Source organism: Brienomyrus brachyistius, chromosome 2 (genome assembly GCF_023856365.1).
Source record: "Brienomyrus brachyistius isolate T26 chromosome 2, BBRACH_0.4, whole genome shotgun sequence".
Lineage (NCBI taxonomy): Eukaryota > Metazoa > Chordata > Actinopteri > Osteoglossiformes > Mormyridae > Brienomyrus > Brienomyrus brachyistius.
In genome coordinates, this window is record NC_064534.1 from 10,647,532 (window position 1) to 10,719,040 (window position 71,509).

At 44.3% G+C, this 71,509-nt stretch overlaps 3 protein-coding genes across 5 annotated transcripts; 2 read left to right on the forward strand and 1 right to left on the reverse strand.

Annotated features, from left to right (window-relative positions):
* The first annotated feature begins 2,734 nt into the window (after positions 1–2,734).
* On the forward strand, positions 2,735–7,520 carry LOC125716877 (transmembrane protein 230-like). Its single transcript, XM_048989689.1, has 4 exons — positions 2,735–3,023; positions 3,439–3,540; positions 3,843–3,965; positions 5,128–7,520. Exons 2-4 carry the CDS (start codon positions 3,445–3,447, stop codon positions 5,266–5,268), a joined length of 360 nt encoding a protein of 119 aa, XP_048845646.1. The 5' UTR covers positions 2,735–3,023; positions 3,439–3,444; the 3' UTR covers positions 5,269–7,520.
* Positions 7,521–9,339: 1,819 nt separating this feature from the next.
* Positions 9,340–54,647, forward strand: igsf9b (immunoglobulin superfamily, member 9b). 3 transcript variants are annotated; one of them, XM_048989445.1, is made up of 22 exons: positions 9,340–9,776; positions 10,352–10,492; positions 18,183–18,282; positions 20,020–20,226; positions 29,028–29,174; positions 31,558–31,709; positions 32,073–32,190; positions 32,617–32,758; positions 33,076–33,221; positions 33,832–33,974; positions 34,072–34,212; positions 34,305–34,421; positions 35,751–35,901; positions 36,218–36,329; positions 36,467–36,642; positions 36,839–37,077; positions 45,494–45,578; positions 45,835–46,005; positions 46,693–46,729; positions 47,385–50,756; positions 50,988–51,166; positions 51,329–54,647. In XM_048989445.1, the coding sequence occupies exons 3-22, from the start codon at positions 18,222–18,224 to the stop codon at positions 51,550–51,552; spliced, it is 6,120 nt and encodes a 2,039-aa protein (XP_048845402.1). In that variant the 5' UTR covers positions 9,340–9,776; positions 10,352–10,492; positions 18,183–18,221; the 3' UTR covers positions 51,553–54,647. The 3 variants fall into 3 exon arrangements, with proteins under 3 accessions (XP_048845402.1, XP_048845411.1, XP_048845423.1); XM_048989454.1 differs by having other exon boundaries at positions 9,340–9,686; XM_048989466.1 differs by lacking the exons at positions 9,340–9,776; positions 10,352–10,492; positions 18,183–18,282; positions 20,020–20,226 and adding an exon at positions 25,017–25,112.
* Positions 54,648–55,642: 995 nt separating this feature from the next.
* On the reverse strand, positions 55,643–60,316 carry cplx4a (complexin 4a). Its single transcript, XM_048989677.1, has 3 exons — positions 60,153–60,316; positions 57,715–57,802; positions 55,643–55,870 (listed from the first exon to the last, which is right to left on the reverse strand). Exons 1-3 carry the CDS (start codon positions 60,314–60,316, stop codon positions 55,643–55,645), a joined length of 480 nt encoding a protein of 159 aa, XP_048845634.1.
* Positions 60,317–71,509: the final 11,193 nt, after the last annotated feature.

Here is a 71,509-nt window from a genome sequence, read left to right on the forward strand (position 1 = left end):
GACAGATGCAATGCTCTGATAAGTTGGTATTAAAAGTGTGTTTTTGCCAGCAAAAGTAAGATTAGTAGGACAAGTACCATTGAAAAGCCCCAATAAATGAAGGACATTGATCTAGTGTGACAGTTTGGCAGTGCTGGTCAATGGTGGCGTCTGCCAGCCACAGGAAATATAGTGAAGGATTTCAACCTTGACAATGTTTGTTTCAATTTTCCTTCATCTGTTGGGCCATTTGTTTTGCATATAATGCATTATTAATTTAAGTTAATAATGGCACATACAAGACAGCTACTTAAATGATTCATATTTCAAAATTTCAATCATTTATTTGGATCATATTATTTTGTACATCTTCCTACACCCTAACCCTAATCTGTTTTATCGGCGGTTTCAGAGCAGCTCCCAAGGCAATGGCACAATGTTGGGTTTTGGTGACTTCATGTTGCGCCACTGACTACGAGCCCCATCTCAGCAGATCTCTCCAATGTGGACGTCCAGATGGTCCTGATCAGACTTATCACACTGCTAGAAAGGCCAGCCGGGTTTTTAAAGGTCATGGGAGTCTATAAGAGCTCAAAGCATAAAGCATTTTTGGGGTCTCACTATGGTGCACTCTAATGTTTATTAGTGTTTTGTTTCTTAGCATATAGGTCCTAACTGTTATTCTGAACCCGTCTGAGATTTGTTATTATAAATGGGATTTGATAGTAATTCATTGTAAATGTTTGACTTAATAAAAGCCATGACTGAACTACAGTGGTTTTAATAAAAGTCCTGTTTGAACTATTCCTTCAGCCCTTGCTTCCATTCTATGGGACCATCGTTCTGTACAACAGAGCAGAACGTTTTTTTAATTTGTTTTTCAGGTGCCTCAGTGCTACTCCAGCAAGCGTTTATCCTGTGTGGCTTGTTCCTCTCTTCACATCATGGACCCAAATAAAAACAGAAGCCCCACGTGTGTGAGGAGCAAAACCGGGCAGGCTTTCACTAAAACGCCGAGAACAATCTGGAACCATGAGATAAAATGTCTTCCCTTTTAATGACCATGTGGTTCTTAATGAAACACTAGAATAGCTAGAATAGGGGATGGAGGTAGTTTGCCTAGTCTGAGGATGGCATCACTATCTTTGTGATTTACTTTCCTCATCTTCAAAAAGAAAAACAAAAAAACATCCACATTCTTAATGAGTACTATTAGCTTCGCTCTGTGTGTGGAGTTTCTCCCCATATCAGGCCATGCAGAGGGATGAAAATTTCCCACAATCTGTGACTGGGTGTGTGTGTGTATTAGGTTTTTATTACATTGTGGGGACCAAATGTCCCCCACAATGTAATAAAAACTCTGGGGATCGCAATCAAAAAACTAAACATGCCAAAGGTCTTGTATTTTGTTTGGATACTTATGGCTAAGATTAGGGGTTAAGGTCGTCATGTTGGCATTGCAGTTTTCCCCATAGAAATGCATAGAGAGTCCCCACAAAGATATAATTACAAACCCGTGTGGGTGTCTGTAGATGTGTATATATTACATTATGGGGACCAACTGTGATAAAAACTTGTTATTTTGATGTTGTGAGGACATTTTTTTTAGTCTTCACAAGGGGAAACTCAATTTTATAAAAATCTGTGACTATGTGTGTGCATGTGTGTGTGTAAGTGAGCCTTGTAATAGACTGTCGAAGGTGCTCCCCATAAGCACCTCCCACTAGTGACATTGAACTGCATAAGCAATTGGAAAATGGATGGATGGTGGGATGGATCAGTGAATGGCTGGATAGTCGCCCTCTTCAAAATCATGCTTATATTGACATTACGTAAGTAAATGTTCACAGAGACCCAGAACCTGGCATATTGCCAAGGCCAGCAATCCATTTATCTGAGGTTAAAACCACAAAATACCAAAAGATTACCAAAGTAATCCTAAGGATACAAGGTTTTTTTTTTAATTCTACAGATAAGAACCAATCTGTCCTACAGCACCCCTGTGTGGACGATTTTCACGAAATATGTTTTCACGATTAATAAGCAGTTTCAACTTCATTAACATGTACACGTTTGAGTTAATTTAATGTATCAAAGCACAGATTAACATAAATAGCCTGATGCTTTGCATCAGAAGCATGAGACAAATTCCTATTTCAAGAATCTTATTTCCTTCATATTAGAAATTGGTCCTAATCTGAGGGCAGGTATTCATGTAAATAATGACGTGCGCAGGACTATATGGCAAATATGAACAGGCTAGCTGAACAGTCAACAGAATTGCAACTTTAATTCCACATGAAGGACAAACTCGGGAGCATAACAAAAGCCAATAACGGAAGCTTACATTATTATATGGAGAGCGCGTTATGTGACTGAGTGACGTGGTGTCCAATAAAACTAGCTCATGTCTCCTCCAAATGCACTTTCACATGCAAACCCATTACGGAATTGCAGACTCATAAATTTTTAGTCCTCTATGTGACAAACAATGGCCCTTAAGGCATATCATTTTAAGCAGTCTAACACCTTGTTAACACCTTGGTACATTTATAAAGCACGGAAGTGTAAATATACAGACATATATAACAGCAATCTCTTCGTCTGCTGTAAACCAACGACCATGCGTAACAAAGAAACTAATTTGTAATGTACGATATCCGTGAATTACAACACAGGCACCTTAACGCGCTTTCGAGGCGGAAAGATTGGCGGTCCGGTGCGCATGCGCATCGTCCCCAAGCATCCCGGAAGTGTTATGCGCGCTGATGTCCATATTTTACACCATATTACCCGAAAAACAACGCGCTCAGCAACAACACGGCCGTCATCTTATCCTATTGCGAACAGCTACAGTTATTCAACAGTCCAGAATAACTTCGTGGGAACTGTTTTTCTTTCAAGCGGTTTTCAATTATCGCCATCAAGGCATCTGGGGATATGACTTACTTAAACTTTCGTTGGACGTGCTAGCGACCACCTTCCACGTTCTTTGCAGAAAATTGTCGGAACCTTCTTGAAACTTTAATAACCAGATTTAACCAGTACGTTTAAACACTTAAATATGAAATATATTGCGCGGTAGCCTTAGCAGTTCAGGCAGTGCTGTATATACTTACATACTGACATATTGCACTAAGATGGGAATACTATTGGACTCTAGCTAGTTTATCTGTTAGATGTGTAGTGCAATGTATGAGAATTTGTAACCGCGCTCTTATTTGGTTGTAAGCTAGTTTTGTTTATGTTTTACGCTGTGTTGATGTATTCGTTATTATAGTGTATCTTTCAGTGGCCTGCTCAGCGTTGCTGCTTGTTGTATTTTGAGAATCTTCGGTTATCGAGTAAAATATATAGTTGGCGTACAAGTTGGAAGGTTACGGAGTGCCACTGGCTGTTCTGTATGCATTGGCAGTTATGTAGTTATGCCTGTCGGTGTGCCTTTCCTTAAATAAACAGGTCAAAATGCCGAGCCGCAGCAGTGTCACCGGAGGCAACCACACCAGCAAAGTCAGATACTCGAAGCTGCCGGATAGCGATGACGGCTACATCGATTTGCAGGTATTTCCCAGCGGGTAGCCAACCAATTTCACTGCAGCATCCTTAATTGCCATAAATACAGACTTCTGTTCTAGCTCAATAACCATTTGTATTTTTTTTCACGTTTCAAATGAATTATATTAGTATGGTCACGTTTACAAGAATGAGATTTATTTATTTGTGGGCTCCCCAGACCCGTTATTGATTTGTGTTTTAATTGCTTTTTTTGTGTGGGGGGGATTTGATCGGATCACAAAACTATCCTCAGGGTAAAAAGATGCTCTCTTCTAAATATTTTATTGTTTATTTTTCCCTTAATGCAGTTCAAGAAGACTCCACCCAAAGTTCCATATAAGGCCATCGCCCTGGCCACTGTCCTCTTCCTCATTGGCTCTTTACTAATTGTCATTGGAGCGCTTCTTCTGGCGGGGTACATCGAAGTGACGGTGAGTTCACATCGCAACAGCGCCCCTTGTCGGGGTCTCTCGGTTTAGCACCCCACCGTCGCCGTTAGAGTGCACTCTATTTAAAGATAGTGAAAACTGTGTTTAAAATTATCGGTTAACACGATACTTGACTCCAGGAAGAACACTTGGACTTTTTTTTTTAGTTGTTAGGTTTTACCAGCCTATGATGTTCACCAGTTCTGGGATTAAATCAGAATAGTGTAAAAAAATATTTTATTCTGTAGTTAATTTACGTCAGTGATACTTTCAACGGCATCTGTATTAAAAATAACAAAAATCTGTATTGATTCTTGGTGATGTTACTGATGGTACTGATCTTTGCCTGATCCATTGTCTGTTACTCATTATTCTTCTCCTCTTCGTAATTCTATTGGAAACCCCAGTTACATTACAACTTTATACATATGAGAAAATTAGTAACAGTATCGACAAACACTGCTCAACTTCATTGCTGGTTACTAGCGTCCAGTAGTGACTGTGCCATTCTTCCAATTGCTGCTTGCAAACTCAAGGCATGTAAATGCTGGCATTGCACACAGATACACGCCATTGAGCAAGTCTGGATGATGAATTAGACTATTTTTTGTAGAAGAAAATAAAATTATTGTAACGTAGTAAGTAGCATGTTGCATTTCCATTTCGTCAGTTAAAAGATGATTCTCTCCAAAGATTCTGTATCTAAAATAGATCGAACTGAATATTTCCTGAGGTGAGTTACTCAGGTACAATGGCAAAAAACAGCAATTGCATTCATGGAACCTGCAACATTAAAGTTCGAGTTAAAAAAAAAAATATGTTACATAAACATTTTAAGATTAAGTGTTCTGCTCCAACTATGGTTGCAAAGGGGTGGTAAGTTTCCGGAAACTTTCCATTCCATGGGAAGTTAAGCTGGGGAATTTTGGAAGTATTCCATGGTGGAAACTTTCCATGGGAGTTACTGGGAATATATGTGAATTAACAAAAAATTCCCAGAATTTTGTAGCCCTGCCTTTAAACAAGGCAAATGCTTGGGTGCAAATATGTTTTTTTGCTCCTACACCTTGCTGCAAATGCCGTTATCCCAAGTCTTTTGTTCTGTGTGGCCAGCATGTTTTTCTTTGTTTATCCCCATCTTACCTTTTAATCCTGTTTATTCCAGCACCCAGACCGCACTGTTCCAGTCCTCATCATCGGAATCCTGGTCTTCCTTCCAGGGTTCTACCATCTGCGCATTGCCTACTATGCATTCAGAGGTTACCGTGGTTACTCCTACGAAGACATACCTGACTTTGATGACTAACTGTCCATGGGACAGCTGAGGTCTTGGGCTGCATTTAAGGCAGTTCTGAATTCTGGGCTTGACAGTAGCAAGAATCACCTATTACCAGAATGCTTCAAGAGACATATTAGATTCCTGGAAATAGTCTGTTGGGAGAGTATTATGTCCAAAGAAATAGAAAATTTATGTTTTAAATACTAGTGTATTTTTTTAAGCGCAAATAAGTGGTTGAAGCAGGTATCATCATTTGTAAACAGAGTCAATTGTTTCTATTTACTGCAAGTGAAAGTTCAGGCCTTATTGGTCACACATCCATTTGTTGTTGTCCATTATGTCAAAACTCTTCTCCTCACAGATCTTCATTGTTCAGCTTTCTCTCCTTAAAGAGTTACAGGAAATAACATGGTTGGAACATTTATGGTCTCATTTCATAGATTAACATTAGTACCTTTCCAGATTTTTCATTGCAGCTCTGCCAAGTGCAAGTCTATGATGTATTTCTTGACTTCTGGGTCCTTTGTGGTTGATTGTTCCTTGGAGGCCAAAGTGATCTATAACTTTAATGTCTATACCATTAACCCCAAAGCTGCTATTCCTTTGGTCATGGCCATTGTTCTCTACTGTAAATGTAATGTTGTCGCTGTGTATATATACATATGGTTGATGATGTTTTTCCTCCAATCTTAAGCCTCCTTCCAGTCCGCCTCCTGTCATCATACATTCTGTATACAAATTGACATGGTATGGTCACAGTATGCATCATTCGTTTCCAGTGTAGAGTGTCTTATTAAGGACAGCGAGATACTAATCTTCCTGAGAACATTCCAAAGTGTAACATTATCAAAGACTTTGTCGTCAATTAAGTACCTCTTTCCATAGGTCGACTAAAGGTCATGGAACCATGATTTTCCAATTTGAACAATGAAAGAAAGTAGTACAGTTAAGTCACTATGGCAGCTATAGAGTAGTGGTAGCAGTTGTGATAAAGGGTATAGAATGAGCTCTAATCTCAAGGTTGTATGTACCGTAAATAAAGCCTGATATTCTCCAGGAAAAAAAATAAGATATATTAAAGTGTACAGTTCATTTAGCTGACTCTAAATAACCGGAGGAGTCTTCATTAACGTAACAGGCTTAATTCCTTGCTTTTATTTTTGAAAGGTTTCTGATAGATTGTGACAGTCCTTAACGTTTGGGTTTAAGAACATTTCGTATTTATTCTGGTACAGTAACTTATAAAGTTATTTAAGATTGTTTCCTGTTATTCTAATCATTGCCTTTCACTCCCTCCCTGCTCAGTCATAATGCTTAAAAGATCTCAGGTTTTCAGAGGCAAAGTTCAATATGGGAAAATCGTTTGCTAACTTGTGATCTAACACCTTATTAGCCATCAGCTGCTGGTGATCTTTATGAGAACAGGTGTTGTCGAACAGAAGGGAACATCGTAACGAAAGGGTGTAAATTGTTTAATTTATGTAATTACATGCTGGTGATGTTTAGAAAATGGATACCAGCAACTGAAAGTTACATACCGGCCAGGGGACTCAAAAATATGTTTTTCTTGAGTTGCTCTTGGCCGGTTAGCTGCCTGCTTTTTAACCTGCAATTCTCTGTCATCTAAAATTTCAAATGACAAAACTGTACTTGCTTGATTCGGTTTAGTGGAAAACACACAGTGGATGTAATAGCCTGTATTAAGTATGAAGGCATATTTAGTTATAACAAAAAAAACAACTTTCATGACAGCATATCATGTCAACTTTGTAAGGAATTCACCGTGTATGATGCAAATTAGTAATATATGTTCAGGACTTTAAAAAAACTTTAGTTTTGTCTCGTGTCATAATTCATGTTTCTGAAATAACTGCCAGGGATTAAAACAAGCCATGAACACTGTACAGAATTTCAATGTGATTTTCAGTATTGTGTTTACATTAGGGGTTGTTTCAGTTTGTGTGGAGTAAGACATTACTGCTTTCCGAAATGTAACAACAGTGCAAGATAATAAAAAAAAGGTTTTAAAATAGTCAGGGCAGGCAAGTAATCTAAAAGGAGACAAAAAGCTGCCTCTGAAATTATTTACCAACTGATAAAATTTATATTGAAATAAGAAGACAGATGAAAAAGTAGGCTTATATGTTTTATGTGACATTGTGATTCACCCAAATTCAAGCTCCAAATTACTATATGCATTTCAACCATTTTCATTCATTTTGCCTCTAGTTATGTGAAATCATCTCCCTCCTAATAAAATATACTACACACACATAAAATAGGCTCTGAATTGTCTGTGTTTCTGTTTAAACCAAGGAATGGTCTTCCAGTCCTTTGGTTCCTCTGCCTAATAGGTTTAAATCATGCCTTATGTAAGTAATAGAACTGTACTATGGTGTCCTTGGCTAGCGGTGGTCGGGTCGTACATTTTGAACCAGCATTACTGCCTTTTTCTTAATGAAGCGTACAGGGAAAATGTCAAAGATGGTGCTTTGCTGCTTTCGCTGTTGTCTGCCGCTCCTGACCTCTGCAAGTCCATTGAAATGACTTCTCGATGTGGTTGTTTTCTGTCCTTTTAATAATAGCGCCGTTCCGTATTTTCAGTTCTGTGAGAGTTCATGACCTGTATAATATTGAACAAAGGAGCCATAAGAGAGATAATATCCGTTTTTCACTGGCAACACATCCTATTATTCAAACTAACAAATCCTCAGGGAAAGCTTTTTAATATTTAAATAAATATTTCAAAAACTGGCATATGTCGGTGTCAGGAAAGCAGTGCGCTTTTATGTTTAAATTAATTATATATTCAAAGTGTATATTACGGTAGATCCATCCCTGTTCCTTACGGCTTTACTTAAACTGAAGCCCATCTGCGTAAAATAGCGCTGCCGGGCACTGATGAAGATGGTTACTACGGTACCAAAATGTATTCGAGTTTTATTATTATTTTACCAATAAAATATGTCAGGTAAAGAAAATACCTTTTATTTGAAATCTTGCTATTATTTCACTTATTCTGGCGTTGCTGTGCTAACTTACCCGACACTGCTGTTTTGTACTTCTCGTCATTTCTGTATCACCTTATTCATTCATTCATTTTGGGGCATTATACAGACAACATAGAAGTTGCATTCTGTGGATTCGCATGGAGCTTGTGAAAACTGTATTCGAAAATAACAAGTTACCGAGTTGATAATCAAATGCCACTTATGCTCCCAAGGGCGCCGAAAGGGGGGCGGGGGGGGGGGGGTTAAGACGATTCCGAGGGCCCCTGAATGACAGGAGCCTTAAAAAATTAAATATAATTGTATTGGTTTGGGTTGGAAGCACAATGTAAGATGTTTTAATGGGGCCCAAAATCTTTAGCGTCACCCCTGCATGCACTAAATTTGTTTATATACACGTGCCAGTAACTCGGGGAATATAAACAATGAAGTTATCGCTTTCTTTAATTCTCGGGAGCAAATGGCGCCCTCTTGTGGTGCAGAAGATTTGAAATGGAAACATTTATTCTCCGGTGTCGTTTAAGGTTATATAGACGGGAAAGATTTCACGCTTTTAATAATGCGTAACATCGAATTTTGCGGTATAATTTTATCAATGCACGCAATTCAACCAAATATTTACATGTAAATTGCAAAAAATGCTTCAAGTCATTCTAAAAATTCAATAAACCACAGCCAATGGACTTTTTAAATAACTTTATATATTAATCAAATGCAATGCTCTAATAAATTATAGGTGAGTTAATTTTTCAATTGTCGATTTTTTATACATTCATTTGATTATAATATAACGGGCGTGCAATATCAACATGGGGAAATTTAGATTATTATTCTCTGGTAAAACAATAATCCACATTTGCGACAAACGAAATGCACTGATACTGCCCCTTCGAAAGCCGCAGCAAAATGTTAAAGGACAAAATATGAGGCGACGATGGGAACATGAGGCTTACAGGATGTAACGTCGGTGACATTTCAATAGGGCTGTCCTTTTAAAGGGCAATTAAACGTCCGGGTAAAGCAAGGGGAGGGTTAGGTCAGAATAAAGCGAAATAAACTTTAGTGTTCGTGTCTGTATATGTGTGTGTGGGAAAGAGGGGGTGAGAGAGGGGGGAGTCGGGAGAGAGAGAGAGAGCACGTTTGATTTTATAAAAGGGGGAGGTGTTGGTATTGCATCTGATCACTCTACTTGGTGCGTCGCGCAGAAAGGGTTGGTGTTTTCGTGTGAGAAAGTGTTAGTGGGGTCTGAAGAAGCATCGCATATCACCATTACACACGATCCTTTAAAAAATACTGGAGAGAAACGCTACTGGAGATGAAGTTGCACAACTTCTATTGACAAGAAGGACCCATGGAGTGTGTGATTTAATCTATAGCAGTTTTGATCAGCCTGCATCTCTGGCTTGTCTACCTTGCCCTACAGCTTTTGGATCAACTGTGAGACACGTTTTTTTCTCCTTCAGTTTGGAAATGATTTCCTAAAGCTTCCGGCACATACCCAAGCTGTTTATACAGTCTGAGTTGTGGGTAGGTAATATTCAACCGTGTAAACATGTGTCGTACTAGTCAATTCATTTAAAAGGCGTTTCCACGAATCCAAAAAAAAGTTCTTGTAATGAAATCTTTGGGGTGTATGTTCTAGCAGATACGTTGGATTTTCGCAAATGTTTCGCCATAGAGGATAAAATTTGTTTATATAGTTAAATAGTTTAGTTGGGTGTGTGTATTTGGCCAAATATTGAGAGGACAAGCTTTACTTGTGTTACAAAGCCGCCCCATCTACATAAAGTTGGCAGTAATTGGAGCTCAAAAATTCGGAACAAGGAAATAAGTATTATTTTAATGTACTGCCAAATGGATGGAAGCTCTCGGTTAAAACAGACATGGACATTTTCAAGACGTGGTTGGTGCACATTAAAGATCTCTGGTGCTGGACTGTCCGACTCATTGTGTCCGATTAGCCTACACGAGTATATATCATTTGCACAAGAAAATAATAGTATTAGTAACAACATCGAATATATATACATATCTCAAGTTGGCATTCTGGCTGTGGAAGAATAGGCGTCCTGTGCTGACGGTCCGATTTTATTATTTTGTAGAGAATAATGCACCTGCATATATGTTAGTACGGTTCCTGACGGTCGAGGACACCTTGGATGAAGACGTCAGAAGACAGAGGATAAACATACTTCTCAATGGACTAACCACTTTGATTTTCTGGGAAAAGTGCCTAAAACAAGGTAAACAATCATTTAATTTTTATTATTCGACCGAAGCCGATTATATTGTGAGATCGCGACATTTTAAACGGTGATCGTAATATTCCGAGTGATCAATATCGGGAACAAACGTGCTTCTTCTCATATCCATCTTTCTCACTAGTTCAGTGCTGTCTACTTAGCGAAGGTTACGGTAAGCTCTGTCATAATGTACCCAAACTAAGAACAAAAATCGGTGCTGTATTATTTGTGGGCTACTTGCTGAACAATAGCTTGAGAGATATTAAGGTGCAGCAAACTGAATGATTCATAGATTAAGACGCAGTAGAGATGTGCGCCGCCTTAACAATGTAAAGTAATTAGCATCGTCTCTATTTATCCAGCTGGTAAGATATTGACCAGTCGCGATCGCACAGGGTGACTCAGATTACCCTGCCGTGTTTTCTTAACAACTGAGTCCTTGTGTAAACAAAAGTTGTTGTTGTTTTTTTTTTGTTTACTGCATAAATGATATCGTCAGCTACGATTCCATTCAATTGAACATTCTGACAATCTGATATTTAGATATAAATATATTAGATAGGTCTATAATAGATGGTTTGTGCCGATGGTCCTGGTTTCACACGTGTGGTCTTTTGGACGATGACAACAAATCTTACATGTGAGAACCAGTGAACTATGATAAAGAAAATGCAAGACATTATAATATTTATCAGGCTAATAAGCTAAACCACCGCATTGTTGTTATTATCTTTTTTACTTTTAATGATCAAAATTTATTTCCCGAATTCATACAGTGGCTTTGCTAAAGTTATTCATTCAAGGGTACAACAGCAGCGTCCTTCTGGAAGTTGCAGCCTTCAATTCGGTGCCTCTAAGCAACAGGCTGCTTACTGCTATGATTAGGGTGTTTTAGGAGAAACAATGGAAATGCCGGGCTTTAAAGGGATCCCTCTTAATTCAGTTGCCAACAGCGTTACTGGTTTCATTTTCCTTTATCGATGCAGGTTCACGCAACGCGCGTGCAAGCAGCCGACGGCGCGCGCTCCTTTTGTCTGTCCGCAGCTCTGTCTTTCCCTCCCCGCCTGTTTTTCGGTCTCTTTCTATTTCTCCGTTTTGTCTCTTTGTGTTTATCGCTCTTTCTGTCTTTCTGTTTTTATGTTTAGTCCTTGGTCTTTTCTCTATCTCGCAGTTTCTTTATGACTGTGTCTCCCATTCTCTTTGCCTTCATCGCGGCGCTCTCTTTCTCTCTCTCTTTGTCTTTCTTTATGTCCCTCGTTGCCCCTCTCCCAGTCTGTCCAGTCTCACGCGGACGCACCAGGAAAACAAACGTGTCATGAAGCCTCTGGTTATCACTGAAGCGTCTCCGGTCACCATTTACTTAACTATCAAATAAAATTTATGTTTTGAAAAAGATGTTTTTAAAGCGTTTCATAGAGGTATCAAATAGAGTTCACTAAAACTTTTCTAGAACTCCTTTTTTATTTGTTGCTTTTATTGCCAAACACCTTGTGTGCCCAACCAACACTTGCTGCTAAGCTGCCATGGATTAGTATTGAGGTCGGGCTTCAGCTAGGGAACAATGACCCCTCCCCTTACCTCATGTTCGTGTGTGTTTGTTTGTTTGTGGGTTCTTGCCACACACAAGGGTTCACATTTGCACATGCACGCAACACATACACACTCTCTCTCTCTCTGTCACACACACACATACACACACACTCTCTCTCTCTCTCTGTCACACACACACACACACACACACACTCTCTCTCTCTCTGTCACACACACACATACACACACACTCTCTCTCTCTCTGTCACACACACACACACACTCTCTCTCTCTCTGTCACACACACACACACACACACTCTCTCTCTCTCTGTCACACACACACACACACACACACTCTCTCTCTCTCTGTCACACACACACATACACACACACTCTCTCTCTCTCTGTCACACACACACACACACACTCTCTCTCTCTCTGTCACACACACACACACACACACACACTCTCTCTCTCTCTGTCACACACACACACACACACACACTCTCTCTCTCTCTGTCACACACACACATACACACACACTCTCTCTCTCTCTGTCACACACACACACACACACACACACTCTCTCTCTCTCTGTCACACACACACACACACACTCTCTCTCTCTCTGTCACACACACACACACACACACACTCTCTCTCTCTCTGTCACACACACACACACACTCTCTCTCTCTCTGTCACACACACATACACACACACTCTCTCTCTCTCTGTCACACACACACACACACTCTCTCTCTCTCTGTCACACACACACACACACTCTCTCTCTCTGTCACACACACACACACACTCTCTCTCTCTGTCACACACACACACACACACTCTCTCTCTCTGTCACACACACACACACACTCTCTCTCTCTCTGTCACACACACACACACACACACACTCTCTCTCTCTGTCACACACATACACACACACACTCTGCCTGCTGTCTGGCAGCTTTATGCAAAGCCAGGATTTCCCCAGTGTTTTCTGGGGTTCAGGAGGTGAAAGCAGAACAGCAGGTGGACGCGTCTGTGACGTCTCATTGTCGTCGTCGTCGTCCCCCCCGTCCCCCCCCCCCTCCCCGGAAGTCAAAGTTAATCTCTGCAGCCAGTCAATTTGGGGGGTAGCCGCCGCCCCCGAAGCTTAGAAAACAGAAGCATCTTATGGGATAATTAATCTCGCAGACTTAGGGAGCCCCAGCCTGCTTTGCTCGGCTTCCCTGAGGGTGGGGCTTCTCTGATGCCTGCTGGGCGTCTCGTCAGCCTGGTCACTACCCCCCCTGCATGGACGTCCTGAAAGTCACCCGCACTATCCTGGGTCATAACGTTTATGTCCTTTTTGAAATATTACCACGCTGGCTTTTATGAGATAATGTGATGGAGGGTGGTGGAGGTCCCAGGGTTTGTCTCGGTAGGGAGGGCATAGTGCCTGTAGGGCTACCTTCATGGTTCCATGTCTCGGATATTTCGATGGATGTCTCAGTGGCCATTAGGCTTGAAAATTCATATCGCTCTTTTGTATTCGCCTTGGAGAACGGCTCAGGCTTTAGACTTTACCCCAAATCAAATCTTAGACTCAGCCCCTGACTGAGACTTTAATATTTGCTTTCATGTTGGCTACCAGCCTATTCACATCCATGTATTTTAATGTCATAATGACGACATGTGCATATCAGTAATGTTTTTTACTCGCCTGCGTTGTTCAGGCACCATTGCATCACCTGAAGCGTTGTTGCCTCCCTCTATGTAGCTTTTGCGGGATGCCGCCCTAGGAAGGTCTACATGTGTGCGGGGACTGAAGAGAATCTTAATTGAAATGTTTCCCACCAATTGTCAGAGTGCAGCTGGGACCGGAACGACCCACGGAGCCGGGCTGTGCGCTGGCCTGGCTGCGAAAAGCTGCTGTTTGCAGAGCATATGGTCTGGTTCTCATCCCAGTCTCAGCTAAGCCTTTTCTCAGAGTACCTCCATATATCCAGGAGCATTGTAGACTGAGAGATATATGTTATTTAAAAAGTAGCGTTGAGTAATATCTATCCAGGTGGTAAGGAGCTAGATTTCAGGATGCATTCTGTAATAGGTAACCGTTTTATGGGGCTGTTTCATTAAACTGATTGTAATCTGTACTGATTCGCGCTATTGCTAATCCTTTTAATTTTAGTTCTTTTTTTTTAATGCCTATTTTTAATGATTTTCTTGATTTATGTTCTGTGTTGTCTTTCATTGTATGCACGGAAACTGGAAAGCAAAGTCCGGGTACATGCAGGTGTACCTGGCCAACAGTGAATTCCGATTCTGATTCTGAGCTGTACCGAAACACCCCGTGTAAAGTGTGTGTGCTGATTTTTGTGGCCGGCCGACTAGCCCTGGGCTTATAGGTCCCTGTCCTTCCCATGTCCTCTCATTCCCTCCCTCCCCATCTCCCTGTTCCCTCTGCCCCAGGCCGGATCATCCAGGATTACCGGCGGTGTCATGTAGCTGCTTACCTGCCTGGTCTGTTAATGTCCCTGCCTGTGCCTGATTAACACTCTCGGGCTGGGGGAGCACACCCGCACATACGTGTCAACAACACAGGCTATCACCTTCACACACATAATGTGCAAATAGCACATTGCAAACATACATGCTGTCAACTAAGTAGAAGTGCAGCTAGGCTGAGCTTCCAGTGAGTGCCCAGGTACCTACACAACAAATTCTAGCAAAGCAAGAATCTATTAAAACTATTTGAGGGCCAGAAGTTCAAGAACATTCGGGGAATGTAAAAAGGCATCTGGCTAGTAGAGGAATTAATGGAACAGATGGGTCTTAAGGTGTTTCATGTGTCTTCAAGCTGTGCCGTGTGTCAACAGGAGGGTGCATGGTAATTAACGAAAAGTCTGGCCGGTGGGAATGAACTAGGCTCCAGCTTCTATCAACGGGTTCGCTGTGGTTTGCGAACAGTTTGGATTCCTTTTTGCAGCAGCAGTAGCAGCTGGTTGCATTCAGTCCTGCACTAACCACATATTCATACCTTCTTGGTTTCCAAGAAGTCGGTACATATTCCAGTATTTTAATAAAGAATCTCCAGACATAGGACTTTGCTAAGCCTTAGTGCGCACACAGTTAGCAGAGTGTATATCGTTCTCCGTAACTGGATGACGCAGCTTTCGGCCGCCTTGGGGAAAACCCTGGGATTTCGCGCATGGAATTGTAGGATGATATCAGCTGGACTGTCAGTGTGTAACTCAACAATGGGAGACCAGAGTGGATAAAGATGTTTGCTGAACAGAAAGATAAGCTGCATTGGGTACGTCATCAGTGCCGTGATGGCGTGCAGGCCAGAGTCTTGTACGTTTGGCCCCTCGTGGGTGCAGTGACTGATGCCGTAAAGTGATTAGGGGGAGGGTGTGGAGATACGGCCTCCGCACAAAAGCTCATCGGCTGCCCAGGCAGGAACAGACTTAGTCTGACAGGTATGAGGTACATCTAGGTCAAAGGTGGCATCACTGAGTACAATCTCTATTAGCCAAGGGAAGCTAATTATATAAAGGTACTTCATGCTGTTTATGCCGGCCTCATAGTGAAGATCAGGAAGATGGTTGACTGAGGGATATCATCTGCTAAACCCTTGGCTGCTCTGTGTTAAAACAAAGACTAGACACTGTTCCTTAGGAAGGTCGCCCTGCTGTTTGTCCGTGTGTCTTGCTCATTTGACTTCCTCTGCCGGCCCCTGGAGGTTGGGCTCCCCCTTTGACTCTGGTTCCTCCCAAGGTTTCTTCCTTCTAGGCAGTTTTTCCTTGCCACTGTCGCCTCTGGCTTGGTCACTGGAGGCTTTCGGCAGGAATAATGTAAAAGGCTTTTCAGACAATGTAATGTTGTGATAATGCGCAGTAAAAATAACACTGAATTGAGATGAATCGTGCATGTTGATGTTCGTATAGATATAAAGCTACACATGTGGATAAATATGCCTCAGAACCTCATTTTCAGTGACCTTTTAATCTTGGATTATAATCCAATTCTCTTGACATGTTAATCATGGGATGGATCAGCAAAGCCACCAAGTGTCCCGTAATGCTGACCACCATCCTCCCATAGCCATTGACAGCACAATCCCTATATTCCCATGTTTAAAATCCTGACTTTCCATTAGTTATGATGATTCCTAACATATTCTTCAGTATTTCAATGAACCTGACTCGATTGGTTGGTGGTATTTTTCCCAGAATCCCTTTCTCCCCCCCCTTATGCCAGCAATGAAATGGAAGAGGGATTGTGCCCCTGGAGTGACAGGGGACGATCTCCCCAGGCATGGTAAGGGCTGAAATAAGATCGGCTCGTGAAGTCCATCTTCCTGGACAGCAGGTGGTAAGATGTCGCGGTGACATTGCCTGCGGTGATAAGATGTCTTCAGAGTTCTGCTCACCAGCCGCCTTGTCAATAAGTGTCAAGACCACAAGAAAGAAATAGACCGCAGGTTATTTTCCCTCGGTGCTCTAGCCTTCCCCGGGTAGCATACGGAGATGGACAGGACGTGCACAGTGTGCTGCAGCCCTCGGGTATCATAACCTAAGTCTGGTATCTAGTGGTAATAAATGGAGGATGACCCGCAGCACCCGCAGTCATGAAAATCGCCTACAGAGGTTGTCCTGGCGCCATGGAAACCGGACAAAACAGGGAATTTTGTCTGCAGGCAAGCTCACGCGTCACACCTGGACAGGTGTTATGGCTGTGCGACCGGAGGTTTGAGGAAGTTAATAGTAGTTAAAGGACGCGGGTCATGTTCGTACATGTGTGACTCAATACCGAGCCGCTTTTACTGCGGCTTCTTTGTTGCTCTGGTTGCCTTTTTGTAGCGAAGGTGCGTTTCTCCGCACAAGGCTGCATTTCTCAGAGATATGCATGAGTGCTTTTCTGTGTTGTGAGTATCTGTGCATTTATAGCCTGACCCCACATCACATGAAGCTCACTGGTTCCCACATCCACAACTTGGTTCCTCTACGCTGTGTTGTTGGCTGTGGGCGTCGGTTAGCTGTGCTATCATATCAGAGGTCTTTACATTGAGGTGGCTGGTGATTGATGAATGTGGTGGATTTCCCAGTTTGGTTGCCAAGAAAAACATACGATACTGTTCTCTAACTACATTGAACTATTCGCTGCATAGCGACGTTTCAGTTAACGACGGACTGCATGGAGCTAAACGCTGTCGAGATGTCATAGCACGACTCAGTGCTGATGCTGGTGTAAACAAACTGGTGTAAACTGTCAGTCTTCTAAAAGTATAGCACGTACAATTATGTACAGTACAATGTGCTTGATAACGATAAACAACTATATAACTGGCTTATGTATTTACTATACTGTACTTTTTATCGTTATTTTACAACATACTCTTTCTACTTATGCTGTATTACGCATGGTGTGTAAGGATATTTGCACAGCAACGAAATCACATGACGCCACATTTCTCTGAACATATCCCTATCATTAAGTGATGTATATAGCCCACAAATGCACTTTTAGATATTACTCAGTTTGAACAACACTGATATAAGAAAAATAGTTATTTTGTGATGTACTGGCATCCCATCCAGGCTGTCTGCACCCTGTGATTGCAGGGACCAGCTCATTGTGACTCTGTACTGGAAAAGCATTTGGAAGTTGGATGCTTTGATGGATAATTTCACTATTGGAACATGATTCATATCATTGAATCCCAGACTGATGTATTTTTTGTTTAAAATGTTTTCACTTAACAAACAGGAATTACTGGATGTCAGAACATGTCAGGAGGGATGGAAACTAAACACACAAGAGTCTCTGTAACATGCGCTCCCCTTTCTGTCATGACCTGTTTGTGATCAGCCAATGATGGCATGCAAACAGGTGGGCAGGATCGGGCACGTCTTGCCTCCTGTCCCCTTGTACATCTCTGGGACGTGAGTCTCCACCCACCTTGGCCCCTGATCTTGCGGGTGAGCCAATGGGAACGCAGGCAGTTCCTACCCTCTTTTTGTGATTGGCACAAATGAGGGTATGAATTGGGTGCCCTCTTAACATCAGGATAAATTAAGGTGTGCGTCTCAATCTGCCTCCAGTGGGTGCATGGAGATTCCGGGTGCCCCCCGCTGATTTGCACGTCTCCCTGTCTCGCACCCCTGCAGGTGGCACAGGGACGATGCATCAAGGAGTCTGATAGCGCCATGGGACCAGGGCGACTTTGGCTTCTGGGCGTGACGGCTGCTACCCTGGTCTGCCTCCTCCGTGAGTACCGCCACCATCCCTCGTTCCCTCCAGCCCTCCTTCAGTCTCACAGCCCTTTGTAACATTTCCACATCTAATCTTCCTCCTTTCTTCTCTCTTTAAGCAAATCTTACGCAGCTGGTTATCGCATTGGCTCTTAATGGGAAAGTGCCACTTTGCAAGTACCTCGCGGCCGTAATTATACTTGGATTTGAACCCAAAGCTCTTTGGTCAATGCTCCATCCCCTGCTGAATGCACAGCACTGAAAGCCTGCATGAAGTATAAGCAACTGCAAGTGATTATTAGCTGGCGGTCGGACCGTGTTTGTGGTGCATCCAGAAGTATTAATCTCCAGTCAGGGTGGAAATTAGAGAGACCGTCCTGCCCTTGCAAGCTGAACGCCAAGCCACGGTGGCAGAAAAACACACGTATGCAGCCTTTCAGCTGTAAACATGCAGCCAAAAATACACGCAAACAGGCAGGTGTGCGCACGGGAATATCAAAGAAAACATATGCGTACAAAAAATGCGAAACATTCACATACGCTAAGAGATATATGCACATATGTGTCGCGGTAAACAAAACACACACGCTCTCAGTAACAGGTTCACACCTTCGAAAATACAGTTATAAAGAGACAGATACACTGAAGCACATAATAGCATAAAAGTCAAATCTCCACATGGTGTTATAGACCCATACGTGCGTACAGACAAGCAGCGAGACGCTGGAAGAGGCCTGGATGAACACCAGCATGAAAGTCACTCGACCCTGGCTGGAGCCCAACGCTGGAGGCCGTGCCTGCATATTTCATACCTAATATCGAAAGCCAGTAGCCACAGCAACGTGTCTTTGGCCTGGCCTCGCTGCTTAAATGAGCAGATTTTGTGGTTTAGGAGAGCTGTGCACACATACACCAGTGGGAGAATCCAAGGCTTTAGTCCTGGCAGCCGGTGGACACAGGCCACACCGAGCTGTGGAGTCATTCTGTCTGCTTCTCACTGTTGGGGGAGGGGGGGGCTAAGGCGGAATTAAGGCAGAGGGGGCACCCTGTTATTAGGCGAAAACACTGGCCATGAGTGGGATCTTACACTTTACAGTACTTAAGAAAAGAAATTGGCAAATCCGGATTTGGATCGATCTGATTTCCGTGTAACGCCGTTGCTGAATGATGTTTTTCTTGGATGATGGTTGTGCCACGGGCCATGTGTGTACCCTGGGGGACAGGGCTACGGGGTCTGCTGATCCGGGATTAGCATGTAATGGGTTCTCAAGGCAGGGGCCCAGATTATGGCGGAACACTTGCGCTAACAGGCTAGGAGCAGAAAACCTTCCTGTCCCCCTTTACACTGTAGGTCTCGATGACCAGTCAGTGCAATCGTATATAGGGGCGCTCTCTGTCAGGTCCCCTTTCTTTTGGCAGCCCAGGAGGTGGCACTCAACCAAGAAAGTTAGCCACATGTTTGCTGCCTGCGCACGCAGCACTTTCTGATGACATTCCTGGTTTCTGAGAAAACCCCATCCTCTCAATTCTTGATGTAAAACATCAGACTTCACATCTGCGTGAACCAAAAACCCTCTGTCTAGTGGGTACCCCCTTATAGAACCACCGATTCTAACTCCTTCTCTTTCACGTTTGTTCCTTTGAGGTTCCTGTGGATGTGCTGATATGTATTAGCTATTAATGGGCCTAATGGAAATTGTGTGCTCTCCTCTGTGTCCTACGCAATGGCCTCATCACTCATTTTCCCCCACAGGTAGGTCCCAGGGTGCTGATTCGCTGGTTCATGGCAGACTGGGCGGAGCAGCTGAGCTGGGCTGCAGCCTGGCCCCGCCTTCTGCTAGTGGCCCCGCCCAACACCTCTTCCCCCTGCACGTGGTGGAGTGGGTCCGTTTGGGCTACAACGTTCCCATCCTCATTAAATTTGGAGAATACACCCCCCGCGTGCACCCGGATTATAAAGGTGAGTAACACACACACATATGCGTTTATCTATGGTCATCTTTAAAAATGAGCTCTCAGTTCAATGCAATCTATTCCAGTCTTCATCCAAGAAAAGCATTTCAAACAGATAAAGAGTTTGGGCAATTTTCATTGAAATAAAAAAGAGGCATTTTACATTACAGAGACGGCTCTGACCACAGGAGTGAAAAGATTCTTTTGTCAGATAAAGTGCCCTTTAATGTAGGGGGTCCTTAAAGGCCATGTTATCTTTCAATGAAGTGCTTGGGAAGACCCCCCGGCTAAATTTGGGGGGGGTGCGGGGTGTTCCCCACTCAAACATTTGCTCAGTGTTTTTTTTTTTGAGTGTGTAGGAGTGGCTGAAAGTTTCTATGGTGATGGCCGGGTGGCAGAGTTGGGGATGGGGGGGGAGGGGGGCATTTGTGGTTTCGGGATTAGAGAGGATGGTTTTGCTGAGGGCTTTCGGAGCTCGTCTGGGATTCTGCAGGTCGACCTACTAACTGGAGGCTTCCTCTGAAGGAGACGGACAGGGCAGTGTGGGGTAACAGAATTTGGTTGTGCGGGCCGCATAATCCTGTCATTGTCTCCCAGAAAACAAAGGACAAAGAGCCCCCCAGGCCCCATTGCAAAGGCAGAGATCCCCCCCCGTCCCCTATCCTCCCAGGCCACCCCATACTGAAATCCCATTTTCCTCCCAGTAGTCTCTGCTTCCTCCAGTCGCACCGGTAATTTCACCTTTCCCTGTTAGTACCCGGCTGGGTTAATTCTGAGTTTACAGGGCTGGACCCGACTGTCTGACAGACTCCAGATGGGCCGCGCCGGTGGTCCAAGGACAAGGGATATTATCATTTAAAGCCCTCATATTATATTGCAAAGCTAGTGGAGGGAAGGTGTTGTTTACCAGTCTTCAAAAAATGTTGCAGAAGTTCGGAAATGCTGGTCACAAGGTGGTTGTATTCTTCATTTCAGTTAATGCTTTTGCCTGTTTCTTAGTTTTGTCCTAATTCTCTTTCTTACCTCTATCTGAACCTTCTGGTATTTTATTTGATCAATTATTTCCTCAAATTAGTGCATAAAAATGCCTTTCAACCACTTTGCGGGTCTGAGACCACAATGGCGACATCTCACCCGTTGGTTCAGCGCCAAAATTGCTGCAATTTTTTGGGACAAAATGTGGTTACTTTCAAGGCCAGAGCTGTAGCCTTTGGCTTAGCGGACCTCATGCTTTCTGCCTGTGGTATCTTGGCCGGATGACAGTAAGAATTGGCTGTTGCTTTTATCGGCAGAGGATCTGCGCTATAGCTCAGGTATCGGGGGATGCTCCAGCCGGAGTGTCTGCCACGCAGCTCACAGGACGCACATGTCAGTGCACAAAGGCCCTTTGGTTTTCTGAGGGAACATCAGGGTGCGGGGGGGGGGGGGGTATTGGGGATCCTGTCATGCTGTTTTAGGCGTAATCTCATCAGCCTGTGCAAACAGCCCCGGACCTCAGAGACCCTGGCAAGGGAGGGACCAGCTGGACCTGTGCTGTCAGAAGAACTTTGGCCTTTTAGGCAGATCAAATGGCCACTGACTCCCCCTAAGGAGGGCAAGCAGAGCCTGCTTTCAGGGGCCACCCAGCAGACCTCTCTTCTCTCATATTTTCTTTCTCTTCTTCCCTCCTACTTTCTTTCGTCTTCTGGATGCCACCTTCTGTTTCCCTCCTTTTTCCATCTGCTTTTCTAGTCACCACCACATGTCTTCCCTTGTCAACTCCATCCATCCATCCATGTTCTATAACCGTTTGTCTGATTCAGGGTCAGGGGGGTCTGGAGCCCGTCCCAGAGGCTATGGGTGCAAGGCAAGGAACAACCCAAGATGGGGCACCAACCTATCGCAGGGCACACTCACACACCATTCACTCACACACGCACACCTATGGGCAATTCGGTAACTCCAGTCAGCCTTGGCACGTTTTCTTGGACAGTGGAGGGAAACCGGAGTACCCAGAGGAAACCACGACAACATGGGGAGAACATGCAAACTCCACACACATGGAGCCATGGTGGAGATCTTGGTACCAGAGGTGTGATGCAAAAGTGCTAACCACTGCACCACTGTACTGCCCCTCTCTCAACTCTAATTCCCTGCTTAAAGCAAGTGTTGCTAAGGACATAATGGAGCTCGCACTGGATATGAGGGCAGTCAGCACAGGTAGGAGTGTCTGTAAATGTAATATAACCCAAACTTCTGCCAAAGCCCAGGAGTCTCCATCTCAAAGGGTATTAATTACAACGTACCATGCCAGAGGGAGGTGGTAAGCCCTAACACACACACATTCTCCACGCCCCCAAAGCACAAAAGAAAAGAGAACCAGGCAGCTTCCTTTGACATGCATCCGAGAGGGAGGCAGAGTCAAGGAGGGGTGGTGTCAGGTGACCTTACAAGATAGGGGCAGGTCACCATACCTGCACCACCTGAGCCCTTCTCTGGAATGTTAGTAGGCTAAAGTGTAGACTGAAGTGATAATGTTTGGAAATTTGCTGTTTATTCAGCAAATAATGACATGAAGATGCTGATTTTTAACATTAGCAATGTAATAAGTACATTTGTATATATAAGGAGCTGCTTACAATCATAGTGTACGGCTGGCCCTTGTTTTTATTTGGCGTCTCAAGAATTTATGGTAGTTCATGGACCACAGTCTGCTCAACCTTACAACTGGAAACATCACTGCAGATGTCAGCCAGCAACTGGTATTGGTGTGCAGTCAGTGCTACATACCAGTACAGGGACAAAGATACTGTGTGATGCAGTAAATATGCCACAGCGCTTCTATCATGGCAAATTCTTCCTTTTATCTCAATGTTTTCATGGAAGAAAAGTCCAAACTGGAATGTTCCACTTCCAATGCCCTTTCCAGACGCCATTTATTCCCAGAGCATGTCCACTGGTGGGCTCCGCCCATGTGGCATGTGATTGGCTGAATGTGAGACGTCGTTGGGTCAGAGGCATGCCAGTTGTTAGTGGCCATAGGAGCACATTTGAGCAGGGAGAGATCAATAGGCCAGAGAGAGAGAGAGAGAGAGAGTGCAGAGGCAGTGAGAGAGAGCACGTTAACAGTAAGCTTTGGTTGACAAAGAGCTATTCATAAGAGGGTTAAAGTGATTAGACGAGAGGGAGATTGAAGGGAGAAATTTAGGCATGGGGGGTGTGCTGGGCCAGGCACCTCCCTGACTTATGATTCTATTCAAATCAAAACACATCCCACAATGCACTTCATCCACTCACTCCTAAACTCATACGGAAGCACTAAGAAAAGCAGAGCATGGACCTTCCAAAGCGCCATCCGTCTACAGTCCATCACACACTGCCAGCGTTATTTCTGAGCATAGAGTGTGTTTTTCCAGCGTATCCAAACTTTTGAGCTGCGGGAGGGCGTTTCTATACCGGTCCCACTCGGCCTGGAAAACAGAAGGTAATCCCTTCAGTTTCGTTTCGAGTGAATGGAAAAACTGCCTGCCTGAATGAAACGTTGCAGGGTCAACATTGAGCACGACACGTAAATGTGATTCGTCTCCGGTTGCCGGCTTTGAAGTAGAACTGAAGGGAGGAGAGGAGGCCCAACACAATAAAGGCACAAGAAAGTGATGTTAATGTTAATCAAACTGCTGAACACGTGCCCTCTCCACTCCATCAAGCACACAAAGAAAGCCCACTCAGAGCCCACCCTCCCCATCTAGGATAGAGCTGTGCAAAAAAGCTCCTGGGGACAGTTAAGCCATTGCGTCGCGTTCATTGTCTTTCTGTCCCGGCTGGGTGTGTTGTGTCCATGTGATCTCCAACTCTCTAATTCAAATCAGGGGTGACATGGACTCCATTGTCTCTTTAGTCAGCGACCCTTAGTCATTCGAGGAGATCACATTAGGCAAGGAACTCAAGGAAGATGTGCATTCTGAGTCCTAGTAGGGTCAGCTCAGTTAGAGAAGGTCACGGCTGGGTGCGTGATCATGCTTTATTGATTGGAACGCACCCTGTCCAAGGCCTCCTGGAATGCTGCATTCTGGTGGCTGCTGGGGTGTGCATGGCCAATCAATGACCCAACCGCAATGTCAGGAATTCACCAGAGCTGGCTTGGTATTCATTGCATGACAGAAAATTTGCCGTGAATATGTGACTGTTGCTGAATTGGGTTAAGGTTAAGGGTGGTGGGGGGGGGGGTGTCTGGATTGATGTGTTCAGGTGAGTATAATTTTTTTCCTTTGTAAAGAACTGTGGAAGAATCAAAGAGGGGTAAAAACAAAAAAAAATATTCTAATGCAGCCACCACCCCAAAAGTGAGTGAAAGAGAAAATCTTTTGGGAGCCAGATTCAGTTAATTATTGTTCTTCTTTTGATTGAATTATCTAGAACATCTTTCCCGGATGTTGCTGGGGGCACATTTAAATCCAGACAAATCTGTCACTTTCAGTTCACGTTGTTTGACCAGATTCAAACAAAAACTGTATTCCCTCTTCCACTCTCTCTCTCAGTATCTCTTGCGCTCCCTCTCTCTCTTCCCTCCCTGCCTAAGCATGTGTTTTGCCATTATTCAAATCAAAACATGTTTTTTTTTTTTTCTCAGTCTGTAATTTTTCAAATCACAACAAGGACACACATTGCCCTCCCTATGTTTTGTCCCAGGGTGTTTCTACAGCAACTGGATTCAAATTCAGACCTTCAGTAGAGGGAATTTTTGGTGTCATTGCTATGGTAACATGAGAGAATTAAGTTGGTGGGCCAGGGGCGGGTGGGGTGTAGTCTGGATGGGGGGGCAGCTGGGGGACAGGGGTGGGGCATCATAGAGGAAGGGGCCGGGTTACGAGTCCTGTAGGGAAATAAATTCCTTCATAGTTCACCCATGGACAGGTATGTGTGTGTGTGTGTGTGTGTGTGTGTGTGTGTGTGTGTGTGTGTGTATACTTAACTGTTGCTCTCTTTTTAAAGAATTTATAACCAATAAGTGACTGTAGCTCCTGTAATTCCAGTAATGTGACTGTTTCAGTTTAACTAAGGATAATCCGTAGACCCCACTTGGCGGGAAAACTGTCCTCGTCACACCTGTTGCCGCGTCTGTGCACATCACTACCCTCACGCATCTTCCGGATTACCGCGCGATCGTCTTCCCACGATCACTCGCTTCCGTGGGCCTGTTAGGACGGAGCCCATCGATAGCTAATAACCCGGGCAGGCTGTATAACCGTTAACTACGGCCAGCAGCCTAGGAACCGGCTCTTGTGATGTTGGGTAAATTGTTAGTTGCTGGGCCTTTCATTCAGTCTGTGCCTGCTATTTCACGGAGCCCTTGGGATAGGAGTTTGAGAAATGAATTTGAAGACTTCCTCAGCCCTCAGCAGCTGCCAGTTTCAGAGAGGACCTCCTAGACAGCTGAATGGATTTATTACTGTAGTTTGCTTTGATCTCTTCTGGCACTAACTCAACCTGAAAGTACAAAGATTTTTTTTTTCTGCTAAGCAAGTAAAGATAGTTACTTATTTGTTCCTTTTTACCTTTTATTTAAATTAAGTCTAGAATGCTGGTATTATGAACCTGGAGTGTAAATATGTGGGATATTACAACCTCTTTGAATAGCACATCGGGCAACTGCCACTTTGACAAAGTTGTAAGCTGCAAATGCTTGTTAACCTTGGTGTGCTTTTCCTATGGGCCCCTGTAGCTGACATGCGTCTCCAGTGGGCCGCCGGTCCTACGCCTTGGCACTATTCATAAAATGCACTTTCCTTTCGTTTAAACCGCCAGCATTTAAAAGGGGTTCCATTGAGCAGAAGAGAAAGAACGCGGGAATCGGCTGGGGTTGGGGGGGGGGGGGTGATTGTCGCTCAGTCACCAAGCAACCAGAAGATCAGATTTCAAAGCCCAAGAAGTTGTACGGAGAAGAATGGGAAGAGAAGAAGGGTTAGTGTGTGGTATGTGTGTAAGGGAGTCGGAGAGATGGAGAAGGATCGGGAGGTAAAGGGCGGTGCCACTCAACCTGTTTACTTTCAAATATGAGCAAGAAAGCAGATTTCTGCCCTCTTTCATGAGGAACTCAACTTGAGGGCGATGGTGTCCATGAGTTTGTGCTTGTGAGTGTGTGGTCTTATCAGTACACACTAGTGGCGAAAATTGTTGAAACCGCTCCAGTTTTTAGAGATCGCAGAATTTTATTCCAGTTACTCCAGTCACTTGATATTTCTAAAATCATACACTGGAGCAACTGCTGAATAAAATTCTGCAACCTCTAATATTTGGAAGTGTTTCGACAATTTTGGCCACTATTGTATGTGTATGGGGTAAGATCACATCATTTCACATACATTCCTGTCTGTCATTTTTTGTAAAACAAAAACTAGAATTAATCCTGAATTATATATTAAAGTTTTCCCCTCCATTGAAACTCCATGGAGTCTTATGAATCTAAACACTGAATATGTCACGACTGTAATATGAACAATAAATGGACATGTATATCCTACACAAATGATAAACACACACACATATATGTATATTAAATGTCATGTTCTGATACACAACACTGTTGGTTGTATGATTGCAAGGCTCTTGCAGTATCTGAAATATATGATGCATCTGTAAGTGCCTACAAGTTGACTTTTATAATACTATATATTAAATGCAGTTGTCCTTATTTAATTCATTGAAGTATTTAAATGCGTACAGGTTTAGCTTTTCACTTTCAATTCTGAAACAGTCAGAGTTCTGAAGAAGAAAAAGGAGACAGCCAGACGTAATCTGCCCTCTAAATTGCTGGGTAGCCAGACGCTCGGATGGAAAGCAGCACTTCGGTGGTGCTGGAGGGTCACGTGACTCACATGCTTGTGAGACCAAACTGGTTATGAAGTCACAGGTTGTAGTGTGGCATTTAAAAGCACCATGATTTTTACTTTCGTGCGCCGCTTCGGTACCAATTCTTTTTCGAAAAATAAACAGTTGCACCGTTAAAACAGAGCCAATATTTTTACGGTACCAAAATGACACTACTTACACCATGGAATTGCACCTTCAAGAAGTAAACATGGTAAAAATTCAGGTAGCCTGGAATCCACGGTCTCTGTAGGTTCATCTTCTTTGTCCCCGTTTCTGGTCTTACCCTGGTATAATCACTCATTCTGCTGATGATTCTGTGAAGCTTTTCTTTGTTGCCCAGAATTGCAAATAAAGTGAGTTGATTGGTCTCTTGCCAGAAACACCTGAACCAATACAACTGCACTTAAAAGTATTTTTTACAGTATAAATTGCGGAATATAACTGTTTGGTTTTTGGCCCTAGCCTTTCCACATATTCGATTAGGACTGTCAGATCTTCAGAGCCAAGTGCCTTCCGGCACTGTGCACTCAAATCCCTTGTAAACAGAGCTCTACTGATATATATAATCAGACAAAACATAGCTTAAGTCAGGAATGTGTTTCCCCTCTATTTCACTGTGCAGTCTCTTCGTTAATTACATTCTTATTTTTGTTTTACTTTGCATGTGGTCCACAGTGGTTTATGGCACATTGCTGATTTCAGAGGGTCTAGAAAATTCTAGGGAGTGTGCAGAAAACAGGTCAGCATGACAGCCTCATATGTGTAATCATTAAACATTTCAGCAACATGTCTTCAGACTTCAGGATTCAGTGTGTTTTATTGGCTATGTGCAACAAGTGCAATGAAATACTTAATCAGCCACACCCAGTATAAAGAACATCCATCCATCCATCCATTTTCTTATCCTACTGCTTCATGGGGGGTCCGGAGCCTATCCCGGAAGCAATGGGCACAAGGCAGGGAACAACCCCGAATGGGGGGCCAGCCCATCGCAGGGCACACTCACACACCATTCACTCTCACACGCACACCTACGGGCAATTTAGCAACTCCAATTAGCCTCAGCATATTTCTGCACTGTAGGGGGAAACCAGAGTACCCAGAGGGAACCCCGCAATGACACAGGGAGAACATGCAAACTCCACACACATGTGACCCAGGTGGAGACTTGAACCCGGGTCCCAGAGGTGTGAGGCAACAGTGCTAACCACTGCACCACCATGCCACCCCGACAATAGACTTTTTGACGATGAATAACTCGCAGACACATTCACATAAATTCCAGACTACTGTTATATTCCAGCAGTACAGCTAAGCTGTTCGTGATCTGGACAGCAGCTTGGGGGAGACGATACTGCACTTGAATCTGGCAGTCATTGGTCTGATGCTGCAAAGCCTCCTACCAGACAGGTAGTTTGGGTCCCCTAATCTACACAATGCTTTGAAAAAGAAAGACATCTCAGAGGTGAACGTTTATGTTACGATGGAGACACCCGATGCCGATGTTTCTCAACCCCGGCGGAGAAACACCGCCCTCTGCTAACACCGCTGTGTTAACAAGGCCTGGCCAGGGCTGGGTCTAACTTTACACAGGAAGGACAGTTGCCTAGGGGCCTGGAATTACCTGCGTTTTCGGAAGATGATCATCAGTCTCACATGAAGATTTGCCTAGAGCCCCAGAAAAGGCCCAGCTGTCCTTGGGCCTTTAGCCATTTATTCACAATATTCATCCACATACAATTCAATGAATGAATTACTCTGTATCTGGGCATCTTTCTGTGAGATAAAACGCCATGTCCCATTTTGAACCAATACAGGATGTGATTTGTCCCATATTTTCCCCACCCGTCCCTTATCTCTTCACATTGAAAGTAGCAGTGCTAAGCACAACCCCCCCCCCCTCCCTGAGCTAGCGGGTTTGGGTTGCTAAGCGCTGCCTTTTCTGCCCCCTCCCCACAGGCCGGGTGGCCTTGAACCGCGGGGCCTCGCTGCTGGTGCAGGACCTGCGTCTGGAGGACGAGGGCTGGTTCGAGTGCCGCATCCTGATGCTGGACCGAGCCACGGACGAGTTTCGCAACGGCACCTGGAACTTCCTCTCCATCACAGGTGGGCGTCTGGGGCGAGCTTTCAGCAAACACAGCGACCGCGATCAGAATCAGGGTTATGTGGCCGACATACAGGGAACCTGTCACTCGTTTTCAACGGCTGTCACACATACAGTAAGTATAGAGAGGGACAGAGGGAGAGAAAGAGGACTGGAGAGGAGAGGAACCCATGGGTGTCCTTAGTTCCGGTCACTCGGGATTATGGCCCCTAATATTTTAAGCCCAGTCCCAAGTATTTTAGCCTCAATGCTAATTATCCTGCATCAAAGAAAAAAGTGAAGCTGCAGGTAAACTTGACTAAGCCCCTCATTTATTTTCGATGGCTAGAAATGCCCCTGGTGGAACCAAAAACTCCCCAAGTAGAAACCTCTCAGGTTCAACTGGCTGCCAACTCCCCCCGGGCCTGCTAACACTATAGGGGTAAATGGATGGATAGATGTATGGATGGATGGATGGATGGACAGACGGGTGGATGGATGGACATATTTACTGCAAGAATATTTCACTTCTGCAGTTCAGATTTTATAACAGGTAGCATTACAAGTACTGAATTCCACCCATCTGTCCATTTTCCAACCGTTTATCCTGGTCAGGCTCACAAGGAGCCCAGAGCCTACTGGGTACAGAATTGCCCCAGAAAATGAACAGCTGTACGAATGGCTGAAATTGTAAGCCTTTTTGTACAAAGTGCTGGCTATGCATTGCCATAATATGTCACTCAGAATCACAGCAGCAGCACCTGTGAAAATTAAACCAGCGATTTTTCCCCCTTTTATCCTCTGTGATTCGCGCTTTCAGAAAACTGAAGGGAAGAGAGTTTCTATACTACACCCAACAGAGGAACAGGACAGCTAAAGCACCCTTCCTCGATCTCCTATAGCCAGATTGGCATACCTGGAGCCTTTGTTGTGCTGAACTAGACAGGGAGCCCTGTTGCAGCCTATCAGGAGGTATTGCATAATCCATTCTGTTTTGGCACCTCTTGCACGCTGGCACAGTCAATGCCCGCTGTGCTCCGCCGCAGACAGCTGTCAGTGCTCCTATCAGTGCTCCTGACAGCGCCAGGGGAGTGCAGACGTGCTCGGAGACAGGCCCACGTGGCTGTCAGTCTCAGGCAAGTCATGTGATGGAGTCAGGTGACCCTGTGCAGAGTCTGTGATGGAGCCTAAGCAGGATTCTTCTAGAACAAAAATGTAGACTGCCTGGCAAGGAACTTGGGGGGGGGGGGGGGGCAAAAACATGGACTGTCTGGGGGTCCCCGAGGACCAGATTGGGAAACACAGTTCTAGAGTGACCATCTACCTAGTTGATGGTTGGGGGCGAGAGCAGTAAGCTAACATCATGCTTCTGTGTACACAAACTCCAAGTCAATTATACGGGAACTTGGGCAGTACAGACACAAAATTAAAAGACATGGAACTACAGTGCTGTCCTTTCACAGACCCCCACATCACATACTCATGTCCTGTTGCTCAGTTTTAGACAGTCTGGCTCTGGGCCCACAGCACCTCAGTCTGTATTTAGCTACCGGTGTAAGATCGTTTACACATGCTAGCTCACATTTCAAGTGGCACTTGTGTTCAGGTGTACATCCTCATAACCTGCCAAGTCTCAGGTGGAAAGCCGTCCCACCCAGATTACGAGGTGGGAAACAACCCAGGATGGGGGCCAGCCCATCGCAGGGAACCAAAACAATTTAAGGTTAATAATCAGAATCTTTTACATTAGCTGCCTGGGTCTGAGCGGGACAGGAGCAGCTGGTTAGCTTGAGCTTTGTTGTAATGGAATTAGAGTAAGGAGTTAAGCCCATGCAAGTATTACACTTTGAATACAAGTAACTCCACCCGCTCTTCTTCAGTCTAGACTAACCCCTACATTGTTTATGTTTTTGTTCAGGGAGATATAAAAGGAAGGTACTTTAGTTCGCAGACGATTTAGCATCCAAGCACACTTTAGTTTTGGTTCATTCTTTCTGATTTTATATAATTTTATTTTTGTGAGGAATAAATTCTTTTTTATGTCACTAATACACAAGGAATAGTGGGATTTTATTTCCAAGATCTAGAAACGAAATGGTAAATGAAACTGCTTCATGCACCTTGTCACCTGTAACTTTAACCATCCTTCTGCCAGTCTTTGAGCTGTTTTTGTGGTGCCACTCCGAACGAAAATGCAAAATGTAGCTAAATGCTAATTTTATCTGAATGCTAATTTGATCTAAATGCAAAATTCAGCTAAATGGTAGCTCTAGTTAAAAGCTAAATTTAGTTAAACGCCACTGTTCCATGGACATGCAAATGCTTTAATGATTCGACTGCTGTTCTTTTGGATGTTTCTCCACGGCATCCTGTTTTTAAAGCCTCAGTCTGTCTTTCCTACCACAGCTCCACCTGTCTTTGTCAAAACTCCGGCCCTTTTCCTGGAGGCCCTGCAAGGTGATTCTTTGATGCTCACGTGCAGTGCCCATGGCAACCCTCGGCCAACTGTAACCTGGGAAAAAGATGGCACTCCGGTTGAAAGACAATACGGACTTGAGGTGGGAGTGTGCATTCGTCAACTGGGTGACGTTGGGGAATTCAGAGTGGATGATCCATTATTCAACACAAGTAATGGAAGCACATTCATAAGACCAAGCTAATCATGGAGTGAACACCCTACTGTCTATTTTATAGCTCCCATAATTTAAATAATTTAATCAGTCTCCAGTTGTTTACAGAGTGATGCAACATAAAACAATAGTAGAAGTATGACTTCAAATGTGTTATGAGGCTTCATTGCTTTAGCCTTTTAGCCAATTTTTTTGCCAGTAATGGTTTCTGCATTTAGCTAAATGAGCATTGTGTTATTTGATAATTTATCATAAGTCTTTTTGTCTTTTTTTTTCCTTTGTGCTTCACAGATGCTCAATGGTAGTTTGTCGTTAGCCCCCGTGACTAGGGAGGTGTCAGGAATGTATAAATGTCACGTCTACAACTCCGAAGGAAATTTGACTCACACTACACAGCTGCTAGTAAAAGGTACGTAGCCCAACCTTCTGCATCCAGAAGGCATGAGGGAACTTAAATTAATGTCTCCGGTGGAGGTAATATATTCAATTGGGACTGAAATTACCTCATGAAGGACACACTCTTCTTCAAAGCAAAATAACATCCTAATTCACACACAAGTAAACGGACCATCTGCTAACAGAGATTAGTAGGAGACAGTGCTTGCATTGTGCTCTTAGAAGATTTCAAAGTTTTTTGTGGTTTTGGAGAAATCCTCAGTGCTCCATCTAGAGGCGGCGTTTGGTATCACCGCTTAGGTTAGCCAACTGGTCAACAATGTCGGATGCACTGTTTTTAGCGATATAGCGCCAGTGACAGAGCATCTATAACAGATGGCAGCTAAAAGCCCAAATGATAATGCTAACATTTGCTGTCTGTCTCCCCGCTCCTAATTAGGCCCTCCCATCATTATCATTCCCCCGGAAGACACCATCCGTAACATGTCCCAAGACGCCGTGCTGCGGTGCCAAGCGGAGGCGTACCCAGCCAACCTGTCATACGTGTGGGCCAAGGAGGGAGAGAATGTCTATCACTGGCAGTGAGTATCGGCGAGTTCTAGCATGCGGCTGCAAATGGGCCTCTCTGCTTGGCTGGCTTCTGGCCATCTCCTCGATGGCTGACCTTGGAGGCGAAGAACCGGCGCAATGCTGAGACCGTAATCGGTGCTCGCGCCGTCTTCCGTGACACGCTTCTGATCCCATATGCGGATCAGGAGTCACCTATGCTTTAAAAGTGGAAACAGGCCGTGAGTTTATGTTATAAGCTTGGTTGACACCTTTGTTTCTCTTTCATGGGTGACAAAGCTTTTATTAGACTCTGTACTGTAGTACTGAGAGGTTTGGTCTTTGTCCTCAGGTCGCTGAAGTCCCGTGTGAAGGTCCTAGTGGATGGATCCCTCCTTATCCCCAACCTGGTCCCAGAAGATGCTGGGAACTACACCTGCGTGCCCAGCAATGGGCTCCTGACTCCGCCCTCCGCCTCGGCCTATCTCACTGTGAAGCGTAAGTGAGGTTGTTTATGCGTAGCTGCATGTCAGCGCGTAAATGGGTGAGCGTGTGGTTTGCAGTCTGGCTACATTCTGTCTATCCACTGACTCAAAATTCACAGTCTTTGTTATTAGACCTCAAAGCAAAGCAGATATATTACAACAGAGGTCCATCCATCCACCCATCTTCCATTAACCATTTATCCAGCGCAGGGCTGCGGTGAGTCTGAAGCTTATCTCAGCTACTACAGGGCATGACACAGGGGAATCCCTGGACTGGATACCGGTACATCACAGGATACACACTCGCACACACAAACTGTGTGTGACTTTGTGGGACTGGGCTGTCTACCTGTACCCTGTAGGGTGTTAATAGCAAAGCCCTTAGCCCCAAATATTGCTCCAGTGGTAAATGTATAACTTACTGACCCTCCATTTTTGGCCCCAAGCATTGCTCTCATTGGAGTGTTAAATGGCATGTGTGAAAATGAAGGGATGTACCTGTACTCAACCTTGTATAAATGGCAAAAATGTTAAATCGTCATCATAAAACCCATTCTATGTTTGTGCACCTACTGTATGAACATCCCTGTTTGATTCACTCTTCCACCTTTTTTCCCCTTTAGACCCTGCCCAGGTGGTACGGATGCCTAGGGAGACCTACCTGCCCGCAGGGATGGGTGGGGTCATTTCCTGCCCCGTGCGAGCGGAGCCCCCAATGCTCTATGTCAACTGGACCAAAGACGGGGACGTCCTAGACCTTGACATGGTATACCAAATGACAACTACTTTCTGTTGGCTAGGCTATGTCTTGTTGGTGTGTCTTGTTGTTGTCACCAACAGAGTTTGATTCCTGTTCTACCTAGTACCCAGGCTGGATGGTGAACTCGGAGGGCTCGGTGTTTGTGGCCACAGCCAATGACAACGCGGTGGGCGTTTACACCTGCACTGCCTATAACAGCTATGGGACAATGGGCCGTTCGGACCCTACCTCTGTGGTTCTGCAGGTATGCCTGACTGCTCCAGCCGCTCTTGGATGCTGGTCTGCAGAGAATGAGTCTCATTTGCTGTCTGCTTCTGATCTCAACTACGTGGACAGGACCCGCCCTCATTTAAAGTGACACCCCGTGCTGAGTACCTGCAGGAGGTAGGTCGGGACCTGCTCATCCCATGTCAGGCTAATGGAGATCCAGTTCCTAACATCACTTGGAGCAAGGTACGTTCTCATCAAATCCACACAGGCGACACACAACAATGTACGATATATCCTAAGATATTGATGTCATGCCCCTCTCGTCCAATCCTCCCATGTGGCCACGCCCCCTCATCTACCCCATGTGGATTCCCCGTGTTCATCAGCTGTTTTCTGTTGCTGTCATTAGTTCTATGTATTTAATCCACGTTTCAGTTTGTTTCCTCAGTCTGTTCATTAACGTTACGTGTTATTCCTGAGTGCGTTAACCCACAATAAAGTCCTTCATCCGTATCCACGACTCCCCTCTCCTGCTTCCGTGTGCGAGCTGTGACAGTGGTGCTTGCGGTTCATGAACACAATCTCTTCTAGGAAAGTGGTCGTGAACCAATTTTTACATGAACCAAGGCAATTTTTCCCATAAGAAAGCATTGAAATTCAATTAATTTGTTCACAAGCCTACCAGATAATATCCAGCCATCCATCCATTTTCCAAACTGCTTATTGCTTACTGCTTTGTTGTGAGTTTTGAGGGGTTTGGAGCCTATCCTGTAAGCTATGGGTGCAAGGGGGGGCCAGCCCATCACAGGACACACTCACACACCATTCACTCATACATCACACCTATGGGCAATTTAGTAACTGCAATTAGCCTCAGCATGCCTTTGGAATGTGGGGGGAAACCAGAGTACCCAGAGGAAACCCCACGACGACATGGGGAGAACATGCAAACTCCACACACAGGCGGAGACTCGAACCCGGGTCCCACCGTGCTGCGCCCCACCAAATAATGTTTTTTGTTAATTCATTTCTGGTTTTTATGACAGAAACTTTAAAGAAAAACACAATATAGTGTGATGAAGGGTGGACCGAGGCATCGCGGGAGCAGAGAGAGACAGGGAGCCTTGCTTTCCGGGGAGATCACGCTCTTCATTAACAGTCTTTAACCCTTGTATTGTTGTTGTTGTTGTTGTTGTTAATGGTTGCGTTTCCCTGTTGTCGCGTGTGTGTTTGCCCGTGTCTTGCGTGTACCCAGTCCGATCCTCACGTGTATTTAGCGTGTGTAAATCTTCCACCATGTGTGAATCTTGCAGTTCGGCGTCTTACGCTAAATTTTTGGTCGTGAACCAAATTGTACGTAGACCACAGCGTTCGTGAACCGCAGTCACTACTGTACCGAGTTTCATGGGTTTATAATACCTGAATTTTATTTACCTTAATTTACTTGTGCTTGATTTTATATTTTGACTGTGTTCTCAATGCCTTTGATAGCTCTAGATTCTTTTAATTCTAAATAAAATTTCCATTTTAAATGTCATTTTAATGAATTATACCCTCCTTCTTCTTCCCCAGGTGGGTCCTGTTCCACGTTCCCCATACACTGTAGCGGCAAATGGCTCTCTAGTGCTGCATCCTGTCAGCAAGAACCACCAGGGGGAGTGGGAGTGCCATGCCACCAACCGTGTGGCCTCCACGACAACCAGCACTATTCTCCTCGTGCTAGGTGAGGTGGGGGCTTCTTTCTAGCAGACTGTGTTCATTGCAGTTTTTTTTTTTATGGAAGAAGACTTCGACACAGCACTGTAAATTCTACACGTGACATAATCTTCCTTAAGGACCTTTACCCCATGAGGGCCCTTTCAGTCACAAGTTCAGGCCTCGTAAGTAACATGCTTAAGAGGATTAGCGGTGAATGCAGGGTCTTCTGCAGGTTACAAGAAGCCCAGGCATGTTAGTACGTTAGAGTCATGAGGATTCGAGGTTGGTCTCTATGTTTGCCTCATCTCCTCCCCTCCTTTGTATATTCTTTCTTTACCAAGGCACAAGCCCCCATGGTGTGTCTTCAGTGTCTATCATCCCAGGCGTGCATGAGGCCAATGTGTCATGGGAGCCAGGCTTTGATGGAGGCTACATTCAGAAGTTCTCTGTGTGGTCAGTGTCCCGGTCCATAGTGTAAATGTTCAGCAGTGCTGGGTAGCGCTGTGTCGTGTCTAGCCGTGCCTTGTTCTTCTTCCCTCATTCTCTCCATCTCTTTCTCACTCTCCCTGTCCCCATCTCTCCATGCATAGGCTGAAGCAGGCGTCCCGGCGTAAGCATGAGTGGACCTCTCTTCCCGTGCCTCCTTCCAACTCATCCTTCTTGGTGACTGGCCTGCTTCCTGACACCAGCTATCAGTTCAGCATTCTACCCCAGAACAAGCTGGGATCAGGACCCTTCAGTGAAATCATTACGGTCAAAACCTTGGGTTAGTATCACCGTTGACTGAGTTGGAAAGTTGGTGGAGGATCTGGTGCTTATTCGATGGGGGAGAAGGTCTTTCACATCAGAGCTGCTGTGATAGTGTTCAGGATTCTGCGATTGTTGCTCCATTTATGCTCCAGTAGCACTGGTCTTCTGAGCCATCTGCTAATTAGTTTTCTCCTTGGGTCTTTCACTGCCAGTTCCCCCTACAGATCCACCCATAGTGGTGACTTCAGCACCAAAACTGCCCCCGCCATCCTTCCTGCTGGTCAATCAGACCTCAAAAGGAATTTTGCTGCAGTGGGTCCCGCCCCCACCTCAGTCCCCACCAATCACTGGCTTCATGCTGCAGGCACGGCAAGAGAAGAGCCAGTGGGGGATCCTCAATGAGGCCATCAGTGGAAACAGCAGTGAGATACTTGTACAAGGTTTATTAAAGGTAAAATCTGAGGTTTTTGGTAAATGACTGTTTATGTGTTTGTTTTATATGCTTAATATATACTTAAAATGTGCTATGCTCAGGTTGGTGTGAGTGGCCCACTAGGTGCCACTGTGCCTCATAGTTCCTGGGCAATAGCTTTTCAATGCTTCCCCGACTTCATGTGCTTGATGTTTGGAATGGTCTGCCTGTGGTCACGGGGGCTTTTTTCCAGATTCCTCCAGTTCCTCCCATTGCCTAAAACAGTGTTGCCCAACCCAGTCTTTGGGGACCCCCAGGCAGTCCACGTTGTTGCTCCTTCCCACTGGTAGCCCAGAATATGCTTCAGGCTACCTGTTAAGTTCCACTCTAGTTCCACTCCAAAAGGACACACCGGGACAACTCTTGATTCACCTTTCGTTGAGTTTTATTTACCAACTTAGACTTGTTGGTTTCAAGTTAATCAACCAATGCTTGAACCGTCAGGTTGATAACCTACAAAGCACAGATACAGAGGTTCACTATGTCATTTTGTAAGATGTTAAAACAATACATGAGCTTTTTAGATTACATTAATTAAATTAAGGTAAACAAATGAACCATTGTAAGTATTTCAAATGAATTAATAACATTAATCTAGTGAATTAAGTTAAATCAAATAATAAATTTCATTAAATGCTCGCTTCAAACAACAGAACAGTTAAACATCAAATGTAATAAAGACAATCAAACGTCAAACAGACAATCAAATCAAAATGAAAGCTTTTGCATTTTAGTTCTTTTTAACTAATATAACCTAATAACATTTACCAACCATTGGTGTCTTTGGAGTAAACTCTTGAGTAGAGCTTGCTGTGCTGTTCCTTGGCTTGTTTGAAGACTGAGCTACCATTCCTGTTCAGGTGTTTTCATTTGTGATCAGCAGCCATTTTGTTGGTGCATTATGGGAAATGTAGTTTGACGGTGGTGGCAACCTTAGACCTTCAATTGTTCAGTTATAACCCAACACCTCCCACTTGAGCTCATGGTTTCTCAAACCCAATGAGGTCACACCAGTCCGTCACTCTTGTTCTTCAATGGGAATCAGAATGACAAGGCGCCTTACATCTCTATGAAGGGTTGTGGCCGGGATTTTTTGTTTAACCCTGTTGGATCCTGCGGCCGGCTCCTTTCCAGCTGCCTTTCTGATGGGAACAGGATAGCTGGGAAAGGTCCTCACAAGCACATCTCTTACAATGCCTTTGTTGTCAGTGTTGACGCTGACAACTCTGGCCAGTCTGTACTGTCCTCTCAGAGCATTTTGGTCAGCCAACCAGACCACATCTCCAACAGCAACATTTCGCTCTTTAGTGTGCCATTTGTTCCGTACAAACAGGTTTGGTCCAGCCAATTGGCTCCACTTCTTCCAGAACTTGCTGACTTCTGTTTGGATACTTTTAAGCCTTTTATATGGATAGCCATCGAACTGGAAGTCTCCAGGGTCTCCCTTTGGGTTTGCACGCCCTAAAAGCAGAGAATTTGGGGTAATGTACTCTACACAGTCTTCCCTACTTTGAGTCCTGGCGTCAATAGGTCTTTCGTTAGCAAGGTTGGCTGCCATGAAGAGAAAGGTTTGGAATTCACCCCAGGTGAAAACACCATCTCCACCAAGGTTGCTTAGAGCCCGCTTCACTATTCTGACAGCCGCCTCTGCTGCACCATTTCTATGCGGAGAATCTGAGGGGTGGATCTTCCAAGACCATTCCGTTCCATGCTTGGCAGATAGGTCTTCAAATTGAGACCTGTCCAGTTGGTCAAAGAATTTATATAGCTTCTCCAGAGCAGGTTTGGCTCCAACAAAGTTAGTACCAGGGTCTGACCAAAGTTTCCTGGGGTGCCCTCTCAGTGACGTGAACCTTTGGTAGGCCAGCAGGAAACCTTCAGATGACTGGTCACTTACCACGTCAGTGTGTATGGCACGGGAGGCCATGCAACAGAAGACAATTCCCCATACCTTGAGTCTGGTTCTTTTCTTAACTTCATCTTTCACTTCATATGGACCGAACAGATCCAAGGTGGTGAATTCGAAAGGAGCAGCTAGGCCTGTTCGCTCTGGAGGCAAGTGCGCCATTATTTGTTGACACTGCTTCGCCCTGTTCTTCCTGCAGCTCACACAACTGTCAACCATCTTCTTGGCAATTCTCCGGCCTTTTATTACCCAGGCTGTCTTCCTCATCCGGAGAAGGGTTGCTGCTACACCCTCATGGTTAACTTCATGGGATTCTCGTGCCAGCAGAGTAGACACCCATGCTTCAAATGGCAGAACTGGCACGGCAGTCTTCTCCTCATTGAACATCTGGATTCTACCTCCACAAAGTAGGAGCCCAGTGTTCACATCTTTGTATACTGCTAATCTGCTGAGAGTTGTTTCTGGAAAAGTTACACCGACTTGAGCTGCTAGTAAGAGGTCGTCACATGCATCCTCAAGCTCTTTGCTGGTCAACCCAGCCAGCTTGGGTGTTGTTGCGTCCCACTTTGGCCGTTTTGGGTTTGAAATCCTCTTCAGCCACTGCTCGGCAGCTCGACGGATCCAGGCAATTACTCTCTTCAGTTTGGTCAGACTACTGAACCGTGTTATGTTCACGAGATGTCTAACCCAGCCAGTGGGCCTCATTCTTGGCAGAGTGGATTTTCCCTCTTGACAAGGACTTTCCTGAGTGGTTAGTGGATCTTCATCCTGTTGACTCATTTTGGGTTGAGCTCTGGTCAGTACAGCTGAAAATGCCTTGGTTTGAAGCTTGTTTACACTCTCCCTGGCCTGGGCTGCAACTTCTCCAGCTGAATGAATAGGCCACTCCTCCACTGGCCACATCAGGAACTCTGGTCCATTTTGCCATGTGGAACTCTCCTTCAAATCGTCAGGAGTGCCTCCTCTTGTTATAATGTCAGCTATATTTAGATCTCCACGAATCCACCACCAGTCTTGCACTGGCCCAGCCTTCTGGATTTCACCTACTCTGTTTGCGAAGAAGGTTTGGTATCCATAATTGTCTCGCTGAATGGCTCCTAGGATTGTTTGACTGTCCAGTAGATGGAACCATCTCTCAATCTTCAATCGTGCATGCTTCTCCACGTACTTCCTGATCCTAGCTGCAAAGACTGCGCCACATATTTCTGCCTTCACAGCATCTCCCTTTTGATCCAGGGGTGTGAGTTTGGCTTTGGCTTCCACTAACCGGACTTCAATGCCTTGAGTTGTTTCCCATCTTAAGTACATGACAGCTCCGTATGTTTTGTCACTTCCATCAGAGAATGTGATGCCCCAAGGTTTACCTTTCCAGTCAGATGGTGTGAGGCTCCTGTGGAATTTCACTCGACCAAGCTGCACATATTCTTCGAAAAGCTGTATAGCTTCTTCTCTGAGGCCTTCTGAGAGAGGTTGATCCCAGGTTTCTTGGGTCAGTTTGCCACCCCCTCCTTCTTGAAATGCTTTACGAACAAGAATCGCTCCTTTCTGCTTGACCGGTGCAACTAGGCCAATTGGGTCATACAGTGCAGCAACTTGGCTTAAGAGAGCTCTTCTAGTCAGTGGGTTAGGTGTTTCAGTTCTCACCTCCTCTTCGAGAAGATCTTTGCCAACTCGCATTTTCTTCTTCCTTTTAGAAAAGTTCACAGCGGTCAGCATGTAGAGCTTGTCCTCATCCACTTGGTAGCCAATGCCCAAGGCTTTGTTGTCCCCTTCCCTCATTTGGTTTGGAAGAATTAAGGTTTTCCTTTGCTCCTGGCTTAGGACATCAGCTTCAGCTCCTTTCCTCCCACTTTGCCCTGACCGGACCCATGGTTTAAGGAAGAAGCCTCCAGCTTTTAGAATCTCTTCAACATTTGCTGTGATGTTGTCAAGTCTGTGCAGGTCATTGTGGGAGGTTAAGAGGTCATCCACATAACTGTCTTCTTCGATAACTCTTCGTTCATCCACCAAGTGAGTGAATTTGGGCAGGTTCGCAGTCTCCCTCATAGCCAACTGTGCAATGCAACCAGCGGGTTTGTCACCGATGTTAACTCTGGTGATTGCGTATTCACAGATCTCCTTTTCTGGGCTGTCTCTCCACAGGAATCTGTGTAGATGCATCTCACGCTCCTCCAACCAGACAGAGTTATACATCTTCTTTACGTCTCCTAGAGCTGCATGCACGCCTTCTCTAAATCTTAGTAGGATGGCTCTGATGGGGTTAAGGACATCTGGTCCCTTTAGAAGAAGATCATTCATGCTTACCCCTTTGTATTTCTGGCTACTGTTCCAGACAATGCGAACTGGTGTTGTCACTGAATGAGGGTTAGGCGCCACCAAGTGGCTGACATACCACACTGGTCCCGTCCACTTCTCCATGACTTCACTGGTGAGTTTCATGGCTACACCTCTTTCGACCATTTCATGGATTTGGGTTGCATAAGCGACTTTCCATTCTGGTTCCTTGCTTAGTTGCTTTTCCATCCTTAAGAAGCAAGCCTGGACTGCCCTTTTGTTTTCAGGGAGAGATGTAGGACATTCAGTCCAAGGATACTTTGCATCCCAGTGTGGTGTAGGTGTGTGAGCATCCTTTTCCTTGTAGGTGAGGCCTCCTTTAATGATCTCAAGCTCCCTCTCCTCTGCTAAGGTCATGTCTCTTCCTCCTGGTGAGCAGTTTCCACATCGACATCCTCCACACCTTGGTTCGCATGCGGCTCCGATGCTGTCCCAGTGCCACCACAAGGAACCCACGGTTACTGGCAGATGTAAATTTGGACAGCGCATCTTCCTGCAGTTGCCAGCCTGGTTTGGTTGTTGGAACTGTGATCTCCTGATATCTGACAGCAGCGGTTCGCATGGAGCGAGCGAAATGGGTTCTTGACTCATATGCTGCCACCTCCACTTCTTCAAATAAGTCAGGATGGGCTCCGCCCACTGTTTTCCCCAATGGGCTTTCCCACAAAACAAGGTCTCCGATGACTTTGACTCTTTGAGGTGCAAGTCTTCCCTCACGGTGGCTTATGAGAAGCTCAACTTCGGCTGGTCTCTTCAGGTCTTCGAGCTGGACATCTGGGAAGAATCTTTTTAACTTCTCAGGCTGAATTGTTTGATATACCTTAGCAATTTCATCCAGGCCATAGCAGACTAGTTGATGTGCTCTTTCAGTCCCTTTTGGAGTCTTGACTCTGACCTTTAGGAGGTACCTTCTTGTATTGACTCGCATAGTCATTCCACCAACCCCATGTATGACCAGGGTTATCTCTTCACTCCTCAGGCCCAATCTTTCAGCAGCTTTGTGGGTTATGTAATTGGTGTCAGATGCTAGGTCAATGAGGGTACCAATCTTTTGACCTGCGTTCGCCGTCACCTGCATCAGCATCATGATCACTGGAAGTTCAATCAGCCCATTCTTCTTCAGTAGCTCAGACTGGCCTGCTGTTTTGAGTGTCACTGAGGACCTGTTAGTGAATGCCTTTCGACATTGCTCTGCTAGTTCTGGGGAAAGTTGTGACAAGAACTTCTCCTGTTCCTCTGTGAACTTCCCTTTACTTCTTTCATCTCTTCCACCTTTACCCCCTTCTCCTCTTCTGGATTCAGTTTTTGGGCACAGGAAATAATGGTGGTCTGGACCAGTTCCTCCCGTTTTGCAGTCTGTATTCCTGCATAAAAAATTTTCCCTGCAGTATCCGTCATCATCATGGTACCCTAAGCATTTGCTGCATGCTCCCAGTTTCTTTAGAACAGACTTCTTTTCGGACAGTTTCAAAGCTTTAAATTTCTTGCAGAAGAAGACCTTTTTGCTGTGTCCACGATCACCACAGACACCACAGCCCTCATCAACTTCTTTCTTTGTAGCTCTGGTTGATGCAGTCTTTCTTTCATGCCTTTTCTCTGGCTTGTCTATCTTGTCCACAATTTTAAGTTGTTCAAGTCTCTCCAGTATCTCTTCTTGATTCTTCAGGAATTTCAAGAGCATGTCAAAGTGAGTATCTGCAGTGACATTATTTTCAGGGTTGACCAGGAACATTAGCCAGTCTCTTTTTATGAAGTCGGGTAACTTGCTTTCAATGGACTTGATGACTAATGGATTTTTCATGGCTCCCACGTTCCCCAGCTCTGTCAGATCTGCCAGTGCCTTCTCCACAGATTGAATCAGGTCAATGACTTTCCTCGGCTGGTTCCCCTTCACTGGAGGCATATTCTCTAGTTCTTCGAGGATTTCAACTGTAATGGTGGACTTGTTGCCGTATCTATTGTCCAGGACCCTGAACATGTCAGCTGCTGTTGTATAGGTTGAAAGTCTTAATTCTTTTGCAATGGTCTCGCTCACACTCTCCAGAAGCTGAATCTTCAGAACTTCAGGTGAGCCAGTGGGCTCCCCCTGCCTTTGCAGGCTCTCCCAGTCCTTTCTCCACCTGTGGAACTCTCTCTTACTTCCCTGGAAGACAGGCAGAGTAGTTGGTTTTATCTTCACAACAGGTGGTGGTGGTTGGACAGGTTTCCCACTTGTGCCTTGATCAGCCAGCCTCCTTGATATGGCAAACTCTGCTTTTCTCAATTGTAGCCTGTTGTGGGTTGCTCTCAGTTCTTTAAGTCTCCCAGCCAGTTCATCTTTTGATGATTCGGGGATCCATCTCTCCCACTCAGACATTGCTGAGATGGCTGCGTTTATCTTTTCTTCCAATAAGGTGAGGTGAACTTCATAGCCTTCTAGATTGTCACTTCTGACTTGAACTCTGTCAGCTTCATCAATTGCTTCTTCTGCTTCAAGAATCGATGTTCTAAGTTCGTTCTTTCCGTATCTTCCCCACATGTTAGTTTGTACAATGTCCCTTACCTCCTCCATTTTAATTTCTGCATCTTTTATGGTTGTCTTAATGTCGGTTTCTTGCTGCTTATCAAGTTCTGCTTCATTATCCGCCGCCTTGACGTCAGCCTCCAGTCCGATCCTGTAGTCCTCATTAGAATCAAGCACTGACCTGAACCGGTCTGAAAGTTTTCCAAATTCCTCCTTTAATTCGGCTCTCAGCATAGTGTTTGCTCCCCTTGAAATGAAGTTGGCCAGTTTGGTGAAGCTGCTCTTTGCAATGGTCCTCTCCTGCTTCAGTAGTTTGACAGTCTTCCCCAAGACCTCTTCTGCCATCTTTATTTCCTTTTTCCGTCCACAGCTTATCTGGTATGAAGCCCTTTATCTTCCACTCCAGGCTGCTCCGTTGGTTATCAACTGTTAAGTTCCACTCTAGTTCCACTCCAAAAGGACACACCGGGACAACTCTTGATTCACCTTTCGTTGAGTTTTATTTACCAACTTAGACTTGTTGGTTTCAAGTTAATCAACCAATGCTTGAACCGTCAGGTTGATAACCTACAAAGCACAGATACAGAGGTTCACTATGTCATTTTGTAAGATGTTAAAACAATACATGAGCTTTTTAGATTACATTAATTAAATTAAGGTAAACAAATGAACCATTGTAAGTATTTCAAATGAATTAATAACATTAATCTAGTGAATTAAGTTAAATCAAATAATAAATTTCATTAAATGCTCGCTTCAAACAACAGAACAGTTAAACATCAAATGTAATAAAGACAATCAAACGTCAAACAGACAATCAAATCAAAATGAAAGCTTTTGCATTTTAGTTCTTTTTAACTAATATAACCTAATAACATTTACCAACCATTGGTGTCTTTGGAGTAAACTCTTGAGTAGAGCTTGCTGTGCTGTTCCTTGGCTTGTTTGAAGACTGAGCTACCATTCCTGTTCAGGTGTTTTCATTTGTGATCAGCAGCCATTTTGTTGGTGCATTATGGGAAATGTAGTTTGACGGTGGTGGCAACCTTAGACCTTCAATTGTTCAGTTATAACCCAACACTACCAGTGACTAGGGCCACCCATAAGGGGGGAGAAAGAGGAAGACTTTCAGCAGCCCAGACACGAGGAGGGGCATGAGTGTGTGAGCATGGATAATGGTAGTTATGGGGGGTCCATTAGGTGGAAGTATTTAAGGGCACAGCTATGACTTTGAGTGGCCCTGCCAGTGAGTCTATGCTTAGTAAGCTGCTGTGAAGCATGGATGGACAGCTCAGCCTAAGAGGAGGCGATATCCTAAGGATACTACAAAAATGTTGCATTTGAAGGGATTAGAACCTTTGTAACATCTGGAATGTAATTCCTCTGTTAGGTTCCCTTTGGCACCCAGGTTAGGACTGTGCTGTTCTCCGGAGAACTCACAGCGGATTCTAGCAGAGATATAATTTCATGTATTCATACTCAGAGGTGCATTAACATGGTCAGGGGTCCCTAGGCTTCAGCCCGGGTAAACCCCTGCATTACAGCGCCCCTGTGCATACTCTCCATCTGCACATTAGTCATTTTGGCGTGAGACATTACTATGGTGTTTTACTCTGTTCTTTTTCCGGTTCCGCCTCCTCCATCTCCTTCAGGACTCCATCTATGAGCTCCGGCTGCTGTCGCTCCGAAATGAGGTGGTGGGCGAGCCCAGCGAGTCGGTCAATGTCTCCACCGTGGGTAAGGTCACCTCTCTGCCAAGACCCCTGCTATCGCACTGCCATCGTCATTAAAACAGAAGGTCGCACTTCACTTCATTACTAATATCATGGCTGCCTGCTCTCGTCAATGCAGATGGGCTGTAAGATAGGATGTGATTGAAAGTACAATGGATGAGCCGTGATATTATGGTGCGATAGTGATATCTTCGACATCTCTGTGGTTGTCGGAGATAAACTGAGATATCCCTGGAAGATAAGCTCTGTTGTCCTTCCAGGTATGGAAATATATCCGGCACAGACAAGCCTGCTGGATTTCATCCCCGAGCCGATGCTGGCCGGCGTGGTGGGAGGGGTCTGCTTCCTATTTGTGGCCATCATTCTGTCTCTGGTGACAGCATGCATCATGAACCACAGGAGGGAGAAGCGCCGGCGGCGGCGGAGGGATGGTAAAGACAACAGCTTCGGTGTGGGCGGGGCAGTGTTATGTGCCAGCCAATGGGCTTGCATCTTGTTCTGAAGCAATTTGCTACATTCTCAGAGCTGATAATTTTAGCTTTAGCTTTTAGCTCAGGTTACCACAGTCAAGAGTATTACACGTGTTCATCCTTCAACAACGAGTTCCACAGCTCTGCATGAAGGGAACATGCACAGCGGTGAACTTTGTAGCTCTTAACTTTCAGAGCGATGTCACCAGTTGCATTTCCTCTCACTGCATTTAGCTGAAAGCTAATGTCCGTTGTTGTTGAATCATGACTCGCTCAATGTGACGGAAAAGCTCAAAAAATTCCATCGTGGCCCATAATTGCTTTGTCACGAAAGTCATTGTATGCTACTGTGTACAGAAATGTAACATCTTGTGCCTGTGGAAGATTGTGAATTAATAGTATAACAATAAATACCACAGCTTGCTTAGTGAGAAGCTGGCTGACTTATATGAATATAATATATGAAAATAATACACAGGGATGTTACAGCTTCAGACTGGGCCTGACAGCTTTTTTTTGAAGCATTGTCATTGTCCTTTGTCATCCTTGAGTGTCTTTAAGTTGGACCTGTGTTGATGTCATCCTGGTCTGGCATCGTTTTGTAATTTGTGTCATTGTGTGACCTTTGCCCCCCGACCACCTTTTCAGATCTCCCCACTGCCCTGCAGAAGAGTCCACCTCCAGAGTAAGTGTCCCCCTGTCTCTCCTGTGTCTCTCAGCTTGGACTGTGTCGACGAACCCTCACAACCATCTTGTCCATTATTGAGCGTAACATCAGGAAGGCAGACGGTTAGGGTTAGGGTTAGGGCTTAGGATTGTCCCTTCCCCGCTCTTCCATCATTGCATCAATAGCAATAGGAAATAAGGTCTTTTGCTAAACTAATGATGTGGCATCCAACCAAAAATAGGAAGATAGGCTCATGCTCAAGTTGTGCCGCTGACTATTGAACTTACATGCTTCTGGGTCAGATTTAATATACTTCCTTCTGTCTGCTTTTCTAAAGAAGTTAACATTCTCTTACTTTGAACGAGGTCTTAACCATGATTATGAGTCAGTTCTGTGCTATCCATGTGGTTCACCCAGGCAAATTTCGTGCCTCTTTGTCTCGGGCACTCTTCACGCTTCTTGTGTCGGGTTACTGGAGCTTGGGGGAGAGCAGGGTTAGCCTAATGGGTTGACCAGCACTGGGCCAGTTAGTAGGATTTTTGGTGCGGTGAGAGATTTTTGTGACTTTCTTGATGCACTTTGACTGATCTAACCCATTTCTGCCTTTCCCTTACCTCGTGTGATCCCCTCGCTTTCTCTCTCCTCTCTTTTCTCTCCGTCTTCTCTTTCACAGAGCTGGCACGCCTACTGACAGCCCAGATAGTGTCTTAAAGATGAAGCTTTGTCCTCCCCTCTCCTTCTTCCCCGGCTCCTCTGCCTCCCAGTCGGTCCGCTCGTCCTTCGACAAGGGCAGTCGCAGCGAATACCAGGACCAACGGCAGCAGCTCTTATCCAGCTCCTCACCCCCTCCACGCTACACCCTCTTCGAAAGTCACTTTGGGGGCCAGCCCCCGCCAGCTCTCGCCCTGGAGTCCATATCCCGTGGCCCTGATGGACGCTTTATTGTTCAACCCTACGAGGACGGATCCACGCCAGCTCACATTAAAAGAAGCCTAAAAAGAGACTTCCCACAATGCACAGCAGACGGAAGCGGTTCAGGAAGCGCCAAGGCATCTGAACAGGTTTCTCCAAGGTCTGACTTACCATCTTATGAGAAGGAAGAGAAGGAGGATAGACCCGTGGTGTTGTCTGTGGATATCCCAGGAGACAAACAGTCTCAACAATCTCCTGGACGTGTGAAAGCCATGGGCAAAAATTTTTCCCAACATGGCTGCTTCTACTCAGATGATGAGCAGGGCTGCTCAGAAGGACTGCTGGACCAAACCAGCTTCTACTCTGACAGCAGCGAAATAAGAGCTTGTGACTCGCTGAAAAAGTACAGCTGTCGGGGCAACCCATTCCAAACCTTGAGAAACCAAGCCAGGAATGTGGAGCAGAGACAGGACAGGAGGAGATATGACCCTTCCAACTGCCTTCCCACTGGGCCCTTGAGGTCGAAAACAGACTGGAAGCGTGAAAGCAACAGCCTGAACAAGTGTCTGAAACTTGCCCAGGAAAGAAAAGAAATGGAGAAGGAACTGGAAAGGTACACAAGCAGCCGGGATGCTCAAGAGAAAATGAAAGAACCACAGAAAACAGAGATGGAAGCTGAAGAGGAACCTGTGTGGAAACTACAAGATATCACTCTTCGCCCAAAAAGTGACAGAGGCAGCAGGCTATCTGATAATAGGAAAGGCTGCTATTTTGGGAACACCAGCAGCCCCATGGTACGGACCTCTACTTCCTCATCGTACATTCACTGGGACATCAGTCCTGTCAGCTCTGTCACTGGCCTGGTGCCTGTTCAAAGTCCTGCAGAAAAGCTTCCTCTGATGTCCCAGTGGTCAGCTTCTCCTGCAGCTGAAGAAAACTCCACAGTTCTGCAGTGTTCCCAGTCGCCAGCTACGCAGTGCACCCAATTGTCACTTTTATCCCCTGACTTAGGTGGCTCACCCATGTTTCCTGGAGACCTAAAGGGTTCTAAGTCAAGGTGTCCAGAGAGAAGGTCGGAGGTAGAGGAGGAGAGCATCTGTCGGAGGCTGGTGCCAGAAGAAGCCGTAACAAAAATGATCAGCAAAAAGTTTAATTTGGAAGAAACTGATGAAAGAGTCACTAATTCAGATAGAGGGAACCTACACTCATGTCCAGCACCAACATGTCATGAACAAGTGAAACTAAGTCAGGCGTCAGTCTCCCTCAATACAGAGAGGGAACCACAGAAGAGCTTTGGTCCTTATATGGAGAACTCTAACTCTACCCTAAAAAACACTGGAGACAGAGCTGAAAGCAAGGATAGTGACAGAGAACGTTCTGAAAGTTCAACCTTGCCGTATGATCTCCGGAAAGCTGGAGAAAGAGCAGGAGAAAAAGCAGGACAAAACAAAGCTTGCGACAAACCTAGTGTATCCCCATTGTCCCCCGAGTCTGAGATGGAGGGTGTCAGAACACGCTCACGGAAGAGCGATAAATGCCTTTATAGTGATAGCCCTAGTTGTGTGTCTCCATTAACTCTTACAGAAAATGAAACAGACCAGTCAAGTTTCTCTTTAGCTAGAATGTCAGATTCATATAAAACTCTACATCAGACAAGTGCAATTCTGGAATATCTGAGCCTTCCTGGTTTCGTTGAGATGAGTGTAGATGACCCTGTTGATGAAAATAGCACTTCAGCAAGCTCAGAGCAGAGGTCTGGTAATCTTTTGCGAGAGGAACCGGACGTAGTTCTGAAGCACTGGGAAGTTCATGACTCTGATAGAGAAGTAAGTAAACAATGCACTGTCATTTTAGAGAACAACTTCCTTGAAACTACAGTTCAAGGTTCAGGCCAGGAGGATAGAAGATTTTCAGTTCTGAAACTTGAGGACTCTACAGTGAAAGAGATGATGCCAGACAAAAGCCCCAGGCAGCTAGCTAGTTTACAAGAACAAGGTGAGCAGGTTTATTGTGAAAGGTCACAGACACATCTTACAGAAATAAAGTCAACGTTGGAGGTGCAGAAAGCTACCAAATCAGCTTTGGCGATCACTGCCACGGATGCGGTGTCTAACGCCCCGGATCCACTTACGAAGAGACAGGAACCTGTGCTACCCCAAACCCAGAGATGTGAGACTCAGGACTACAGTGCTAATAATGTGGCAGCTAGGAGGTATCCACCCCCAGTACATTTCATGAAGAAGTCATTGAGCATGGGCCCAAGCAGATCGAGCTATACGGCAAGGGTGCACTGTCCTCAGCTAAAAAAATCCACCAGCTTAGGATCGCAAAGATGGGAACATTCAGAGATCCCTCAGAATTACAGCTACGAAAAACATTACCAGGATGAATTCCTGCACCCAGATGTTAAAATCAAGTCTTTAAGCTTGGGACGCAGTTATGCACATTCCTCCTCCTCCAGACAAAGCCAGTTTCACCAAGAATCTGTCCCATTCCGACCTCAAAGCCGCCCTGACCTCAAGAGCTCTCCTCTGGCAAAGATGTCTCTAACATCTCCATCTCAGCTGGCTGTTGTACCTTTAGCTAAGGACCCACAGAGTCAGCCATACCCACTAGCCTCCGGCAGAGCACATTACCTCGATCCGCGGCGACAGGCCACCGCCCTTCCCGATGCATCACGTTGGCCCGTCACTCATCACGATGCCCTGAGGTCTGTGCAGCACAGGACGGCTCTTCATGAATACCCGGCCCACCAGATGCCACCCCGGCCTGCGGTGAGAAGGGACTATCTGCGACCACCTGACTCAAAACAAGGACTCCACAGAGCCTTCCTGCCCCGGGGCTACAGCTGGCCTTCACCCTACACCGCCCCATTTGCCCACCGGGAGTCAGAATGGTACATGGGGAGGGAGGCTGAGTTGGACGTTAGGGAGTGCAGAGATGGGAAAGAGGGGAGGGCCAGCTATGCCAGTCAGAGCAGTGGGAGGGGCAGCATGGGGCCCTGTTACACCCAAGCCCTGCTCCGTCAGTCCCTGTCCCTCACCCCCACCCTCGCCAGCTCCCCAGAAACAACAGAGGAGACTAAGAGGCACAGTTTCATGGCAGACATGCTCAAAAGTAGGCCAACCAAAAGGTGAGGTTCTGCTTTTACAAGCAATACCGTAATAATGCCTGGGGGATTTACAAGAAGTAATTTTAACCATTGGCAGGGTTCCCCTTGGATATTAGTATAGAAAGTCAATCTGTTTAAGGACAGCTTGCATTTATTTGAAGGGTAATACGGAACATTTGTAGGAATGTTTGATTACTTACCTGAATTTAATAAGAATGTCCACAGTAAATGCCTTTATACATCTGCCACAAGGGGAAACACATCGGTAGACGAGAGCTATGAATGGGATGAAGTGGATTTCCGAGTGGATTCCAACACCCTAGGGGCAGCAAGCGCCACCCACAGCTATGGGGGGCAGGGAGGGGTCAGGGGGGAGCGATTGAGAGGTCAACCTCACTCCGCTGTCAGCTTCAGGGAGCTCCAAAGCAAAGGTAAAGTGACGACGCTGTGGTCATAGTCTGCCTGAATGTTCATTTTGCTGTTGCCACATGGTCTGTACATTTGTCTCTCTCCGGTTGTTTTAATACTGTTCCTGTCTCCCTCCCTTCTTCCCCTCCCCCTTTGTTACCTGCTTCCATGCCTTCACCCTCCAGACATGCCAGCCTTGCCCCACTTAGACCCTTTTGCCCGGCCTGGCCCGCCTATGCCTCCCCCTCCACGGGGCCCGTATGGCCACTCTCTCACTGAGGCCCGCTTCAATGCCCTTCGCCTGGAATACCAGGAGTACCGCCGCGCTCAGGAGTCTTCCTTCTCGCACGGCCCTCACCTGATCCCTGACCCTGACTCCGACCCTGACTCGAACACAGCGTTGCTCTGACATTTGCCACATTCCATCTGTCTGCCCTCCCCTTTTCCTCCCTTCCTCTCCGCTCTGTCACCAGCTGCTCACTTGTCCTCCTAGTGTAGCAGGAATAGCTTCCCAGTGCAGGTTTCTCCTATCCAACTGGCCTATGTCAGTTGTACATCCATTGGGCTGTTGGTTAGTTCTTTCACCTCAGCTTGTTCACTCCCTTCTCACTATATGTGCTCTTATTTTACTTCAAAGCCTCAAGTGACTTACATTCTCCTAATAACACTGTGTCAGACCAAAAATATCTTCAATGAAAGGAGCAGACTCACACATAATGCAAGATGTTCTTTTTGCAGTACTTGTTCTGCTAATTGTGTGTCAGAACCCGTCAGGGAAAGGCCAGATTTTGAATTGTCTGTATACAGGCTCAGTCTGAATAAGCCCAGATTTTTTTATGTCTTATAACGGGTAACATGACATTGAATTCATAGTTTTCCGAGACTTCAGGTGGTCCTGTGTTTAATAATGGTTGTCTTAAAGGTTTAAGCTAGACCAAACATCCTCTTCACCATTGATTGTGAAGACAAACTGACACACTTCCTGATTGGTTCTCTTGAGGCCCACAGCAAGCCTGGAGTCTGAGAGACCGGTCTTCCCTGGTTTTTTTAAGCAAGATCATTTTACTTAAAGGTTCTGTTCTTTCGCCTCTGCTGTCAATGAACTTTGAGTCAGAAGATATGGGGGATGCGAAAACTAAAACGCAGGATGGACTTCTAGCACTGCTTAAATGGTATTTTTTGACAGCAATACAAAGGGAAGTTCTGTATATTCTGCAGAAAATGAAGTCAACTGAGGTTCTAGTAGCATTTTTGGGATAAAGCTAAAGGAAACACCAAACAGGTCAATGGAAAACTTTTACAAAAAATATAGGAAGTGTTCATGGACAGTGAAAAACTGGAAGACCTCCTCTCCAAATGGAACATGAAGAATATGACTTTACATTGGTATCTCCACTGTGGTCTCTGTGTGGTATTTTCAGTCCAAGCTGCACAGTCTTTGATAATACTGCCCACTCTTCACTGCATTTTCCAGTCATTGTGCCTGGATGGTTGGTAACAACCATTTACAGGAGAGCTTTAAATGAGTAAAAAGCCATAACGGGGTCTAGTCATTTGTTCGTAAAAAATGGTTTGTGTAGTACGTGTTCTCACCTATTGTCTCTTTTCGCTTCTTATTTTGAAAATCTAAAATCTCACTCATCTGGTATATTCAGTATAATTGATGGCACTGACTCAATCTCATGGACCTGCCCTGTGCACAAAATCTTCACAACATCATCTTCACGACATTATCTTCATAACATCATCTCCACAACATCATCTCCACATCATCTCCACAACATCATCTCCACTACTCATTGTTCAATTGTCCTATTCACAGATCAGCAATATTTTTAAGTACAGTTTTTACTGTACTTAAAGTAGAGGTATTTCATAGTACGGAGACCCAGCAGATTATTTTAAAGAGTGTTTTAACTTCTCCTTCCCACTGATAAGTGCTAAAGAAGGCAGGACACTAGCCTGGAACAAGCAGAGTAGGTGGTCTCTGTTTTTGTGTTATGTCTCTAGATTGGCATTTCCTTAAATGGTATTTAAAACAGTTAAGAGGTGTAAGAGATCAGTGATGCAGAAGCTTTAAATGACATGCATTTTTATAGTAACAGTTTATTTGTTTACTCAAGTAAGCAGCTGTGGGCTTACCCTGCCCTCTATCTGTGAGTACCTGTCAGTGCATTCCAGTGAATATATTTTCAGTGTAACCTTACCCATAGTAGGTCATAGGTGATCAGTATTGAATCAGCTACATGGATGTCATTGTTACAGTTATCTATGGAGTTTCTAACAGCAAGTGTATTTTGACAGAGTACAGTACAGTTTGATGGTTTACAGTTACAGTGATGTGAACCCTTTTACTTTGGGTCTGTCCTCTTTTAAGATTCGTCCTCAAACTCATTGTCCCCTTATTTACATAGAAAAAGCATCAAGTCAAATGTTTATTTACAGGGCTTTTGAGCTCTCGTTAGCCGAGCTAAGAATCTTCACGAGGTATCGCGCAATCCCTAAAGCAGAATACACAGATACGTCCAGTGGTTTGTCTGTTATTTATGAAATGCATTTATCATTTTAAATCAAAGCTCACACCCTTACCTGTGAATTTCTTCATTGGCCTCTACGGTTTCATTGTTGTACATAACACAAATTTACAGTGAATGAAATCAGATCCTGTCCATCTTAATTTAGGATGTTCGTATTTAATGCAAGGTCGTGCCTTTTGGGAAACATTGTTTATGATGATATAAAACATGAATGGCAATATAGGTTGTCAAAAACAACATTTGTTATAAACTTCAATTAGTATGCATTGATCTGAAATTATGGTCTAGAGTTCCAATTCTCCAATGATACATACGTAAATAAAAGACAAATAATTGTCACACCATGTTTTGTACAACAATAGTATATTGTTATTGTAATCTTTCATTGACTGTTAAATCTTATCACAGTGTCACATCTTTTAATCATCATCATTATCATCAAGAAGAACATTGTTATATATTTATTAGCGTATTTGCTGCAAAGGTTTCAATATGCAAACAAAGGTGATGTAAATGTGCACTCATTTTTGTCAAGCACTGTGAATGTTTTTACTGCAGTGTTGGTGAACTGTACCTCTTTGCTGGTGAACAGTCGTCTCTCTCACGTTGAATTTCATGTTTTGTATATGTATATTTTTAAATTATATTTTGTTGTCCACTTATTTTGCAGATAATCATTTGAAAATATGGTCTTTTTCTGTACTGGAATGATTTGCAAAGTAGGATTTTGTATTAATTGTTTTTAAAGAAAACATTTTAAAATAAAAAAAATGTAATTCTGATATTTAAAATGTACATTTTGTATTGTATTTAGAATATCTGCATTTTTACATTTTTTTAAATGATTTTTCAGGTTTTGTACAAAACAAAGGTGAATATTTTGTTTTTATTTGTTTCTGTCGATGTCATGTTGTACATAGTGTCCTTGTTCGTTTGTAAAAGATAATAAATTCATACATTTACTTGACTCTTCTTTAACATTTGACACCTTTTTGTTTCCAAAATAATAATACTAATAAAAATGAGTGAAACATACGTATGAGAAAATAGAGACAGAATTACCATCTGACTGCTACAACAGTGGGCATGAGTGACTTCGCATTATTGCTGTGTCAAATGCAGTGTCTAAATTAGCTGACCTATCCAAAGTGACTAGCACAGCTTGCAGTTCTAATAGCAGCAGCTGGAGTTTGAAGCTGCTTAAAACTGTGCTGTAGGCAGTAACTCTCCGGATGGATGAATCTCTTCCAGTAAACAAACACCCCCCCCACAATGACTTTGAGGCTCAACACTCAGCCATAAAGTAAATACACTGCAATCAGCAATTTTGTTCACATAATTAGTATACCATGGCTTATATGTTTTGCCAAGATTAGAAATTCCTTCACTCTGCCAGACAATTATTTCTAAGAAAATAAAACATTTGAACGATTTTGCAAAACGTGAACACCTTGAAATAAAAAAGCCTTATTTCTGTACCTGAGAAAGATAGGATAATGTAATTCAGGATTATCTGAGGGTTAAACAATACTGTCAATGCAAAGTAGAATTTTTTTTTTATAAACGATCCATTTCTATCTAGAATTTGCACAAAGGATTTTATAGCATATAAAAGAATACCCAAAGTGAGCTATTAAATGGCAATAAATTTGAACATGTTTATTTATTTTTTTTTAATATAAATGACTAAAAGTACTTTGCTAAATAATTCATGGAAGTCAAAATCGGGTTTATGCGTAGCTGATTTTAATAATATTAATGACATATAAATGAAATATAAGGGTCATTTATTTGGACACTACATACAAAACGTCTAACGAGTGTGAGCTGCAATGAATAGAATAAGATTTTTAAAAGCTTTCAAGTGTTGATTGGAAAAAAGAAAGTTCAAAAGGAATTATGGTTGGAACCTTAAATTGTCAAAAAAATAATAATGATGAAAATAAGGATCTATGTGCTCTGTCACATTATCAGACACTTCTCCTCAGCCTTAGCCTTGATCTCGGTCAGTGTGGCCTGAGCTTTCTCCTTCAGCTGCTCTAAGTCCATGTTCTGGAGGTTCTGCATCTGGCCCAGGATGGAGTCCTTCTCCTCCTCTTCCTCAGCATCTTCATCCACCATCTTTAGCAACTCCTCGGGTACATCCACATCGTCACCCGCCATCTGGATCATGTTCTCGTCCTGCTCACTCTGGGTACACAGAAACACACACCATCATCAACAGCATCTTCATCAGCATCATCATCACCTTGAAAGATCTTGCCGGTCAATCCTTTCTTAAGGTAACTAACCCTTCAGTTGACATGCAGGTCAAAAATGATCCATTTCTGAGTTTAACACTGGCAATAAAACCCTAACTTACTTTTCTGAAATGACCCAAACATTCATCCATCCATCCATCCATCCATTTTCCAAACCGCTTATACTACTGGGTCGTGGGGGGTCCTGAGCCTATCCCGGAAGCAATGGGCACGACCTAACATTCATAACAGTTTTAAAAATTATTATTATGAAAGCTGAACACGATCAGGGTACAAAGCTTGCCTCTGGGTCGATTTTGACCTGGTTGGTATAAACATAATCCACAGTAAAACTGAGGTTCTACTAAATTATTTATAAGAACTATAAAAGTATAATAAACAATCTCTTGATATTTCTTCAACTGAAACATTATGTGACATTATCAGAATTTTTCACAAAATGAATCAAAGCAAGACTCTTTTTCTTGCAGGCAAGTATTGCTTTCTAACAAGGAATGGGTAACGGGGGGGAGTATTACATACTGAATCCCAGTATGCGTGGTGTGGTGGCTCAGTGGATAACACTGTTACTGTAAATAACACCTCCTGGGATGGGAGTTTGAATCCATGGCTGTGGAGTTTGTACATTCTCCACATATTGTGTGCTTTGTTCCTACAGTCCAATGACATGCAGTTAGGCTGATGATCATTAAATTGCCCATAGTGTATGAACGCATATCCTGTGACAAACTGGGATCCTGTCCAGGGTGTAGCCCTTCTTTGCTCCCTTTGCAGCCTGTATTAAGTCTCTAGGTCAAGCACAGCCCTGACCCGGAAGAGCAGTTAGAATACTGATTAGCTACTGCACATTTTCTCCATTAAATTTGTCTCTTGTACCTCAATGTATCCATCTTCCCCTATATCTCAGCAGCCTATCTAGTGTATGTGCTGACTTCTGCCCCCTAATTCAGCAGCCCTAGCCTCCTTTCTCCTGTTCTATGTGAGGTGAGAGCACTGCATGGTCTCCTTCCTGACATAATGCTTTTATTACATCCCTTTCCCACTTCTGCACAGTCAGCATGAACCAACAATAGCACGTCTGCAAGAAAATAATTTGAGCAGATCACAGAAGTTCAGGTATTACAGAAAAAGTTCTCTGCTAAAATATTCCCCATTGGCTTCTCTTTGAGGAAAGTTGTGATAACGATGTATAAGAAATGTCTGTCTGCTGATGGCATGCTGCTCTGTTGCCTCCCACCCTCCAGGGTTGGGGGTTTGAATCTGACCTCCTCTCTGTTGGTGTGGAGTTTGCACGTTCTCCATGTTTCATCTAGATATCCCAGTTCTTTCCCCACAGTGCAAAGACGTGCCACTGGGCTAATTGGTATCTTTAAACTTCGCATAGTATATGAGTGTGAGTGAAAGTGTGTGTGCATGTGTGTGCATGTGTGTGCATGTGTGTGCCATGACTTTCCACACATCTAGCGCTACATGTAATGCAAGACACAGTGGCCAAGATGCCTGCAAAAACAGACGTAAGTGCAGAGCTCTAAATGCAGCAGATCACAGCTGCCCAGAGATCCTTCACAGAGGCGCCGATGGTCTCGACATGCTGTGGCGCAGCCAGAGATCCCTCACAGACTCACACACGCAAAAGCCTTTCAGTTCCCTTAATCTACGTAGCTTCACGCTATAACTCCACCTCCCAGCCGTCTTGTCAGGAAGTCCTCTGCAACAGGGGAGCGGCACCTGCATGGCCCCTGATACACGACCGACAGATGGGCCTGTGCTCACCTTAGGCAGTCTGTACTTATCTCGCAGACACGTCCTCAGTGTTGCCCTCTCTGCTTTTCTGTGCAGGAAATATGCATCTCTTTGCATCCTGGGAAGGAAGGACGGACATAGATTTAAAAAAGCCTATTCAGGCTATTCTGAGACACATGGAGCATGATGTTAAGTTGCAAATGGATTTGTTTCTGAAAAATTCCAGAATATGCTTATTCTGTTCTGCAAATGTGAAGCAGATTTTTAAAGGGTCCTTAAAATTTTGAATATGTATAAAATTCTTTATCATTTAATGATTCTGCAGAAAATGCATTAACAGTTCAGGTTATGAAGGTTATACAGCAATTATCTGGGCATAAATGCTTGATAACTGATAAAAAGTACTTTGATGTAAATGTTAATTAAGTAATTATATAGGTGAAAAGTTATTGGCTAAGTCTCATTTAACAAGACCGTCCTGCGTACCTGCAAGAATTTTTATACATCAGTAACTCATTTGTCAGATGTGGGGATCGTCCCAGTCATTAATGAACGAATATAACCTTTCAGCTCAACAGTAAATCTTTCCATAAATTTAGTTCTGTGCTTTTCACCCTAACATAGAATCATTGTACCTTCATTTTTTAGTAAAAAATGGCCATTAATGCAACAAAATGTAGCAAAGCAATTATAGAATTTGCACTAATAATACAGGCCAAGCACCAGGCATAAAGTCCATCCATCCCCAGGCTATCAGGGCCTGGACTGCAGTGTCCCCAAGCGCAGTCACTGGTAATCTGCTGAACTCGGGATTACACTGGCCTGACTATGCTAGACACTTTAACCATCTATCCACCTCTGTCCACATTTGAATTCTGGCCCAAATCAGCTGTCCACTCACACTTCGCTCCCTTATTGTTTAACCCATTTGCACTGTCTTGTTTCATTTCCAGACTATATATTACTATACATACTATATTACATTATTCTGCCATGTGTGTCACCCTCTGTCCCTTTTATATTACATTGCACTCCGTGCCCCAGTCCCATTCTCCTTTATCCAGCAAGAGTTATATCGTTTTGTATATTTGAACATAGGCGTTGCCACCATTAAATTCACATTTCATAATTATTCGTTTGGACCCCCCCCCCACATTTTTACATAAAATATTAGTTTTATGTCAGTGTGTCCCCACCACATTTAAAATGCTTCTGACTTCCCTGTATTTGAATATATCTTAATCAGCAATGAATAAGTTCCACAGTCTGGATTCAGCCTTTTTGTAAGGAGTGTCAGACACTGATAACTAGATAACTCTTGAATCCCCAAGAACTAAAAATGAGTCAGAAAGCTTTTTAGAATTTTTATTTTTTTTTGCCAATCCAATAAGTCTCTGTGTATTAATTGAGGGGATTCTTTAAATGACAAATTTTAAATTGTGAATTTAATGATGAAGTGAATATCCGACATTTCTCTAAATACCTTTTCCATCTCCAGTTCTGAGAATAACATAGTAAATACACTGCTGTGACCCACGCCGATGATGGGATTTATTCACTTTCATTCTTTTTTGCTCTATATGGCAAGGATTACGAGAGCTTTAGCCTCATCTGAGTCTTCTTATGTTTGATTATATTTGCCCTCTTAACGTAGATAAATCGGTTAAGTGACTCGTTCCATCTGAGGAGAGGGATTTCGCCTTTGATCTCTGCTTCACGTGCTAGTTTCTGCACTCCTTGTAAGCAGAGAACATGTGAAGTCCATCATGAAGGTCCATATGTAAGATCTGAGGTTGGGGGGGTTAAATGCGGACATTGCTGTTCCAGTGTTATGCCTTTCGGCCTTAATGTGGGCATTTTCAGAGATCAGCTGCTGATCAGCATGGCCTGAGATTAGGGGTTTAATCTCTAGAGCTGTTTTCTGTCGGCGTATGTGTATGTGTGTCTCTGTTTGTAGGGAGGGGGGAAGGGGAATGAGTTTTTGTATACAGAAATACACATTCCATTTCTTAATGAACCATCAGAAATATGTAATATACACAAGGGTAAATCACATTGCAGATGTGCAGCCATAAATAAATGTGATTCGAATGCAATTTAGCCACCATGAAGACTTTAGAAATGTCTGTCAATGGAAGAACATAAATGCCACACTAAATATGATTGTGCCCATCGACATAAGACCTATAATGATGCCAAATTAAATATTGGTGGTACAAATGCCGATCCCCCCTATCTAATTATGCTCTTTAAACATCTAACTATGGTGTAACATCAGAATGTTACTTGAAAACCAACTTTCGAAGTCTTTATTAAAAATAAAATGCAGCTTTTTGGACAGAATATTTAAAATAAACTAAATCAAAAACTGAGATCAAGAATTAGCTATAATTCACGATGCCGTGCATCAAGCAGAGTTTGGCTCCATTCCTGCCCCGAACCGTGAGGGTGGATGCACTGGCACTTACTTCTCCTCCACTACCTGCTTCTGGTACTCCTCATACTCCTCCCGCGTCATGCCCGCGGCAGCGGCTGGGTCGGACGGGGTGGTTTCTTCTGTCTTCTCCTTCTCTCCGCCGAGGCCCATGCTCTTCAGAGGGTTTCCGACCATACTCTTGATGAGGAACGCCATGGCGTTTTCTATATAGATGGATGGTGTGTTCCTTAGCTAAAACTGATGTCTTTCTTTCCAAGGCACCGTTCCTTGCAGAGGAGTCCAGCGAGAGACCAGGTAACCAACCGACTGCTCGCTGGACCAAGGACACACTGACATCTGAAGCCAAAAAAGGAGAGAGGCAGTCATACCAAAGCCATAATCTGGATTAAACCTCTCAATCTATTTGTCCCTGAGGCAGATGGTGTTGTTTCTATATAAAAGAAAACAGTTAAAAAGTCACCCTGTGAAAAATATCATCCCATACGAATTGATATTAGGTGTGTAAATCACTCATTTCTTTCACATTTTTTGCTGGTGTTGGTTTGCCTCCTTTCCTTTGGTAGGAACAAGGAAGGAACCGGCCTGTGCACCAGACCAGAAAGATGTAGACGTAGGCAGATCCAAGGGGCACCAGCATCCCCCTGACATGCTCTTCTGCTTCCAGCCATGTTTTCAGCACGATGGGGGTGAAGACATGAGAACATTGACAAGTTGGAGGTTATGTCATGATGGTATATAAATAGCACGATTTTAGTCAGGGAGTGCGAAACCTTTTATTTCACTTTGCACCCTCAGGAGGTGTGGAAGAGAAAGACACAGAGGAATATAAAAAATAATGGGGGGGGGGAGCAAAAAAACCCCCAGTGCTGCTTATAAGAGAATATGGACACAAAAATGCAGTGAAAGTCGTGGATGCTGCGGCTGGGAGATGCTTGGTTTTTAACCTATATTCCTAAAAATAAACATAACCCAGCCCTGCATCAGCAAAATCTGCTCTAAAGTGAGATGCTGCACTTGTGATGCAAATGGCACCGATGTTCTACAAGCGCTGAGATTAATCAGATTAGGTTCATTTTATCAAGACTGGGTGAGTGTGTTTCTTTGTGGGTTTGGCATCAGCTGGACAGCACCTCATAAAGAAGAACCTCTCTCCTGCGTGAGCCTGGTCATGTTCCAGTTTGTGTATGACCAGCCTATCCCAGAATTAATCCCCAATAAACCCTGGCACAGGTCTAAGAACGGAACACTTACCACTTAACTGGATTAAAAAGTGAGCCAATTGTTTTTGCAGTTTATGCAGGAGAAGCCCGATTTAAGTTTGGGGAAAAGTAGAATTTGCATATCTTTTTAGGTAAGTCTTTAAGAGAGCATACTAATAGTTAATATATAAGAAGGCAAACTGGCTAGATAAAGCAAGGACTACCAACTAAAGACAGATCGACACTTACAGAGACTTTTACATACTATTTAATTAGGGGTGTAACAGTACACAAAATTCACAGTTTGGTATCAACCATGGTTTTGGGTTTGCGGTGTGGTGCAGTTTCAGTACTGCAGGCAAAACAGAATTTGTTTTGAAATTTATTAATAAAGATGTAAACAAACACAATTAGGAACAGGTGAACTAATGGCAGTGTGCCTGTCAGCGTGTCTGAATGACAAAACCTAATAGATGCTTATTTGAAAATTGTAAACATAAATAGGCCCATGCAAAGTTAATTAATCAAAAATATAACATCATAACAATTATCCATCCATTATCTGTACCCACTTGTCCTATTCAGGGTCGCGGCATAACAATTATATTGAACAAAATCCCATCTAAATCTTGTGTACTCTACTGTTGAACATGATTGTATATTTATTGAGATTCGGTATAACAGAGCTTACATACAGTTTTGATCTTGTTAATTACTCTCTCTTCAGTGCTGGTTCCCTTTATTGGAAATCCAGAATATTCCAAAACTGGAGATTATGACTGACTGTAATCAGCATTAGCCATAATCAGCATAAGGTCTCCACTGTTGAACATCTACTTTTGAATTTAGGTTTCGTCAGTGTCAGTAAAAGTCTTCATTTGTTTCATTGTGTGTACTGAACCAAAAATGATGTTCTGAACTGTACATGACGAGAACGTGTACCGTTACACCCTAAGTAACATGTAATGTTTACTAAATATATGTCCTAACTTTAAATAGAATGGTAACTTTGTGATTTACATGTGTCATAGTGTATAATTGTGAAATAGAAAATGACTTTTGTAACTGATAAAGTGATGAGAGCACAACCGGCTAGTCCGTGGGCTGCTTACGGCGTATCACAGCTCCGTCTTCTGGTATCGCAATACGAAATGGTGGACGTTTGTACTGCGGCTTCGGTTTGAGAATCATTACACTCTTACTATTTATGTACCTACTTGGTCTTCTGGCAGGATATCTACGAAAGGCCCTTTGAGAACTGCTAGAAGGGAGGAAATTATGTAAAAAGGATGTGTTTTGGAAACCTCTTGCAGAAATGTTCGCTTTTTATTTTGGTGACAATCCAGATCCCAAAGAGCCGGGGCTGTGGGGGCTGATATGCACACCCCAGCTCGCCAGTCGCCCCTCAGCTACCCAGAGGAGGGACTGAATGACCTTGGGCTGCAAGCCTTTCAATGGGGACTCAGATCAGAGAGACTGTATTAGCAGAAGGAAGGCAGGAAGACAATGACACTTTACCAACTGTGCTTCCCCAAAGGGGTGGACAGCGATATCTGCAAAGTTGCAGCTCGTCATACCTCCCATTCTTGGGAAGCAGCATCTTCAGCTACAAGAATGTCCCCAATGAGCAGGAGTTCTGGCTGGCAAACAGCCAGTACCGGTGTATTATGGGGAGGGTCTGCACCACTGCCCAGGGGACGATGCTAGACCTAGGAGAGAGGCTGCTCTAGCTGCTGTCCAGCTCATTAGCATTGGAAGGGAGATGAGAGCTGCCAAGGTGGTGGTACTGATGCCCGCAGGTGCCAGATTTTTCTGGGGAGGGTGTCTGTCACCAGGGGCTCATCACGCCGACAGACTGACCGGCAGGAGCAGCAGCTGCTGAGTGAGCACTCAGCCCAGGCAGGACGGTAGTCAGTCGTAGGGGCAGAAGATGGATAAGGGGTAAGGACCAGCTGGTCAGGGCTTGAAAAGAGACAACATGGACAGGGGGGAAGGGTCCTGTGGCAACAAAGCTGGGAAGGGTTAATAAAGGACAAGAAAGACATACTGAATATATTGCTCTGTGCCCATGCCGACATCTGTGATGATGCCTGTGGTGCAGAGGGCACTCAGACCGACCCAGTCCAGCATGCCGTCAATGCTAGACACATACTGCCATCCATCCACTAGCTGCCACTCACCAAGATGGACGACTTAGAAGATGCAAGATATGGCATAATCAGGCATCCTCTAAACATCCTGCCGCCTATGGGTACCAGCTGTCTTGGTGAAGAAGGACGACAGCTGGCACCATGTTGGCCAAAGCTGGCCGAGCACCATCGCGCGGCCAGGTTCCTACCCGCTACCCTCGTTTGCTCCAGGTGAAGAAGACCGGTATTCTTCCTGGGGCAGGGGCTGTACTGCTGAGTCTTTGCCATTTCTGCCTTTATCTATGTAGCACTACTTTCACCATGTTATGGACCACCTACAGGTACCGGCACAGCCCCCGCACACGGGACGCCCGGCTCTCCTTTGATCTCCATCTTCAGTAGCTTCCTGAACACCAGCCCTACTGGCAAGTGGATCTCCTGCCCAAAAGGACGCATGACTGAGATTAACCCAGTGGATTCCTGCATGGACAAAGTGTAAGTACTGCACTGTTTGCTTTATTCCCCCCGCATCTGCCCCCTTTCTGACAAAACCAATAAAACTGTACTAGATACATAAAACAAAAGGCAGATGTGTAGATTCTAGTACCCTGTTTGTTACAATAGCTAGGATCTGCTCACACTTGGTTGCTGCTTTAATTCTGCTGTTGATAATGTATCAGAAAAGTACATGGTGCTTTACTAACTCCACATTCAACAGCTTGTGTTTTATTAAGCGTTGGGTATAGTCTTATAATATTCATAATTTATAAATTAGACCAGGTTTTACTACCAGTATGGTCCAGACTCGGCTGTTTCATAATGACTGTTAATTTCACATTGTTTTTTGTCTGTCTCGAGCGTCAGCAGTCCCTTGTTCATCCCCTGCCTCTTACTCAGCAAACCGATCAGTCTTCTTTCTTTTTTAAATATGACCGCGAGGCATGAGGGAAGTGGTGAGAGTTCGGGGCGGAGCTGATTTGGGGCGTGGGATCTCTCTGGCAGTTAGATGATTTAAGTCGAGGTGCGGATGACGTATCTGTCAGCAGATGTGAGGAAACAGTTAATTACAGCTGGTGAGTGAAAGCACAGGATGGCACAGACGCGGTTTGCGCTGCGACGCGTTGCACTTCTTTGGATGTTCCTCGTGGCTATAATCACATTAAAGGACTTAATTTATTTACTAACAAACTTCCAGTTTCAGCCTTCAACTAACCATGACCTTTTTAATATATTAGCCAGCAGCACAAAGCTGGTAATTACTCAATGTGACCACACCATTTACCATCACAAGTGGGCTTGAATGAAAGCTACTAGGTTAGGTTTCCTGTCAGAAGGTCCACTTCAGTATTCCTTAGCCTAATGAACACTTCAAGAAACCTGATAGTTCCTTTCATGAGTCGAATCCTTGATTTGAAGGCCCTAAAGCAGTGTTTTCCAATACGGTTCTCCGGGATCCACAGTCAGTCAATGTTTTTGTCCCTAGAAGCTCCCTGTCAGACAGTCCACATTTTAGCTCCCCATAGGGAGCTTAGAGGGAGCAAAAATGCGGACTGTCTGAGGGTCCCCGAGGACTGGACTGGGAAACATTGCCCTAAAGTAGGGGTCCCTAACCACCGGGCTGCGGACCGGTACTGGGCCATGGAGCATCTAAGAGGGTCTAGCTGCAAACGACTGTAGCGTGGAGCTCCAAATACGTCACCTCCACAGGAAACACGTCATCTTTAAGTACGTAAAGTGGAGCTCTGGTTAGGGTTAAGGTTAGAGTTTATTTGCTGTAACACAGAGTTAAGGTCACGTGTTTCCTGTGGAGGTGAGCTCCACTCTACAGGCGTCTGCAGCAGGACCCTTCTCGGAGCATTTTGTCTCGGGCCGCGGCGAATGGATAACAGAGGCTGTTTTATTTTGGAAAACTCTTCCATCTGTGGCTCATAGGTGGCGATAAGGCAACACACTTGGTGATTACAGTAATAGTGAACTCGCTTATAACGGAATATCCTCTATAATGGACGAGGTCCGCTGATCGCGGCCTTGCGCCTGTAAGAACATGCAGAAAAAGCATCGGATATAGTGGACTCGCAGAAAACGGACAAACAATCTGGTCCCCAGGGCAGCTTTTAGCTGTAATTTTTTTCAGTAATAACGGACATGCAGGCTCCGCCTATGAGGCGCGTGCCGGTGATATCCAGCTGTAGTTTTGTTCGCTATAATGGACATGCAGGCTCCGCCTACAAGGCGCGTGGCGTGCCGGTGATATCCAGCTGTAGTTTTGTTCGCTATAACGGACATGCAGGCTCCGCCTATAAGGCGCGTGGCGTGCCGGTGATATCCAGCTGTAGTTTTGTTCGCTATAACAGACATGCAGGCTCCGCCTACAAGGCGCATGGCGTGCCGGTGATATCCAGTGCAGATACGCAGTCGAGATTATTAATAGTCACGCATCTGCTCAGGTAAAGTTGGATTACTACATGTACAATATCCATCCATCCCTACATTTTCCAAACAACTTATCCTACTGGGTCACAGGGGGTCCGGAGCCTGTCCTGGAAGCAATGGGCACGAGGCAGGGAACAACCCAAGATGGGGGGCCAACCCATCGCAGAGCACACTCACACACCATTCACTCACATATGCATTCCTACAGGCAATTTAGCAACTCCAATTAGCCTCAGCATGTCTTTGGACTGTGGGGGGAAACCGGAGTACCCGGAGGAAACCCCAAGACGACATGGGGAGAACATGCAAACTCCACACACATGTGACCCAGGCGGAGACTCGAACAGTGCTAACCACTGCACTACTATGCCGCCACTACATGTACAATATAATAATCTATTCCACAAGTGTGTCTGCTGGGGTGTGGATGTGAGTAAATGGTGTCCTGTAGTTGTATTCTGGGCATACAGCAACTCTGGATATAACAGACTGTTTTGCCAGGTCTGAAGTCCATTATAATTGGATTTTACTGTAGTTAAATATCACATACCTCATTATCTTTGTTACACATCTCCACTCCCCCCCCCCCAACCCAGCTCCTAAGAAGGAAACAAGCTCAGGACTCCCACTAATTCAGTGAGATGGTTAGTTGCATTTTTATGCACTTAATTGTTTTTAGTTGTTTTTATACCGGTCCGTGAAAATATTGTTTTACATGAAATTGATTCATGTCGCAAGAAAGGTTGGGGACCGTTACACGTCTCCCCTCCACCCCCAATCTGCAGAAATGCTAATGGAATAATACCGGTTCGTGGTGGCAAAAAGGTTGGGGACCACTGCCCTAAAGGATAAGCTAGGCCACATAATGCTTAGAAACACACAACATCTATCACCATTTGATGAAGAACTCCCCTGCCCTGTACTAATAACAGAATGAAGAGGAAGTCTATTGGCTTGTAGAGGGCTTAGGATCTCATGCCTTAACCTCAGATTAGAGGAAGCTTCCACACTATTGCCTCAATCAGGAGAGTTTTTTTTAAATCAAAAGCAATGTCAGGCAGTCTCAGGGGAAGCTGGGGGTTAAAGGCCTTGTTCAAGAGCTCAACGGTGATATCATGCGGAGCACGGCATTGAACCTGGCGACTTTCTCGTCACAGGGTCCAAATCACCACCTCCCACTCACCCCAAATAAAGCAAATTACACAATTTTGGGTACAGATTTCCATTTATGTTGTTTCCACAACTCTATAGAAGCTGTTAATATTGCCATAAGACGAATAAAATCCGGGAAAGAAATCAGAGAGTGTAAAATAGATGGAACAGGTTAATAATTGCAAATGTGGTGCAAATAATGTGCAGGTTTTGCAGCTGTTGTAATGACTGTTGCATCATTGTGGTGCGTAAGCTTCTTTGAGAGAGAGTGAGTGGAAGAAGAGAGGTTTAAGGAAATGCTGAACATGGGATTGTTTTCAGGAAGGGATGGTAGTGACGATGACGACAATGGTCATCAGACTGCACTGTAAGCACTGCAAAGCTGCATGACTTTTCACAATGGGCCCTGGAACACAGGCTAATTATCTTATTAAATGAGGATTTGTATGGACCACGCACACACTTTCCTGCTTGCCATGGAGTGATTTGAGGTCTCATGGACACTGAAGATTGTCAGGCTGTAATGCCGAATACCTCCTGTCAGTTGTCAAGTTCGTGTCTGAAGGCTCCCCGCCTTGTTCACAGACATACTGCCTGCCTACAGGGCTGCCTGATAGGGGAAAATGTAACATCAGCTAGCTGAGGCTTCTCTCCACATTGAAGATACATCTAACATAACGTCAGGCGCAGATCCTCCCAGCAAAGTCATACGGCAATGCAACTGAACTGTCTAAACCGGATGCAGACAACTGACACTAAGATGCAGGAATCTCTCTCACTTGCTGGCTCCTGAGGTCCCCTTCCGGCACTTTCTGCCTGCACTGAAGTGGGTTATACGCATTCCTCAGCTCAAAGGACGCTGCTGTGAAAAATAAACAGAAGAAAAGCCATTAAAAATTGCCCCAAGGGCTGATGCGTAAAGATCCCAGTTTAGATTGACATCTGAGATTTTATCTGCCCTTCAGTTCAACTCATTAGATGAACTTTTTCCTCATTATTTATTTCCTGTGTTGTTACCTTCATGTTAGAAGATACCATTTTTTTGTGTGTTTTTGCAGCATATCTGTCAGTAATATCTTTTTACATGTGTTACCTTCATTAACTCAGTGGGTGCAAAGAACTCACATGCAGCACATTTCCAGCAGGGGGCAGTAAAATGCCAAAGCACACAAATTGACCAGTTTACCCAGGGCTTGATTTATTTTTTTTAAGGAAGGATAACTGGCATTGGGGGTAAAATCCTTAGGGCTACAGCTATAAGCAGCTCGTGGCTGATATCTTGGTAACCACTTATATAAAGTGTACATAAAGTACTCTACTGTGTTTTGGATATAATATCGAAATTAACCAAATTAACTATGTCCATCTCTGTTTGATCAGATAACTACCCTGGTGTTTAGTTACTTACATCAGAAAACAAAATTCCTAATGAAAATATTTCCCTCCTGGGGGGTTCCTGTGTTACAGAGTTGACAAGCAAAATAAATGCAAACATCAGCATTTTGATTTCATAAAAAGATATTTCAGGGGAAGGAATACGGATGAACATGGTGGAGACGGTAGTGCGGAGATGTAGGGGAGGGGCAGACACAGGCTAGAAAGGTGTGTGGTCCTCTACTAGCAGCAGTAAAAATACTCAGGGTGGGGGGGGGGGGGAATGGGGGGGATTCGAAGAAATACGAGATAGAGATCATTTTTTCCACCCAAAAGATAATTTTTTCTGGTCTAATCCCGATATTAAAATTTTGATATATTTTTTTCTCCTTTATCAACTACTAAGCATTAAATGAGATATTTGTATTGCTACGTTTCAGTAAATATGGCTAACTGAAAAATACAAGTCTGAGGACATCTAGACATCCGAGTGTTACGGTTGTATCAGATCAGTGGTGATTGATGCTCGCTTGCACCTGGGGCGTGACAGAACCCCCCCCCCCCCCCCCCCGCAACAGCTGCCACTTGGAGGCGGAACTGCCTGCTGAGGGCAGTCCTAGGAACATGGAGTGGGCTTAAATGGGTGGTTCTGGTGGGAAGCTGTGGCCAGGGACTGATCCAACACGTCAGCGGTAGGGATCCAGAATCATTCCTTTGGGCCACACCCATCCCAGTCCGCTAGGCACTGTAAAACACCCCAATGTCCTCTGGAGTCCAGGAGTGCATCTGCATCAGCATCATACAGGTGAATAGGAAGAGGCAGAGCTGTGGAGTTAGTGGAGGGATGTGTTAATTGCCTTTTGCGTCTTGGCTATGTCCTCCGAGACTGCCTCAATCTCAGCTTGTAACTCCTCCAACCTTGCCTTCTTATATCAGTTTTCTTTTGGAATCCTATGACTTCTACTCCGCTATATTTGAAAGACAAATATGGTCCTTTGGCAGATGGAAGATATATGGCATGACAGTTCCACTTAGAACCAGCGCATTATCAGTGGTGGACAGTTATGATGTACAGTTTTTGCAGTACTTGCATTACTAAGTATATGTTTTCTAATATCTCTACTTTACTTGAGTATCAGTTTTCTTTTGGAAGGTTCTGATTACTCAATACTTTGAAGCATGGTTTTGAAGTCAGCAGATGAATTTTCATTTCTAAAATTCTATAGACCATAGTGTGTTGGTCACAGGAGAAAAACCAATCCCAGTAAGCTACCCCTAGTCTGTCAATCATGTTGCTGTTGGGCAGTCACAGAGGTAGAGGAGTGTAACTGGTTTGATTGTTTTATTCATTTTTTATTTTCTGAGGAAGTCGTATCTACAGCAATTCCACAGTCTGCCTTTTGCATGCCTATGCATGAATGCACACACACACACACACACACACACACACACACACACACACACACTGGCAGAGTTGTGTCAGAATACTACCATGCTGTTGACTGTAGATGGGGTGGGTGGTCTTAAAGTAAAAAATGAGAATGACTCTCCTTTTCTCCATTGAATTGTGTTTCTATAGGTTTTGTAGCATGTTCCACAATGTGTCAATTCTATAGATTATACAAGCAAGTCAGTGCATTCAGTTGGCTGCTTCAGAAACTCTCACATTAACTTCCACAAATGCTGTGCAGCAACAGTACAATGATGTGGAAATGAACTTTTGAATAGTTAAGTATTTTTAATATCAAGTACTCCAGTACTTCAACTTAAAGTAAAAATTTGACTGAATTGAACAACTCTTATATTGGAGTAACATTTAACCAGGAGCAACTTTGTCTTTGACTCGAGTTCTATTCTTTACACACCTCCGCATATTACTGCTTAACAAACTGAAGCAGGTGCAGAAAATTTCAATTGCGATGGCGATTGAAGCCTGTCAGCTCCGTATCTGTAAAAACCTCATGACTTCAGTGAATTCAGGTTTTTAATTTGCAGTGTTTAACTGAGATACAATGCACATGGAAGCTAGTTTGTTACACCTTTCAAACAATACCGGCATTATGTTGTGAATTCAGCTCCCTCTCATCCAAATGAAAAGACCATTCTCTCCATCTTTTAACATTTTATTAATAAATGATAAATATTACTTGTGGCTAATAAATTCAGTGTCTATCGCCACTTCCTTCATGTCCTTCTGCATCATCTCTGCTTTAATCTGGGTTAATCCCTTGCTTTAACCACTGCACCACCATGCCGCCCCCATGCAATATATTCAGTTTTAGAATTCATGATCAATGTTAATTGTAGCTGGACTTGCTCAAAGTGTTAATGCTATCTTATTTTAATGAACCACATAGTCATGTGCAAAATTAGGGGTGGCTAGAGATTATTTTAGGGGGGCACATGCCACTACAGTAGATCCGTTCCTGCACCCTCTGGAGTTGGGAGAGATCGGTGCTCCAGACAGATGTGTACCCCTTCATTTTTATGTACGAAAGTTCAAACAATACTGGCATTATGTTGTGAATTCAGCTCCCTCTCATCCAAATAAAAAGACCATTCTCTCCATCTTTTAACATTTTATTAATAAACGATAAATATTACTTGTGGCTAATACATTCAGTGTCCATCGCCACTTCCTTCACGTCCTTCTGCATCATCTCTGCCTTTGCCTTCTTAATCTGGTCCTCCACTGCTTTTCCACCACTTCCTCCTGCAGCACCACTCAAATGTCTCCTGCAATATCTGTTCCACCCAAAAGGTCTGCCAGAATTGCCTCGATCTCAGCTTGGATCTTTTCAATCGCCATTTGTGTCTCGTCTATGTCCTCCGAGACAGCCTCGATCTCGGCTTGTAACTCCTGCACCCTTGCCTTGTTATCTTCCATTGGTGCCTCGCTCACTTTTATCTCCTTCTGTACTTCTGTAATTTCTCCATTCATCTCTCCTTCCACATGAGCATGGTTCTCATCTTGCTCCTTCACATCAGTGTTTGATGTTTCTTGTTTTTTCCCTCTCTTTTTCTTGGCAAAGGTAAACATCTTCACCCAGAATTTCTTTTGTTTCTTTTCTGGGTTAATCCCTTGCTTTCCGGATTCTTCC

Coding starts and splice junctions, on each gene's coding strand:
- LOC125716877 (XM_048989689.1), top strand. CDS start 3,445: ATGCCGAGCCGCAGCAGTGTCACCGGAGGCAACCACACCAGCAAAGTC. Junction 3,541..3,842: donor ACGGCTACATCGATTTGCAG/GTATTTCCCAGC, acceptor CCCTTAATGCAG/TTCAAGAAGACTCCACCCAA. Junction 3,966..5,127: donor CGGGGTACATCGAAGTGACG/GTGAGTTCACAT, acceptor TGTTTATTCCAG/CACCCAGACCGCACTGTTCC.
- cplx4a (XM_048989677.1), bottom strand. CDS start 60,316: ATGGCGTTCCTCATCAAGAGTATGGTCGGAAACCCTCTGAAGAGCATG. Junction 57,803..60,152: donor AAGCAGGTAGTGGAGGAGAA/GTAAGTGCCAGT, acceptor CTTCCTTCCCAG/GATGCAAAGAGATGCATATT. Junction 55,871..57,714: donor ATAAGTACAGACTGCCTAAG/GTGAGCACAGGC, acceptor CTGTGTACCCAG/AGTGAGCAGGACGAGAACAT.
- igsf9b (XM_048989445.1), top strand. CDS start 18,222: ATGGGACCAGGGCGACTTTGGCTTCTGGGCGTGACGGCTGCTACCCTG. Junction 29,175..31,557: donor GAACTTCCTCTCCATCACAG/GTGGGCGTCTGG, acceptor TTCCTACCACAG/CTCCACCTGTCTTTGTCAAA. Junction 46,006..46,692: donor CCGGCGGCGGCGGAGGGATG/GTAAAGACAACA, acceptor CCACCTTTTCAG/ATCTCCCCACTGCCCTGCAG.